At 49.2% G+C, this 57,105-nt stretch overlaps 3 protein-coding genes across 3 annotated transcripts in view; 2 read left to right on the top strand and 1 right to left on the bottom strand.

The window, feature by feature from the left end:
• DNAJB11 (DnaJ heat shock protein family (Hsp40) member B11) overlaps positions 1-5,234 on the bottom strand; it is an 11,989-nt gene extending 6,755 nt beyond the window's left edge. Inside the window, exons 1-4 of the mRNA XM_062499015.1 lie at positions 5,113-5,234; positions 4,723-4,879; positions 1,799-1,896; positions 756-888 (exon numbers count right to left, since the gene is read on the bottom strand). Coding sequence (XP_062354999.1) covers positions 756-888; positions 1,799-1,896; positions 4,723-4,879; positions 5,113-5,180 — 456 coding nt within the window. The 5' untranslated portion in view covers positions 5,181-5,234. The remainder of the gene's footprint in view (positions 1-755; positions 889-1,798; positions 1,897-4,722; positions 4,880-5,112) is intronic.
• Positions 5,235-5,573: 339 nt separating this feature from the next.
• On the top strand, positions 5,574-14,632 carry TBCCD1 (TBCC domain containing 1). Its single transcript, XM_062499014.1, has 7 exons — positions 5,574-5,912; positions 6,014-6,163; positions 7,396-7,762; positions 8,683-8,869; positions 9,858-10,355; positions 13,409-13,584; positions 14,150-14,632. The coding sequence occupies exons 1-6, from the start codon at positions 5,574-5,576 to the stop codon at positions 13,536-13,538; spliced, it is 1,671 nt and encodes a 556-aa protein (XP_062354998.1). The 3' UTR covers positions 13,539-13,584; positions 14,150-14,632.
• Positions 14,633-16,410: 1,778 nt separating this feature from the next.
• CRYGS (crystallin gamma S) lies at positions 16,411-22,882 on the top strand. The gene is made up of 3 exons (XM_062499257.1): positions 16,411-16,431; positions 20,666-20,908; positions 22,586-22,882. The coding sequence occupies exons 1-3, from the start codon at positions 16,411-16,413 to the stop codon at positions 22,856-22,858; spliced, it is 537 nt and encodes a 178-aa protein (XP_062355241.1). The 3' UTR covers positions 22,859-22,882.
• Positions 22,883-57,105: the final 34,223 nt, after the last annotated feature.

Genomic DNA, 57,105 nt, shown 5'->3' with positions numbered 1-57,105 from the left:
GATGTGGCCTCAGCAAAACACGGACAAGTTTTCACCTTGTGATCACATGTTAAAACACCAGAAAAACTCTCTCTGACATCACTGTTGCCATTCTCTTTCCTTTTCCACACTTCTCCACATAGGTAAGGTAACACTAGGATGGAAGACCCCACACTTCGATTATGACATTTCCTTGTCCCACACAACAGAGAAATTATCTGGAGTTCCCCCAATAGCCACAACACAAAATCAACCAATGGAAAGCCAACATGGAGGGACTGTCAGCACCAGAGATGGAGCTTGTTTAAAAGAAGATAATAATTTTCCATGTACTCTTCTCAGTTATATAATCTGGAAACTTGCAATGACATGCTTGAGCATACGATGAGACTGAAAAACCCAATGTGATTTTGCAAGAATTGCAAAGTGAATTTGAAGCTTATGAACAGTCCCTCAAATAGCCCTAAATTCCACAGAGGGACAATTTACACCTCTTTCAACTGGACTGCTGCACAAATCAAGCTGAGCTGGTGACTGACAGCCAAGAAATCAGTGTTATCACACTTTATGGTGACACTGCCAGATGCAAAAGGTGAATAAATGTGTGGTTTCTTCAGTAAACTACAGGAAATAGCACCACAATATCCTCCACTGCCAGACACAGAAAAGGAGCATCTATTTCAGCTCTACAGGGAGAAGATATTCTACATGGGAGAAGATAGTCTGAGCTCTGGTAAGCTGGGAACACCTGGAAACACTGAGACAAGTAAACTTACTTCTACAAAGTTTCCTGAATACACCTCCTCCAGTGTGACCTCCAGGTCCACAATGATGTCACTTCCTCGGGGAATATTCCTGTCTTGCTGACGTGGGTTTCCTCCAAACATGAATCCAAAGTCCCCAAAGAAGCTGGAGTTAAGCACATTGATTGGGTCAGGAAGAAATTCTGGGCAAATCCTTCTACTCCACTAAAAACCAGCCTCCTTGCAATCCAAAAGCTCCAGAGTAAACCCAGGAATCTATTTTTGCTCCTGCAGAATACAACTAAAGCCTTCAAACAAAGCAGCAACTTGGGAAGTTTTCTGCACTAAAGAAAACAAAATTTGAAGCAGAATATTCAAAACCTGACCTCTCCACACTCCCCTGCTGCTCAGCTGCCACCACCAAAAGGTGTAACCTCTGAGCAGCACTACAAGTCACTGCTAGCAGGTTGGTTTTCAGTAGCTTGAGGACAAGAGGGATGAGGAAAACTCCCTAGGAATCCTGCATATTATCCCTCAGAAAAGAGCAGAGCAGCAGTGCAAGTCCTCACCCAGGATTACAGGAGGTGATCAACTTCTGGAATTACTTCAGGAAATTTATCCAAAGGGGCAGAAAATCTGTCCAAGCAATGTGCAAGTGTCTTTGGTTTTTAGTGCTCCAAATTCTACAGGTGCTGTGCAAATAACCACTGCATTGCTTTGCAGAAGGAAAAGTGTCCCCAAAGTGATGTGTGACTCCAGGTTAAACCCCAATCACACACAGATAACCTGAGAAAGTTTCCATATGTTTGAAGCAGGTGCTGCACCTGAAAAATCCCCACAGTGCCCAGAGGTGCCCATGTGGGAAGTCTCTGCTGGTTCCTGCTCACAGCAAGGAGTGGGACACACCAAAACTGGAAATTGCATGTGGGATACCCCCTGTAAATGCATTTCTTACAATTCTCAACTCACACATCAGTGACCCTGGACCAGGTAAAAACCCCATCAAAGGGGTGCTCAAGCATCATAGAATCAGAGCAGCAGCTGTAGGACAGCCCAAAGAAGTTAAACCTCCTTACTGGGAGAAGATGTCTCCGTGGGAGCTCTGGTGCCCATCCTTCAGGCCCTCCTCTCCATAGGCATCATACTGCTTCCTCTTCTCCTCGTCGGACAGCACCTGGAAAAGGCAGGGATGTAGGAAAAGCTTTCACCTGGAGCTGAGGGGAGGTGTTGGACAAGGCTCTGAGGGCCCCCAGCACTTCTCACTGGAGACACTACAGGAGCTCTGCTTGCTGTGCTGTCTAGAGAAGTTAAGCCCAAAACAAGCACATTTCATTCATTAAAAAGCAGGAGTAACCTGGAAAACATAAACATTGCGTTTATCTTAAATATTAAAAAAAAATCAGAAGAACTCAAATTCTACAAAGTAGGACATGCTGAGACAAATAATCACATACCACCATCCCTGTGTCTCAGCTGTGACTTTTAAGCATGGATTTATTTCCTAAGTTTTGATTTTTGCTCTTTCCTGCCTTAGAGATCCAGAAGTCTCTGGTCCCATTTAGTCTTCCTTGCCCTTCTTCCTGCATTGATCACATTTGGAAAGCACAGAGATGGCAGGCTGGCTTTCAGAAGGCTATACAGGAGTGGGAACAGATGGAGAAGCAGCTCAACAGGTGGAGAAGCAGCTAAAAGATGAAAACCAGCTGAATTTGGGGTTTTTGGAAAAGCTGTGGCTGCCCCTGGATCCCTGGAAATATCCAAGGCCAGGTTGGACAGGGCTCAGAGCAACCTGGGGTAGTGGAAGGTGTCCCATGGCAGGGGGTGGGACTGGATTGGCTTTAAGGTCCCTCCCAACTCAAACCATCCTGGGATTCTGCAGAATTATAACCACAATAAATAAAAACAGGGGAAAAAAAACAGTGGTGACTTCACTATTATCATCCAGCAGGTAAGGGCTCAGTTCTCCCTTTGCCACTTGAGATTCCCATGGGAACTCCTCCCAAATCCATCCTGAGACTCATGACTCTTTGTAGAAGAGTCTCAGCTCCCTCTCCTGGTGGGATCAGCCTCCTTCCTAGTTGAAACAGCTGAATTCAGACCATGCAGCTCCAGGCTGGAATCCCTGAGCCTGTGAAAATGAAGAGACTGAGTAGGTTCACTAACCTACTTTCCCCTCAGTTTTTTTGGGGGGAAAGCTTTGCCATTACCAGCTACCCAGACCCTGTGCAGCAGTGCTGTTAACAGAGGCATTATGGTAAGGAAAATTCTGGTGTATAAGACACACCCAATTTTGGCTCCATTTTGCCCACAACAACCAAATCAACCCACTGTATCTCACAGCTAATTCAGCAGAAGGATTTCCAAGCTGTCCTGGCCAAATACAGATAAAAACCTTGCAGGGAGGGCATCAAAAGTTTCTTCCAAACCTCACACACACCAATATTAGATTTCTGATTTGATTTTACAAACATTTTTTAACTCAGCTTTTAAGTACAAAGAATAATTTCAAATGCTGACACTTAAATCAACTGGAACTCAAGGAAGAGGCAGAGAAATTCTTTGCCAGCAGAACGTGCTAACAAGATCCCAGCTCACAGAAGCAGCACAAAACTCACAGATCCACATGCATCAATCCTGAGGTGCTGCAAATGATGGAGGAATTACTTTTAGCTAAAAAAAAAATTATATTCATTTTCCTTGTGATAATAAGCCAGTTTATTTAAGTCTGAACTAAAAAGGGGTCCCAGCTCTGAGTCAAAACTAAAGTGACCAGTTTTCTTTCTCAGCACAGAGAAATAAATGCTAGCTGGTTCTCTCACTTCCTCATTTGAGGGATATTTGCATACCTGAAGAGCACCAGGGGTAGAAGCAGGAGCCAGGCTACAAACCCTTTCCTCTGCAGCTGGATTCTTCCTAAAGAGCCTCAACCTCCCACCCAAAGAGCAAGTCACTGCTAGGAATTTTTTTTAATGTAATTTTTCAACACCAGATTCCTCTGGGTCTCTCTGCTGCACAGGGGGGAGCAGGAGCAGATGGAATCCAACAGTGACAGGAGGAGGACAAAAAGGACAGAAAACATGGAGGAAACAGCCTGCATCCCATCACTATGTATGTACAGCCAGAGAAAGCAGGCTTTGATTTCAGCCCTTTGGGCAATACAACAATCTATATTTGATTTATTTAATGCACTGTGCTATTAGTGTGAGGGATCATTTGCATGCCACAACATCATCATGGGATAACAGGAATCCTCCTGTGACCCACAATTATTTTTCTCACTTAATATTCTCTAAACCCAAGGCCAGCACCTTTCATTTCCCATCAGCTCAGACTAATCCCAGACAGGCCCTACACACACTTGAAGCTCCTTCACCTCCACTTCTCCCTTGAGGAACTGGCAATGAATTCCAAAGTACTTTAAACTGATCCCTTGGCTTCCTCCTGGCTGAGAGAGCTGAGGTGTTGGATTGTCCTCTGGCAGGAGCAGCTCTCCAAGCAACCTGGCATGCTCTGGATCTTTGTTTTTCATTTGAGAGAGTATCTGGAATTTGATGTATTAACAGAGGTAGGATGGAATTTGGTGATTTGGTGTGGTAATAGGGAGAGGATGGAAACTGATGAAAAGGAGAAGGAAGAAAGGAAGGAAGGAAAATTGATGTGGAAGGTGTCCCTGCCCATGGCAAAGGGATGGAATGAGATCATCTTTAAGCCCCTTACAACTTAAATCATCCTGGGATTCTGTGACAACAAAAGGTGTAGGATGGAATTCAATATATTAACAGAGGGAAGATGGAATTTCACATGCTAACAGGGGAAGGGCAGATTCCACCTGCATCTTACTGAAGAGCCTTTACATTCCCTACAAACCTCCTTTCCCGCCCCCTAAACGCTACAGGACGGAATCCTCACGAGTCTCAATGGCCAAGCTCCAGCTCGTTTTACTACGACTCCTGTCCACCCTTCCCAGCCCAGGGAGGACATTCCCAGCTCCCGGCCTCACCTCGTAGGCAGCACCCAGGTCCTGGAACTTCTCCTGCGCCCGGGGGTCGTCGGGGTTCCTGTCGGGATGGAGCTGCAGCGCCAGTTTGCGATAGGCCTTCTTGATGTCCTTGATGGAGGCGCCGCGGGACACCCCCAAGATCTTGTAGAAGTCTCTCCTGCCGTGGGGGGAGAGAGACGGTGAGGGAAGAGGGAGGGGAACGGGGATGGGAGGGAGACGGGAAGGGAAAGGAGCGCGGGGAAAGAGGTGAGGGGTAACAGGAGAGAGGAAAGCGATGAGAGGAAGGGAGCGGGGTCCCGTCAGCGCCGCGGCCGCCAACCCTGAGTAGGAGGAAGGCCCGGTGCTGAGGCGGAACCCCCCGGGCCCGTGGGCGCGGCCCGGCGCTCTCACCCCGCGGCGGCCTCCCCGCAGAGGCAGAGCAGGAGGAGGCAGAGGCGGCCGATCCAGGCGGGGGCCATGGCGGGCCCGGCCCTGCCGGCTGAGGGGGAGCGGCGGGAGCGGCGCGTCCGGGCAGCTCCGCAGCGTCCCGGCCCCGGCGGCCGCCCCCAGCCAATGGGAGAGCGGGGTGTTCCCCGCCAGCCAATCCGAACGCGCCGCCCTGCGCCGCCAGCCAATGGGCTACTCACACTTCACCGCTGCCGGCCAATCGCCTGCAGGAGCGTCGCCGCCGAGCGCGCGGGCCACGCCCCGCCACCCCTCCAGGGTGACTTCCTTCCGAACAGCCAATCGGCGAGCGCACTTCTTTTTCCCGCCCCCGCGCTGGAAGTGGCAGCCAATGGGCAGCGGCTCCCGCCAGCAGGGAAGGGCCGTCTCTATGGTGCCCGCGGCGGAACCCGGAAGTGGCGGCGGCGATGGCGGCGGCGGGGCCGGTGCGGCTGTGGGTGCGCACGGAGCCGTTCCTGGTGGGAGCGCTCCCGGCCCCGCCGCCCGCCCGCCTCACCCCGCACTACCTTCGCAAGACGGCCGCCTACGCCCGCGCGCGGGCGGACCAGGGCTGCTTCCCGCGGCTGCGCTGGCCCTGCTGGCGGCACATCGCCTGCGGGAAGCTGCAGCTGAGCCGCGAGATCGCCTGGCTCTACTTCGAGCTCTTCCGCGGCCTCCTCGGGCCCGCCCCGCCTCTCCGCCTGCGCTGGGCCGAGGCTGCGGCGGCCTGCGCCAGCGCCGAGGAGCTGGAGCGGGAGCGGAGCAAGGCAAGAGCTCGGGCCCGGCCTAAGGCAGGGGGAGCCCCGACTCCTCCCGAAGAGGAGCCCGGCCCAGCCTGACCCTTCTGTGTCTCTCCCGTGCTCTCCAGCTCTCCGTGGACACTCTGCAGTTCCTGCTTTTCCTGTACGTGCAGCAGCTCCACAAGGTTTCGCTGCGGCGGTCTCTGCTCGGGGACGAGTGGCCCAGCCCCAGGACCAAGTCTCCGATCCTGCCTGGGAAATCGGCCGGCGGGAATAAGGTACTCGTGCCCGTGGGATTCTCCGCGTGCAGGAACTTTTTCACTCTGCGGCACTACCTTGAGGGGGGTTGGAAAAGAGCTGGTTTGTTCCTGGGAGAGCTTCACCTCTAGCAACGTGAGCAGGGGTCCAGCTGCAGGATTCCTGTTCCGTAGTAAACGAAGTGAAGTTGTGATCTCTACAGTCCAGAAAAAGGTTTTTTCAAGTTTTCCATGAGACTTTCCTGGAGTCCTAAACCGACTGAATATTCCCTAGGAGTCTTGGCAAGTCTGTTTGTAAGAAGCAAGAGCCTTTTGCTTTATTAGTCAAGCCAGAAGCTCTCCTCATGCTCATGGTGCCTTTCCCCTGATGTAGTGGAGGTTCCCTGATATCACATATTGTTTCTGAGGAGGTGGTTGTTCAGTTGTGGATCAACCACATGGAAACGCTGTTTCCTTTTGAAATACTGCCGGATATTTAGGAAGGAGTGAGTTGGATGTGTCCCGGGAGCAGCTCTGTGTGGGAGGATGCAGTACAATTTGCAATCCTATGTAAGGCCATGTGAACCTCTGGAATTCTGGCACAGACATGCTGCTGTGAGCAGGATAAGCTGGTGAAATGTAGCTTGGGGCAAGCTGGAATCATTAAAAATAGGAGCTAGGTAACTTTATCCTGAAATGTGGAACAAAACTGGTGAAGACAAAGTGTAGTCACAACCATGTGTTCTTTCAGCAAAACTCAGCTTTATGAAGCTCTGCCAGAATTCCATTCTCCTGCTTTTTGTGGGGCTGAAGCCCTTTAGAATTTGGAATGATTATTCTTTGAGAGGGTTTGGTTTATTGGTGCACTGGCTGTGGAGAAACAACCCTCTGCTTTTTATCCTGGAAGGCAGCACAGAATCCTGGCTGCAGGGATTTTCCAATGGAGCAGCTCCAAGACCTTGAGTGTCAGCTATTGATTTGTTTCCTCCCTTTAATGCCAGCAGCAGTGGCCTGAATTTGTGTAGGACTGTAGGAGAGCCTGGGGCTGATTTCTGGAAGGAAGGACTTGGTACTTAAGTTGGAATGAAATGCTTTGAGGTTTTCTTTTTGGGGGGGAGGTGTCTTTCCCAGGGGAGAACAGAGCAACAGGAGTGGGCAGGACTTTGTCTGACTGAGTTTCCTTCTTCTAGAAAGATTCCAAGCAAGGGTTTGTATATATGATGTTCATGGAGCTTGGAGAACTCACCCCTTTGCATCTTTCCCTCCCCCTCCAGAACTGGAATGACCAGGAGCACCTTGCCTTTGTGCAGAGCCACCTCTTGGATATGTTGGAGCTGCTGCTGGAGCCAGAGCAGCTCTCAGCCTCTTCCCATTCCAGCTGCAGCAGCCTGGTGTCCTTTGAAGCAGTGTGTGCTCTCAGCTTCCTGCTCGAGGGCACTGTCGGCAATTCTGGCACCGTCCAGCCCCTCCATGAGCTGGCCCTCAGGCAGCCCTGCCATGGCCACAATGGATATTCCAAGGTGGTCAGAGCCTTCTCCCTGCCCAAGCTGGAGAGCTGGCTGCGCTCCTCCCTCACCACTAATCCCTTGGGAATGACTGTCTGCCTCAAAGCTGGGAAGAAGCTTGCGTGGGCACAGCAAGGTGGGAAAAACTGCTGGGAAGTTGCTCTTAGGAAGGCAGAAATATGGGGGGGACATGGAAGAAATGGAAGGCAGAAATATGGGGGAAATGGGAGTATGTGGGGGGAAAATGGGAATGTGTGAGCAAAATAGAAATAGATATATGGCAAGTAGGAGTATGGAAAAATAGGAGCAGAGGCATACAGAAATGTAGAAACGTATAAAAATAAATAGAAATACAAAAGCATAGAGAAATGGAAAAATAGAAATAGAGAAAATGAAAAATGCAGAAATAAATTTAGAAATACAGAAAAATAAAGAGAGATAAATAGTATAAATAAAATCTAGGAAAGAAAGAAAACAACCCAGAAATGGGAACTTGGCTTCTGTTGCTGACCAGGGATCTGGCAGTGGGGTGGGACCTGGTCTAGGTTTCCTTGTCTCCAATCCAGCCCCTTTCCATAAGGGACATGGCAATAGAGCCAAGGCACTTTTCCCCTTAGGATAAGGAATTTAATTCAAGGTTTTGTTTCCCTGACTGCAGGATCTCAAGAGGGGCAGTGGGGAAGGGCTTAAGGATTGTGTCCTAGAGGGAGCATTTCCCTTTTTAAAGGGCAATTCCTGCTTAAAACTCACCCTTAGGCTTTTCCTGCTAAGCTGAGTCTTGTGTTCTGGAATAGGCTTGTGGAACTGGAGATTCTTTGCTTGGGGCTGGCTGGAGCTTGTGGGAGGTTTTGACTGCTCCTGAGTAATCTTGAAGTGGTTTTGATCCTTCAGTATCTCTTAGCTTTTAAAATTTCTGGTGCCTCATGCTGCTGACCTGCCCAGAAGGCATCAAGGATGGTGGGGCTGGTGTGGAAAGTACCGTCCTTGAACTTTGGGGCTGATTATTTTCCTGAGGGATTGCTGGACCCAGAACTTTTTGTAGGCTTTGTTTTGCAGTGGAAGGAACAAGCAGGAGAGCCAAGATTGCCTGCAGTGCCCGGGTGGTGCCAGAGGTGTCCCCCATGGTGATCATGAGCCAGGTGTACAGGCAGACCCTGGCCAAGAGCTCAGACACTCTGGTGGGGGCTCACGTCAGAATCCATCGCTGTAACGAGTCCTTCATTTACCTCCTGTCCCCTCTGCGGTGAGTTTGGGTTCTCCTGGGACACAGCTGGACTCCTGGCTGACCACGAGCATATCCTGGGGGACAGGAGGCCAGTGGGATCCTGGAGGGCATTAGGAAGAGCATTCCCAGTAGGTCAGGGACTGATCTTGCTCCTCTGCTCAGACCTGTAAGGCACAGCTGGGGTGCTGCGTTCAGGTCTGGGTTCTTCAGGAGAGACAAGGAGCTCCTGAGAGGGTCCAGTGGATGATACAGAGATGATGAAGGGAGTGGAGCATCTCCCTGGTAAGGAAAGGCCTGATGTAGCTGGGCCAGGTTAGTCTGGAGAAGACCAGACTGAGAGGGGAGCCCATCAATCCATAGAGAGATCTCCAGGGGGTGCCAGAGGGTGATGCCAGTGGCAGGATAAGGAGCAATGGCCATAAGCTAAAACACATAAAGTTTCACCTCAGCATGAGAAAGCACTTCCACTGGGGGCAGAGCTCTGCAGCAGCTGCCCAGGGAGGACATGGAGACAGTCCAAACTCCCCTGGACACGTTCCTGTGTCACCTGCTGCAGGTGACCCTACCTTGGACTAAGATGGAGGTTCCTTCCTGTTGCAATTATGTCAAGACAGACTGAACTGACACCATCATCAGTCCTTTATTAAAATGGTCTCGTGCCTTCTTTTAGTGGACTGCTCTCAGGCAGCTCCACACAGCACTGACTCCTTGTCTCCTCTCTGCAGGCTTCCTTCTGCATGACTGGCTAACTCAACCTGTCTGTCCTTGCAGGACCACATGTCCCTTAACCTCCTCACATCCAAGAGACTCTAAATCTCAAACTACAGCTTGTAGCCAGCTAGCCCACTCTTTTATAACACCCATCCTCATTGGGCAGGCAAGGCTGTCTCCACTGGTCAGTAATCAGTGCAGCTGTAATTCATTGGGAAAGATTGCCTTCTGCATTATCCTTACAAACTGTCTTCCCACACCTTCCAGCCCTAATGGTTCTGTGTTTCTTTGGCAGATCTGTGACCATCGAGAAGTGCCGGAACAGCACCTTTGTCCTGGGCCCTGTGGAGACGTCAGTGCACGTGCAGAGCTGTGACAACACCAAGGTCATCGTGGTTTGCCATCGCTTGTCCCTTTCGTCCACCACCGGCTGTACTTTCCACACGCTCACACCCACGCAGCCCCTCATCCTCTCGGGGAACCAGGCAGTCAGCTTTGCCCCTTTCCACACCCATTATCCCATGCTGGAAGACCACATGGCTCAGGTGGGCTTGGCCACTCTGCCAAACTACTGGGATAGCCCCATGCTGGTGTGCAGGGACAGCGGTGACACGAGCGTCTTCCGGCTCCTGCCCCCCTCAGACTTCTACACCTTTGTAATTCCCTTCAAGATGGAAGGAGACACCACAGAGACCCCAGGGGGGCTTCCCCACGAGTACCAGGAGGTGCTGAGCCAGCGGGAGCAGAAGGTGCAGGTGTGGCAGCGCATGGTGAAGGAGGCAGGGCTGACCAGGTGAGTGCCCCCCAGGAAGGGCATACCTCAGCCACATGGACAGAGGGTTCTTGGATGGGGTTTCACAGAAATCCTTGAAGGGTGGGTTGGGTTGTGTGAGCTGTGTCTTGCAGGCTAGTCCTAGAGCATTAGTAATTAGCAATTCTGGGATTCTGCTTGGTAAGGTGGGATGAGTAATACTCACAGGCATAGCTCAGAGTTGTAGAATCCCAAAATGCTTTGGGTTGGAAGGGACATTAAAGCACATCCACTTCCACCCCCTGCCATGGGCAGGGACACCTTCCGCTCTCCCAGGCCCTCTCCACCTGGCCTTGGACAGTTCAGGGATGGGGCAGCCACAGCTGCTCTGGGCAACCTGTACCAGAGCCTCACCTCCCTCACAGGGAAGAATTTCTTCCCAATATCCCATCCAGCCCTGCCCACTGGCAGTGGGAAGCCATTCCCCTTGTCCTCTCACTCCATCCCTTGTCCAAAGTTCCTCTCCAACTCTCCTGGAGCCCCTTTAGGTAGTGGAAGGGGCTCAGAGGTCTCCCTGGAGCCTTCTCTAGTCCAGATGAACACCCCCAGCTCTCCCAGCATGGCTCCAGAGCAGAGGGGCTCCAGCCCCTGGATCACCTCGGTGGCCTCCTCTGGATTCCAACAGTGACACGTCCTTGTTATGGTGGGTATCCCAGAGCTGAAGGCAGCTCTGCAGGTGGGGCCTCACCAAGTGGAGTGAAGAGGGACAATCCCCTCCCTTGCTCCTGCTGCTCCTAAGGAGGTGCTTTCTCATGGTTGCATTTTCCCAGCTTGTGAGAATCCAGGAAAAGCATTCCCAGATAGTGCCAAGGTGAGTGATCCACCCTGGCAGTGGATTGGGCCATGGCTGGGTGTGCACCCTGAGCTGCTTGGGGTCCCTGTTAGCCCAGCTTCACCTTGAGATTGAAACTGTAAATGACTGTCCCAGCCCTTTGTTGAGGTGAGCTGGGACTGTGCAAGTGGATCATTGCAGCAAATCACCTTGTGGGCAGTAACTTTTAACTTCCTGTGGAGCAGAGCACATGGAATCCTCTGCCCAGCTTCTTTGGCAAGCACAGAATGGGGATAAAACCCCCTTTCAAATATCTGTTCTTCTCTCAGGGCTGCTGCTTCCCACCACAGTTTTGGGAAGGTGTTTGGCCTGTCAGCACCTTCCTGTGAAAAAAGTTTTTTGGAAATAGGGATGATGTGCTTAGATTTGCCATTGTCTGCTGCAGTCACAGGAGGCAAGAGCTCGCTGCTTACTCCATAAAAGGGGGGGAATTCTGGCAAGTTTAGAAGCTTGTTGAAAAGAAACTGGGCAGCTGACAGTGGAAAATGTCTGTTGTCTCCTGCAGGCAGGGAAACAAGGAGGTAGACAAGTAGGAAGCTTAGAGCAAACAGGATATCAGGCTTGTAGAAAGAAAAAAGCTGCTGTGCTCAAGCAGGGAGGTGAAAGAGAGTGTTAGAAATAAGAAGACATCTTTCAAGAAGTTGAAGTTGTCTGATTGAGGAAAGTGGGGCAAAAAAAGAATGTAAATCCTGCCAGGCTGAAAGTAAAACCACCGTAAGACAGACCAAGGAGACAGCTTGAGGAACAACTTGCAAAAGCATAAAATCCTGTTTATTCATTTTCTGAGCGTATCAGACAGAAAGTCTTTCAGGGTCAGTAGCAGATCAAGGTAGAGAAAAAGCTCTTGGAGAAGATAAATCCACAAGGGAAGAAAGAAGTGGCTGCCTTTGTGTTCAGTGGGGAGGAATTTGGGTTAGTTTGTATCCCAGAACGCTGCTTTTTGGGGAATGGCTCAAATCGAAGAGAACATACAGACAGCAGCCTTAACTTGAAAAGAGGATGTGGATACATGGAGCCTGTCTGAGGGTGAGTGGGACAAAACTGCATAGAATGGCTTGAACTGGAAGGAACCTTAAAAACCCAACCAGATTCCAGCCCCTGCCATGGGCAGGGACAACTTCCACTATGCCAAGCCCCATCCAACCTGGCCTTGGACACTGTCAAGGGTGGGGCAGCCACAGCTCCTCTGGGTAGCTGTGCCAGGGCCTCACCTCCCTCACAGGGAAGAATTCCTTCCCAGTATTCCATGTGACCCTGCTCTCTGGCAGTGGGAAGCCATTCCCCCTCGTGCTGTAACTTCAGGCTCTTGGGAAGAGTCTCTGTGTTTCTTGTAGCTCCTTCAGGCACTGGAAGGCCACAGTGATTTCACCCTGAAGCTTCTCTTCTTCAGGCTGAGCAATTCCAAATCTCCCAGCCTTTCCTTAGAGGAGGGGTGCTCCATCCCTCTGATCACCTTTGTGCTCTCCTCTGTAGCTGGTTTCCTCTTTTCCCAGTACAGAATGGGGTCAGCACATCAAATTAGGAATGGCCTCAAAGTAAACTCACATAAAATCTCCAGAATATTGAAAAATGTTCATGTTTCATTGGTGTTCAGAAATGAATTGTGTAAACTCCTTGTAAAAGTCCATCAGGAGCTACTCAACACCTCTGCTATCTTTGGCTTACGAAATTCTAGATGTGAGCTGATCCCAGAGGGCTGGGATGCTGTTCTGGAGTTGCCTTTGGGCATCTGACCAGTACCAGTTAGCCTGAGCTGAGTGGCCCACCTTGTTACTGCTGGTCTTGCAAAAAACACCCCAAAAGTTCATAATGAGCAACAGGAATGATGTGAGTTGTGTTTATAGGTGCATTTTTCCCTGATCCCCATCCTCTCCATTGCTGTCAGAACAGAATTTGGTGTCTTTAGTGCTTAATCTTAGTGTTCTCCCTTTTCAGTTTTCCCTGAGGGGAAGGTGGAGGCAGCCCTGGAGCAGGGTGGTTATGGTGGTGGGATGGGGAATTTTGTGTGACTTCTGCAGCTCCTCCAGGTTCTACCTTTTGGGTTCATTATCATCACATTTGTTTGGCAAAAACCTTTTCTGGTTGTCTCTGCAAGGTTCAGGAACCAAGCCTGGCTCTTCCTGATACATCTGGAGGCTTGTTTGGATAGTACTGTAAATAAATGTGATTTTTCCATATTTCCCTGCTGATATTTCTGTTTCAGGGATCAGAGGAAACAGTTCCAGACAGTGGTAGAAAACAAATTCTATGAGTGGCTGGTTCAGACGGGGAACCGGCAGCAGCTGGACAGCCTGGTCCCTCCTGCCATGGGCTCCAAGCAGGCAGCAGGATAACATTCCTGGGCAGGATAACATTCCTGGGCAGCAGAAGGAAAGGGAGGTGAGTAAAACCCGTCCTTCTCTTGCTTCTTCTCTCCTCCCAAGAATTGTCCCATGTTTGTGTGCACAGCCAAGGCAGAGGTAGGAGAAGCAGGAGTCTGTTGAGTTAATGTTCTCACAAGAGCCTGGCATTTGGGTTCAGTTCTCACTTTCCTGTCAAAACCCATTTTCAGCTGAAATCCGTGTCCTCAGATTTCAGGACTTCTCGTCAAGTTTGATCTGTTGGAGGCATTTGTAAAGCAGATGGGCATATTGCATATTGATAAAAACCTGAATGGAATAGCTGCTCTTTCAAAGAAACTCTGTGTATTGATGTCTACCCATCTCACTTTTTGCTAAAGAGAGTTGAGGGGGACTAAGGGTCATTCTTTCAATGAGACTTTGGATAATTCTCACTCTTAGCAAGCAGAAGTGGTTTAGGAGCTGGAGACCTGCACTTACTGTACTCTTCTGCCATGGCATGTTTCAAACCATTAGAAAATTATTTTATTTTTGATTTAGCCTTTGAATTCCTTTTTCTTTGTTGGTGTTAGAAATAAAAATTGTCTCCTTTTATTTTGTTCCAGAGCTCTGGGAGCAGGCAGTGATCCACTCAGCTCAGTTCTCATAAAGACTTTGTGGCCATCCCACCTACACCCACTGGATCCAACACCCAGCCCTGGTGTGGATTGGACTGCCCAGCTCCTGTAGGATTCCTGAGCACTGCTGCCTTCCCAGGAATGTGGGGTAGCCACCCCTTGGTGTCTGAGAGGTGCCTGGCACAGGGGGAAGATGAACTGTGCCTTGTTGCAGAGCTGTCACCACAGTCAGTGTCCAACACACCAGGTTTCCTGGGACAATGCTGGATGCAGGCCCTGGGCATCACCTGCATCCTCATGGTACTAACCAGCAGTGCTGTTTTTATAAATGTGAAAAAGAAATGTTTAAATTTTTATGAATGAAATCCAACAGGGCTGTTTTTATATGAAGATGGCACTTTTTGAAGATTAATTTTTGTATATGGTTGCATTATTTTGACAAATGTCAATAAACTAGATTTGTTGGATAAACCTGGCACTTGTCCTGGGGAAGGGGTTTTACCTGTACAATTGGTCTTAGAGGGACACAGCATCTTTTCTCTTAATGAAATGTGAAGCTGTCAGGGAGAGAAACAGCTAATTTATGAGGAAAGTGGGGCAAAAAAAATAGAATGTGAGTCCTGCTGGGCTGAAAGTAAAACTCCTGTAAACTTCAGCCATGGAGCTGAAGGTTTTGAAGGCTGCCCTGGCACGAGGTTTTGGTACAAGCCCTATTCCTGTCTCTCATAATTTTCATAAAGATTATCAGCTTGAATAAGCACCATTCTCACGTGCTAGTGGGATGTGTTTTGGGGAGATGTGCTCATAGCTGAGCACCTAAATAAACTTGGAAAATAGGCAAAGGCATTGCATGGATGAGTGGAGGCAGCAGCTGGTGGTGCCTAGGGAAGAGCCATCCAAGCTGAGAGTGCGGGGAGGGCACTGTGCTCTGGAGGCTGCACAGCCTCAGAATTCCTCTGAAGGTCTCCCTTGGCTCCTGGGCAGGTGAGGTGAGTTTATTACATTTATTCTATTTGTGTAAGACGAGTTTATTGTATTCAACCAACCTCAAAAGGAGGGATGTGCGAAGTGACCGCAGCTTTGAGCTGTGAACCTGCTGACAGAACCCAGCTTGTGCTTCAGCTCTGATCTTCAGGAATTAAAATCGAAATCAATCCAAGTGGCCTCAGTGAGAGCAACAGCTCTGGGTGATTCAAGGTTCCTAAAATGGGAAGAGGAGCAGCTGCTGAGTGTGTGTGTGCCCCGGGCTCTCCCATCTGCCTGCATTTACAGAGCTGCTGTTCAGAGAGTGCTTGTCCTGACAGATTTGAAAGAGGGGATGCGTGTTTCGGGTGCTGCTGTGCCAAATTCGTGTCCCTTTGTCTCGCTAAGCCTTTGGGCTGGGGCACTGAATAGCTGCAGAGGTGGTTTTTCATAATGCACTGGCGGGGGGGTGGCTGTGGAAGCCGGTGATCTTCGGCCTCCCCGCTCCCAGGGCCGGAGTGTGGCCCAAGGGAAAACTCTGCTCCAACCTCAGGTGCTGGGCTGAGAGTTGGGAGTTGAATTTGTGACACTTGCAGAAACAGCCTGAGAGAAATCTGAGCATCGTTTGATGTGCGAAATCACTCGCTTTGTGGGGAATGGGGAGGTGGCCACACATCCTTCTTTCCCTCTATGTCAGGAGGTGTTCGGAGCAGCGTGGCTCCAGCTGAGAGTATCCCAGGAAAATCTGCAGCCTCTTTGCCGTACAGACGTTTCCATTGAGGGCTTTCAATGCAGGGCTGGTCTTTGCAAGCCTCTGGGCACTTGTTTATCGTTCCTTAACTCCATCCTTCACTGCACTAGGACAAGCCCTGATGAATATCATGTGCCCTCCTTACAAATGGGGTGGGTCTCCAAGAGCCAAGGAGGATTCCTTCTTGTTTAACAAGCTTGGAAGGGAGGGAGCAGCCAAATTATCACCCGTCCTCCCGGACTTGGCAGGGGGCTGCGTGTTTTGAGTGCATTTGGCAGAGTTTTGGTGTTCTGACTCAGCAAATGGCAACAAAGGGAGGATGGCGAAGCCTTCCTTTATTCCATAATCCTGTTTGCTTTTCTGGAAATCGGCTATAGCCTCAGAATCACTGACTCAATTTTTGGATCCCATTCTCATGACAAAGCGGCTGTCTGGTTTAAAACAAGCCCATTATAAAAAGGGCACCTCGGATCCTGGCTGTTTGTAACAGCTGCTGACGTTCCTCTGGCACAGGGGAGCTTGGCTGGAACGGAAAATGTCCAGAGCTGGAACCAAGGTAAGTTTATTTGCAGTGTATTCATGATTTTGGCTAGAAAGTGCAGAATTTCACAGGGATGAATTGTGGGGAAACTTTGTTTACTTTGTTCTGCTGATAGCTTCCCCCTCTGTCAGCACGTGGGCAGGGGGAGATGCTTGAAATCCCTCCTCACGTGGAGGGAAGCTGGAGCTGAGCCCTCCCAAGGATTTTCCCAGATTTTGGCTGGTTCCTCTGCTAGGTGTGGCTCTGCCAGAGGATGGAATCAAGCGCAGTGACTGGTGAGGAGGCATTTTGAAATGGTTCTAAATCTAAAGCAGGATCTGATGCCTTGTAAATCGAGGGTGGAGGGGGCTGTGCCAGCCGGGAATGACGGCGATTGCAGAGCGGAGTCTCACGGAAGGCTCCCTTGGTGCCTTGGGAGAGCCTGACTCCCAGCACCAGTGGAGCTGCCACATCCCTTTCCCATGCTGGAGCAGAGGTGTGCTGTGACAGAAGGACTCCTGGATGGTGGCCATGGCACCGAAGGGAATAGTGTTCCCTGAGGGATGCACACTGCCTTGGGATTCGGTGCAGTCGGCAGGGATGAACTGCAGTTGGAGAAGGAGGTAGGTTGGGAAGCTCAGCTTCGCCTGGAGTGACATCCCAGGTAGGAGTCCAGCTCCTTAGGCTTGGCTTTAGCAGAGCTGAGCTGGCTGACCCCACGGAACTCGTACTGGGTCTGGGACTGGGCAGGGAGAAACACAGCTGGGGAAGGAAAGGAGGGCAAGGACTTGGGCCAGTGTCCACTGTGGAATGTCAAACACTCTCAGGAGGCTGTGGGGAGAGCTTCATCTGAGTTTGGCTTTTGGGCTGGATTCCTTTCAGCCTGTGGAGACTGTGAGACCCAAGGGGCTTTGGAGGCACAGTGGGTTTGGATGCCCCGGGCAATGCCACGGCTTTTGCATGTCCTTCAGCTCTGCGGCTCTCAGGGGTTGGGCTGTTGGTCTGGGAAGCCAAGGAGGGTGTGCTGGTGGCTCCCAGATCTCGGGGTGCAAACTTTCTGTACCTGAGCTTAAAAAAGGTGCTGGGGAATTACAACTGCTCCATCCTTGAGTCTCCCGTCAGCTTGGAAAGCCTTGAGCACATTCAGCCTGCCAAAAGCTGTGTCCCCTCCGAGTGTACCATGGGGAATTCATGGAATATGTGCTGCTGAGGGGCAGCAAGATGGCCAGGAGGAGTTATCTCCTATTTCTCTGTGCTGTGCTCTTGTTTAGCACATTCCAGGGAGAAGAAAAGGGCAACGTAGGGGTTTGAACACCATTTCTCACGACCCTGGTGAGTGTTCTGCCCTGGAAAGGGATCACTGCTGAGAGAGGAGCCACTACTGGATATTTTTTTATGAGTTTTCCTCTAGCTGAGCTACTGTTTAAAAGAAATATGTGATAACTCAGGTGAGGTGATCAAAGCGAGAGTTTTACATTCCTGCAAGGAAGATCTGCCCTGGCAAACATGGTATGTGCCTGGTGACCCCCAAAAGGCAAGGTTTGGGCAGGGAGAGGTTAACAGGGGCATGCTGGGTGCAGAACTCCTGGAGGGTTTGGCTGAAGGAAGGTGATTTCCCTGCGAGTGAGAGGGGACAGAAACAAAGCTGCAAATGTGGAATTGGAATCTGTAATTCACCTGTAATTATTGTATGGGTGAAAACATCAACCTGCTCTGCTGGTGCCTGAATCCATGCAGGAAAGCTGGGGAGTGAAGGTCTGAAATGAGCTGAGGGTGTGTCTGAAGGGCCCTGCTGGAGAACGGGTGGGCAGGATCCCTTAAATTCTGAGATTAAACCAAGGAGCAGCCCTTTGGTTGGACACAGTTCTATAGGAACAGCCATATCCTTGATGTGCCTTTGGATTTCTTTGGCTTTGTGGTTTTATCAGTACAGGGAAAATGCCCCCCTGGAAACATCAGGAAGCTTTGCTCCATTTTGGTTGTGCTAGGCTGGGTGGGGAAGGAACATCACTGAATCCCAGAGTGGTTTGGGTTGGAAAGGACCTTAAAGCCTACCCAGTTCCAGCCCCTACCATGAGCATGGACACCTTCCACTATCTCAGGTTGCTCCAAGCCCCATCCAACCTGGCCTTGAGCTCTCCCAGGTTCCCTCTGCCCAGAAAGCAGATCCACATTGGGCAGAGTTCATCATCAACCATGTTGGACACTCACTGCATGGACAGGAGTGGGACAGGATCAGAGCTTGGGGACAGATGTTGGAGAGAGGGATCAGCCATCCCAGCAGAGGATAATGCTGAAGCAGAAATAAATGAATCCCTGCACAGGGTTTTCCAGGGATGCTGTGGCTTCCTTGACCACTGGCTTCAGGAAGAGGGGGACTGGTGATGCATGACTGTCAAACCCAGCGAGCAGAGCTTTTGGTGCTGCCTTTGGGTCAGGCTGGCAGATTTTTTGGGTGATAACCTTTTTAGGGACAATGATCCAGAAGCAGGATCTGGAAAATGCAGCAGGTTGTGGCCAGCACGGTTAACTGCCCAAGAGCAGGAAAAAATGAAGTGGGCATTTCAGTGCACTCCTTTCACAGCCTTTTATGCACTGCTGGAAAGGTCAGAGTGATTCCCAGCTCTCCACTGAAGGTGGGAAGAGCTTGCTCAGGATGTTAGGAGACAGGTTGTTTTGTGTGCACCAGCTGCTTTTGTGATGGCAGATCAGTCCTTGAAATTAAGAGGAAAATAATATTATCCTAAAAAATGTCAAGTAACAGGCCACAAAATCAAGAGTGTGATTCCTCTGGCATGATCAGTCTGACTCCCCAGTTCCTTGGTCAGGTTGGTAGGACACACTGACCAAGCAGCTCCAGGAAAACTCTGGCTGATCTAATTTTTAGCACAAAACAAATGATTAAAAATAAAAAGCGAGTGAGTCTCGGATTTGGGTTGAAACACTGACAACGAATGATTTTTTAAGAGCAGGGAGGTTACATCGATGCCAGTAGCCAAAGGACTGTAAGTGAAGTACAGCAGGTGGGGGTGTATCTTAATACTCAAATTATGGGGGAAAAAATGGGAAAAATGGGTTGTGGAACACTGCATGTTGGGTGTGGCCAGAAAGATTATCTCTAGACCGTGTGGTGTCATGAGCAAGCAAGGGATGTGGTCAAGATAGATGTGATGTTTTGGGAATCCTCTTGGAGAAAAGCAACGTTTGATGAGTAATTGTCACCTGGGAGGATCAAAAAATAGGGCTGGAGAAAGGACTGGTCTGGTCTAGGGCTTGTCAATATTTCCATGAAGGGATTTTTGGGGAAAGCTGGGTTTCCTCTCCAGGGTTGGCTGGGTGGGTGATGCCTCAGGTGGGAGGAATGGGATTCACTCATCAGCTCCCAAGATCATTTCAAGCCAGGTTGTGAACAAGGATAAGATGCTCCAGGATAAAGGGCTTTGGGCTCAGCAGCCTGGCTATAGAGCAGCTCTTGGGAAAGAAATGTGGAGATGGATTGTAAATTTGTCAGAGGTTTCATGGACTTGCAGCAACCAAAGCAGAACAAGGCAACTGCAAATACAATCCTCAGATATCCATAAAGCTACTACCCACCATGCACATGGAATGCTCCCTTAGTTTCTCCTGGCATGGTCAAAGCTGGTGGGATGTCCACCTTTGGGCAGTGAGTTTTGAGAAAGGAAGTTTTGGGTTGTTCAAGTGGGAACAAGGATGGGCTGGAAGACGTGACCTGGGAGGAAAGAGACTTCTCCACCCCCTTATCAGTAAAGATCTTGCTGCACACACTTGGTGAGTCAATATAAAGGAAATCATGGAATAGTTAAGGCTGGAAAAGCCCTCTAGAGACATCGACTGCTAACTCAGTGCTGCCAGACCCACCCATGTCTCCAGGAACCTGCTTTGTACATTCCATTGACTTCTCACAGCTCTCTGGCCATAATTTAGTAACTCCTCATCTAGAGAAGGTGGGAAGGAATTGGTTTGATAGTGTTCTGCTGGAAAAAGGACAGGGACTACTCTGTGGGAGTGTTGGGCTGGACTGGGACAGAACAAAGGTCTGGGGAGGACAGAACACTGGTGGCAGCTGAAGGCAGTGGGGCCAGACAGGTGAATTAGTCTGACTGAGTGCAGCCGGTCCTGTTCCATGGCTGGGCTTGATCCCTGCTATCTCGAGGGCTCTGCTTCCAGATATTCCCTGCTGTGATGTGGCTGGAATATAGAGACATGCTGGATGAGGAACCTCCCCACTCTCCCCCCGTGCTCATTTCAGGTCACCTTCTATGAAGACAAGAACTTCCTTGGCCGTTACTACGAGTGTGACAGTGATTGCCCCGATTTCCACACCTACCTGAGCCGCTGCAACTCCATCCGTGTGGATGGAGGCACCTGGGTGGCCTACGAGAGACCCAACTATGCTGGGAACATGTACGTGCTGACCCACGGGGAGTATCCTGACTACCACCACTGGATGGGCCTCAATGACCGCCTGGGCTCCTGCAAGTACATCCAGATCGTAGGTGTCACCTCTTCCCGTGGGATGCTGTCTTTGTTTACACCCAGCCTGGAAGGGTTTCACGTGGTGGAGCATGGTGCCCATCTTCCCTGGGAACCGTACAGGGGGTGGCTGCAGGGGATTTGCTCTGGGAGTAGCAAGGTGTTTGGTGTGGGGAGAAGGTGAGTCTCTCCCACTCTGGATTGCAGTGGGAAAAGGCAGATCCCTTGGAGTGTGGGCGAGTTTCCATAGGAACAGCAGGGTAGTTTCGTCAGCGTGTTCCTTTAAGGATTTCAGTGCCCAGGCAGGTTGCTCCAAAGTTTGCCCCTCGCCTTTTCCCTGGTGTGTAACCAACTGATCCAACAGGCTTAAGGCCTGTAATAACGGAATGCAGGTTTTGTAGGAACATTTGGAATGAGGGGCAGTTTCCTCTCTAGCAAGCCAGGACTCCCTTCTGATACAGAGAACTGAATCTGTGTCACCAAACCCTGCTGGGCACGGAGAGACCGAGCCCAGCAGCAGACCTGGAGTACCCAGAAAGGGAGGGATGCCTGAAGCCCTCCTTGGCCATTCTTGGAGCAGCCTGGTGCCTTCTGGTATTAGGAGAGCACAGGAGGTGGGCTCATCCCCTCCTAACTGATAATGGGGAGAAAAAAAACCAGAGGTAATGATCATTTTTGGAAGCCTATGGGGAGGAGCATCCTTTAAAACTGGGATTGTGGATGAAGTGTGGATTGGTGCTGCTGCTGCCGAGGTTTTGCCAGTATTGGGGAAGAAAATGGTTGCTGACTTAGAGCACATCTGTGAATTCCCATTGCATGGAGCAGATCTCACACAAAAACCCAGAGAACGGATACTGCTTTTCTGCCTGGGAGTCTAACGCCCCTCTGAGCCTGTTTGAGCTGGGTCTAAATCCTTTTTCATGGGGCAGGGAGAGTTTCCTGCCCATTCAGAGCACTGTTCATTAGGGCATAGAGCGAGATGTAAGAGCAGCACAGCTTCCTCCACCAGGATGAAACATGGGATCCTTATCCCACACACCCACCTGGCACCTGGCATTCCCTCCTGCGCTGGGGAGACCCCGCAGAGCTGGTAAGGTGGGAGCGGGGGAAGAGATGTGCAGGCAGCCGCAGATCCGGGGCTGCCTTCGGGCCAGGAGCGCTTCCAATCCCGGTGGGAACCCGCGCTGCCTCCGCAGGAACACGGCCCCGCCGGGGTCAGCAGCTCATTAAATTCCTCTCCGCCCAGAGGAGGGGGTCTGGCTCTCTGATGCTCACACGGAGCTCCGAGGGGTTGGTTCAAGGCCGCCCGGGATAGCGAGATCGACGCTGCTGTCCCAACCTTATCCATGCCACGGTGGGGTGTGAGCTGGAGCTCTGTTAAACTTTACCCCAGCTTCTTCTCGCTGTGCTTTTGGAGGCCGACGTGAGATTTCAGCCCTGTCGTGGTTTGAATCTGTCTGTGCCCCAACTCTGCCCCTGTGCCAAAGCTGGGACATGTCACTGCCTCCGTCCCATGCTCTGGCTGCCGATGAAGTCACCCAGTGAAGCTGTGGCTGCCCCATCCATGGAAGCGTCCAAGACTGGGTTGAATGGGGCTTGGACGAACCCGGGACAGTGGGAGGTCGAACTGAATGATCTTTAAATCCCTTCCAACCCAAACCATTCCATGACTCTATGATTTTTTTTTTTTTTCCAGCCAAGTGGAGGCCGAGGCCACATCCAGGTGTTCGAGAAGGGAGATTTTGGCGGGCAGATGTTCGAAGCCACCGAAGACTGCCCCTCCATCATGGAGGAGTGGCACATGCGTGAGGTGCACGCCTGCAGGGTGCTGGAGGGCGTCTGGGTGTTCTACGAGCATCCCAACTACCGGGGCCGGCAGTACGTGCTGCCCAAGGGGGAGTACCGCAAGCCCGTGGAGTGGGGAGCGGCCAGCCCCGCCGTCCAGTCCTTCCGCAGCATCTCCGAGTGAGCCAGCCCCTGAGCGGGCTGCCACATCCCCCCAATAAAGCACCTGAGTCGCTCAGCTCCGCCTCGTCCTGCTTATTCCCGGGATTTGCGGGCGAGGTGTCGTGCCTCCGGGGGGTTGGGGTGGAGCGGAGCCTTCTCTGAGTAAAAGATCCCTCGGTTTATTGTCACCCCCCTTCCCCATCCCCTGCCCTCTGTCCCGCTGCTCCTGCGGGAAAAAAGCCATCCCGAATGCTGGGGACCCTGGCAGCCCAGTGTATCAGGTACGGCGTGTCCCCTGGAGGTGTGAGCCGAGGGGTTCAGCTGCTTAGACTGGGGCTGGGCACCGCATGGAGAGGGGAGCTGGAAGAAGCAGAGCGGGCTGGATGTGGGATACAGGCAGAGAGCGCCTCTGAGAGGTGGCTGCTGAGTGATCCCGAAGGGCAGGAATTACTCTATGGGCAACCGAGATGTGCAGAGAGCAGAGAGGGCTCCCAGTTAGACCAGTTTGCCACCACGAACATCCCATTTTGCCCGGTGCTGCCGGAGGAGAGTCAGGTTCCAGGCACGGCAGTTACTGCGGAGCAGGAATAGCTGATGGCTGGGCACTCTTCCCTTGGCACCTTTGGGGACCTGCAGCCGGTTTGAACACGGAGCCGAGGGGCTTTGGGACAGTGACGCTGGAGGTGGAAGCAGAGCCCTCCCAGCCGTGCTCTGCAGTCTCTCCCCGTTGATGTATGAGGTTATCACGGAGCAGGGAGCCAGGCTAAGCGATGCTCGTCAAGCCACGGGGCTGCCACTTCCCGGGAAAGCTGCTGCCGGTGGGGAATGGGAAGGAGCTGCCAAGAGGGGCAGCTCCAGCCCCCTGGACCGAAGAGTAGCCTTCCCCTTCTTCCTCTTCCTCCTCTCCCTGCTGTCCCCCCTCTCCCTTAGCGCCCTGCCTCATTCCAGCCTTTCCTTGCAAAGGCTGATGCATCTTCACTCGCTGCCATCCCTCCTCCACTCCTCTTCATCATGGATCAGCACGATGCTGATGGTCCAGCAACATGGTTGGATTTCACTGTATTTTCCCCCATAATATTTCTCCAGGACCATCTAGTCCTCAGCTCCAGCTCCCCTTTTCCCCTTTGCTGCTGGCAAAGCTCTCCGAAGGCAGCAGCTTGAGCACAGCCTGGCTCCTTTTTTTTTTTTTTTTTTTTTTTTGACAGTGAGCATGTTGCTGTCCCTGCTGTGGGTGGAAAATCTCCTGTAGGTAGGCGAGCTCTACCCAGTGCATTTCCAACTACCTCCATCCCTGATTTTAGGGAATGTCTCCCTGTCCCCATCCCACATGCCTTGCACTGGATGGATTTGGGTTGCTCCAGCTCTGTGGCTGCTGGTATGCATCCACCCCAGAGCATTGGAGAAGCCAATACTTTGTCCTTAAGGTAAGGTTTTCCCATGTCCTTCTCTTTCACTGATGATCTCCCCACTTTTCAAACCCAATTATCCCAAATCTTACCCCCTTCTCCTTGTCCTCCAGGCTTTTGTCCTTGGGTGAATGTTGTGTCCTCAACGTTTTAAACCGACGCAAAAAACAATAAGCTGTTACTTGGGAGGTTTTTATATCATTAGGTTTTTTTTAATTTTGTTGTTATTCAAGATGACTTTTTTCCATTTTTCCCTTGCCACACAGTGGCACACGGAGCAGGGAGCCTGTGGAGATGAGCGGGGAGCTCAGCAATCCAAGCCCAGCCGTGCGGATGTCGGTTTTTCCTTGACAGCTAATTTCCATTTCCCAGTATCAGGGGGTCTGCTCCAGTAATTGGCATGCAGATTGTGTCCAGTGGGCCTGTTAGACATGAGCAAAGGCTCTGCTGCTTGGAATAAGCCAACCCCAGGCTGATGGATGGGGTGTAAGGAGGTCACGGGGAGAGAGAATATCCAGATGCCCGTGTGCACACACCTACAAAATTTCCCATTCCGTGCCCTCCCCCCATCCCTACTTTCTTTATCCGGCAAACTCTAATCTATCATATTTCATTGAGACAAATCCTGCTCCATTTCTCTCTTTCTCTTTTTCCCTCTAAGGGAAATGCGATGGAACCTGCTCCTGGATTTAATGAGAAGATGGTGTGGCGTAGCAGGAATTAAAGCGGTGCCATGCTTCATTAGCAGTTGGGGATCACAAGGAGCAGGCCCAGATGTTAATTACACTTTGGGAATTAATTGGTATAAGGCATTCCTCTCCTCCATCATCTGTAATCCGGTGGGTGTGTGAGGACTTCTGGAAGCAGAGACCTCCAGGCAGGTGTCTGTCTGACTGTCTGTCTGTCCCCTCTCCTCAGCCTGCCCAGCACCAGCCGAACCAAGGGCTACCAGCTGGTTTGAAAATTCTGAAGTCACCTTCATTTCCATCCCCTTGGTGCCCAAGGCCCTGCTGTAATTTCCCCCTCTTTTCCTTCCTGTGCCATTCTCTTCCAAAATTTTTCTCCAGCTGCTGGGGAAAGCAGGTCTGGATGGGATGGGGTGATGGTGGGAGGTGGCACTGTGTTGAAGGAGGAAAGAACATTCCCCTCAGAGCTGATCCCCAGTGGCTCCCAGCACTTCCTGGTCCTTTCTTCTGCTCCTTGACCTGTCCTTGCTGGTCCATCCCTTCCCTCTGCCTCCGGAGGCAGCCAGGGGAGCCTCAATCTGCCCCCACAGCACCTCTGCTGCTGAAATTTCCCCAGTTCTCCAAGGCCAGCAGTCTCCAGTTTCTTTCCTTTTCCACCTTGGGTTCAGCCTGATGAAATGCAAAAGCTGATAAAATGTTGAGGGGAGCATTATTTTACCAGAGGACAGAAATTATATGCTTGGAAATGAAGACTATTCCTCTGAATGCTGCCAACTGGTTCCTTTCCTGAGCTGGCTGGTGGTGCCAGCCAGCACCACGATGCAGCAGCACATCTGTGGGATCTGGCCTGGAATTTGCTGCACAGCCCCAGTGGGACACTCAAACTCAGCTCTGCCCCACCAAATTTCTCCCAGGCCCTGATGGTGTGACACAGCCACTACAACCAGCTCAGGCTCCCATTTCCCCTCCTTTTCCCAAGGTTCTCAGGGCTTTGTGGGTCTTGCCTTGGCATTGCTGATGCTCCTTGGTCTCGGGGTGTCAGCAACTTGATGCATCTTTGTTCTGCCAGCAAAGATCACCCCTGAATGAGAGCCACTGTCACTTCCCTCCCTTACCTGGGGGGGCTCCAAAGGTGTGTGGATGTGGCACTTAGGAATGGAGATGTGACAAACCAGAGCAATTCAAGGCCACTTTGGTAGGAGTTAAAAACCCCAAAGTTCTCAAAACTCAAAAATTAATGGTGTTGGGGTTGGATGGAGACAGGACATGTTCAATCCTTTTGTTTAAACTTTCTTGATTTTAGGTCTTGATTATCGGTTTAGGGGTGGGCTTGGCAGTGCTGGGGTAACAGTTGTTGATTTTAGGGGACTTTTCCAACCTAAACAATTGTATAAATCGGGGATTTCACAATGACACGATTCTATGATTCCATGATTCTATGGTCTATGATTCTATACTTCTCCGATTCTGTGGCTCAGGGCAGCACCTTCATTGCCACCTGGCTCCCTTGGAGCACTGCCACTTCAGATCCTGCATTTCCCACAGTCTGCTCACTGAACCCCAAGTCCCTGTATCAGGGATTCAGCCTCCACCTCAACCCCTCCCTGGGCAGTCTGAAGGCCCTCCCAGTGACTGCAGCTCCCATTTTGGTTTTCACAAAAAACACTTTCCAGGTGTTGTTTTTCCTTCTGTTTCATATGTGACCAACCCTGTGCATCCTCTGTGGGTGCTGGCTGAACTGTTTTCAGGATGTTCCTTCCATCCTGCTCTGAGCCTGTGGGGAAAGTGTGGCCCAAATCTGGGTGGGGAGCTTTGGAGCTGGTTTGTATCTCTCAAACACAGATGCTATGGAAACTCCATCTGTGTCTGCCACTGTCACACACATCCTGTCACCCAGAGGTGTCCGTGAGCGTGTGAGTGGTGCCGTGGGAAGGAGCTGGATTTCCAGGATGTGTGTACGGGCTCGAGGGGTGCTGGCACCCCAAATGGGGCTCTGAGATCCCCTAGAATTGCAGAGGAGAGGAGAGGAGAGGAGAGGAGAGGAGAGGAGAGGAGAGGAGAGGAGAGGAGAGGAGAGGAGAGGAGAGGAGAGGAGAGGAGAGGAGAGGAGAGGAGAGGAGAGGAGAGGAGAGGAGAGGAGAGGAGAGGAGAGGAGAGGAGAGGAGAGGAGAGGAGAGGAGAGGAGAGGAGAGGAGAGGAGAGGAGAGAAGGAGAGAAGGGGCACTTCTCAGGGCGCCATCCTTCCCTTTGCCAGAGCCCAGCAGAGGGCAATAGAAGCAAATGGAAGAGACGAGACCTTGCGAGGGATGTGTGACAGGAGCAGATTTCAAGGCAGAGCGACCTGGAAGCGGAGGGATGTGCGGGAGGATGTACAGGCAGAGGGATGTGCAAGAGCGGGGAACGTGCGCCCGGAGCACTGTGCTGGGAGCAGGGCTGGGGCGGGGGGATGCTGAAGGAGGTCGGAGCGAAACAGAGCAATTCAAGGTTATTTTGGTGGGAGTTAAACCAAACCTATGCTTTCCTAAAATCCATCGCTTTGGGGTTGGGTGGAGAAGGAAAGGGAAATATTTAGCCCTTTTATTTAAACCTTCTGGATTATTATTTTTTTTTCCCTTCTGAAAAGCGCTGCATGTGGATGATGCTGGGAGGAAAGGCTCTGAGAATTCCCAGCCCCGATTATATTCCACCTGGGTAATTGTATGACTGAGCCCAGCTCAGTTTCTGCATCTCCTGGAAATCAAATTCCACACGTGCCTGAAGCCTTCTTTTGGTTCTGACAGGAGCGATGTGCCCCAGGCTAGGGCTGGCACTGCCCATGGGCTCCCTTCGTCCCTGCAGAGGGAAAAGCACGGCAGGCTGTGGGGGGAAGCAGCAGGGAAGTGTTGGGAACAGCATCCCCTTCCTCCTTCCTGCTACTGGAGCAGCTGGGACAGAGCTTGGCCAGGAGCCTCCTCTCCTGCTCTCTGTTACTGCTCCCTGCACGCTCCTGTCTGGCTAGGGCAGGTATTCCCAGATGCATTTCCTACATATCCAGGTCACCCCCCTATGGTTTTTAAGCTTTTTTTTTTTTTTTTCCCTAACTCTTTGGAGTCACACAGGGACATTTAACCAGGAAAGCTTCCCATGGCAGGAGCGTGATCCTAGTGATCTTACAGCTGCCCTCGCAGCCGGGACAGGGCATCTGCAGAGACACAGCGGGGCAATCTCTCCTGGCAGATTCCCGCTTGAGACCTCGTCTTTCTGGGGGGCAAACAACAATTATTTCAAAAAGAAGGCTGAAATCCCTGTGGCTGGCAGCTGCAGGTGGCCGGGAACATGCAGGAGGATCCTGTCTGGATATGCAGGATGCCCAGGAGGGCCGGACACCCCTGGAAGCAGCTGCGGAGGTTATTTGGGCAGAGCCCACCACTGTGCTGCTGCTGCGGGGTGCGACCATAGGAAAAAGGCTTTTTTTTTTTTTTTTTTTTTTGGAGTCTGGCGTAAGCTTTTTGTTGAGCTGCCGCTGCTTGGAGAGAGCACCACTGCGAGCTGGTCTTAGAGGAGGAGAGGAAGGAAGGGTCGTCCCCACCTTCCCCTGCGGAGCCCCCCACCCGCCTCATTAAAGCCGTCCTTGGCGAGATGAGCGCGGCGCGATCTGCCCATCTCGGTTATCTCCCGATCTGCCTCCTCTCCTGCCACGCTCCCAGATGCTCCTTATCTCCTCTCACCTTCCCAGAGAGCCAGCGTGCTGGGGGCAGGGCCGGCTGCCCAGACTCCCCACCTGTGATCTCCCCGGCTCTTATCAGGCTCCGTGAGTCCCGATCGAGCCCGTGGCTCAAAGTCAAAGGGATTTGCTGGCGGGGCGAGCGCGCCCAAGGTCGGGCGGTGGCGGGGAGAGGCTGCGGGGACCCCTCTGTCCCCTGCGCCCCGTTCCCCAGGCAGCGCCTCTCCCCATTTATTCTCCGACATTATCAATTACATTTGGATTATTATTCCTCATTGAAGCCCAAGTGAGCCGCAGACAGCTATTTCCTAATGGGGAAACCTTACAGGCAACTTATTAACGAACAATGCGTCATTAAGGGGGGAGAGCTTCAAAGGCTCCTAAATGCATTTCAAAGGACACAATGCGGAGCGGATCCTGCCGCCGCATATCTGGGGGACATGGGCGAAATTTGTGACAAGGAATAGACCGGGCCCAATGTAATTAACTAATTCTCGATCAAAGGGGTTTTAGAACTGAATGGTCAGGGAATTCAATTATGGGTTTCCTAATGAACCACTCTGTGCCAAGGCAAGGGGGATGTTTTCTTCTGGAAAAGCAGGGATGAGGATCAGGGCTAGTTTTTCTAGGGATTTTTTTTTTTGGGAGACAAGCACCAGAGAGCTCTTCCCGGGTGGATTTGGTGCGGGGGGGGGGACAGAGATCGTCAAATCATGGAATCCTAGAAGGGTTTGGGTTGGAAGGGAGACCTTAAAGCTCATCTCATTCCACTAGGCCGGGTTGCTATGAGCTCCATCTGCCACCACCCAGGCTCTCTTTGATGGCCGTCTGTCCTGGCCATGTCCCTGTGGTGGGACATGTTCCCCCTCCCTCTGCGTTTGGGCAGATCCATAGCTCTTTAGAGCCAGAGCTGCTGGAAGGGGCTGTGGGATGCATCTCTTGATCCCCTCCCTGGAAAACCTGAGCAAGGGAGATTTCCTCCTCTGCTGCCTGAATCCAGCCTCTGGCAAAAATAGCATGGTTTTCTGCTCATGAAAGGATCGTCTTCTAGTCCTCCACTAGTTTTCTCTTATTATAGAAAGTTGATTTGCTCACTTTACAAAGGGAAATGTATTATGAATTTTCCCTTCATTCTCCTCCTTTTTTTTTGCCCCGGTTTAACAACCGATTTGTGTGTTGCATGAAAGTTACACAGTTCTTTAGATGCGTTTGCTATTTTATTTTCTTTCATTCAAAAATATGTCAGTAATCTTTTTGTTAACATGAAAGATAAAGGATTAGTAATGCAAGATGCAGTTTTCTTGTAACCTTCTTGAAAGCAGACTATAGTTTCTTATCTGGCTCTAACATTCATTTTCCTGAAATGAAAAAAAAAAAAAAAAGAAAAAAAAAGAAAAAGGACTTCTTAAAATGAAATAAACTATATTCGATTCAGACGAGCAGTGCCAGCGAAGGAATTTATTGTGGCTGGCAGAATGGAGCAGCTGCACTGAAGTCGTTCTGCCGCAGCACTGGGGACCTTCCCAAGGAACAGTGTGCATGGATCATCAGGCACCTGGGAAATGCTGCAGTGGAGAGAAACCACTGTAGAATCATGGAATCATGGAAAGGTTTAGCTTGGAAAAGGCCAGTAAGATCACTGAGTGCAGCTGCTCATGCCACCTTTAACCCATGTCCCCAAGTGCCACATCCACACGGCTTTCAAATCCCTCCAGAGATGGGGACTCCACCACTGCCCTGGGCAGCTGTGCCAAGGCTGGACAGCCCTTTCCATGAAGAATATTTCCTAATTCCTACCTGAACCTCCCCTAATTCAACTTGAAACTATTTCTTCTCATCCTACCAACAGCAGACCTTGTGCTCACACCATGACATCTCCCAAGATGTGCCTGTCCAGTTGACTTTGGCAGCCACCACGTTTACCTCGGGGACATCCAGGATGTCCCAGGCTGGAGATGGGCCACCATCTCCTGGGCTTGGTGCTCACTGCAGGTGCACAGAGAAGCTGCCAGGGAAACTGTGGCTGCTCCATCCATGGAAGTGTCACAGGCCTGTTTGGACAGGGCTTGGAGCAGCCTGGGCTAGAGGAAGGTGTCCATGCCTATGGCAGGAGTGGGACTGGATGAAGTTTAAATCCTTCCCAACCCAAACCATCCTGTGACTGTGATTCCACAATCTTCCACTAGCAGCTCATGAGCAAATAGAGATTTGTAGGAATTCCAGCTCCTGGGAATTTATTTGAGCAGTGTTGGATCTCCAGGAGGTCCCACCTGCCTATCTCAAATCCTGCCAGCTGGGACAGGGCTCCTGCTTTGGGCTGTGCAGGCTGGTGGGGGCAGCCAGGCTGGAAAGGACATGGAAAAACACCAAGGAGGAGAAAAAGATAGATGGGGACAGTGTGAGAGTCTACCAGGAACCACCAGGTGTTTGAGAAGAAAACAGCTTAATTTTCATGCAATGCTTTGTGTTAGAAGGGACTTAAAAGATCACCTCACTCCAAATTTTATGGAGTTGATTTCTTCGTAGATGCAAGAGGATGAAAGCAAAACCAGGGTGAGCAGGGGCTGTTTCTCTCAGCACCAAGATCCTCCAGTCTGTAAAACCAGTACAGCAGACAGGGAATGCCACAGCCTAGGAGGAGAGTTGATCCATGTGGGTGCACCTGGATGTCCTCCTGCCCTGGCCACCCTGCTGCTGTGCCAGCCAGCCTCTGCCACCAGCCTGACAACTCCTCAGGGGTTAAATTCTTTTATCAACTGCTGGATTTCTGTGGCAATCACCTAATGGGTGCTCAGCATCTAAACAAGGTATTTTCGCCCCATCAGGTGGATTTGGTTATTATTGAGTTGGCCAGACAAGGAGCCAGCATTTACAACTTTGTTTATAACCTGGCTTGCAGGGAATATTTTGTTTTGCTCCAGAGAATCTTGATATTTTCTATTGTGGAGGGGAATGATGAATCCTGTCCCACACAACGTGGATTGCAGGGCTTAATAATTAAATAAAATAAAGAAAAGCATCATCCTGTGGGCTCAGATCTTTCCCTCCAGTTTTTAATGGGGCTCTTGTCCTGTGCTAACAGATCCGTGGTTTCATTTGAGGGAAAAGTGTGTTTTCATATCAAAGGAGCCCCCCTGCACTGACCCAGCCTTCCCTTCCCCCTCTCTGCCCTGGCACACATGCTATTTTAATATTTCATATATTTCATAAGCTTTTATGCTTCTAAAAGAGAAGTGAATTTGTGGAGAGTTGAGCTCTCCAGAGCTGTACTTCAGAGCTGGGAAGTAATTCAGGGTGAAGCCTGTATTAATCTCAGGTGAGAGAGATATTTAAATTCAGGCTACCAGTGTGAATATAAAATGGGGATCTCTTTACAAAAATTTCAAATTGTAATATGCAAAGCTTAAAGAAAAGAAACCCCAAGGGAACAGCTTTCTTCTAGAACATTTTGTTCCAACCATCATCTCTTTACCTTTATTTTTTTTATTTTAAAAACCCTCCCTTTGCCATTTTGTATTTTTAAATTAAATCTTTCAGTTTCTAAAATGAAAATTCTTTATTGCTGGGAGATGGTGATGGGGAAGGGGGAGCAGGATGTAAGTGCCTGGCTGTGAAAAATGGTGCATGGACCCAAATTTTAGCTGGCACAGAAGGAATAGTGACCAGTGGGAAAATAAATCCCCACTTGGTGGGTCCAAGGGGTGTGGGGCCACCTCCCCACTTGGGGGATGCTGCCTGAATCCTGTTTTTGGAGAGAAATCTCTGCTTGGAGGGAGGAGAGAAAGGCAGCACAACCATGTCCTTGCATCTTTCTCCACCAGTGCTGGGGAGCACTGGGATGAGCTGGTCCATCCCATCAGCCTTCTCCTTCTCCACAGACAAACTAGAGAATGGATACACGATGCTTGCCAGTGGCCACATCCTCTGGGTGCATTTTGGTAGGATGGGGATCACCTGCAGGTGTCTGTGCTGGGTGTAATGAGGCAGAATATCCTAAATCCCACAGTACCATTCCTGGGAGAGCCCTGTATTTGCATCCGTGGCAAACACCTCCAGCTGCAACCAGCTCCCAGGTCAGGAGAACTGGTGACAGATGACATGCTATTATCAGCTCTGTCAATTAATTAAATTATACGTTATGCTTATGAGGGTGATATACTGAGCCACTCTAGATTAAGTGTTGCAATTAAGTCTTTAATTTCTATTTAATAAGTACGTTATTATACGTTAATAAAAGATCAATTAGTTGCTAACAGAGCATTGATCCAGGTACAATGAGTGTGTCAGGGAAACATCAGGGTTGACACAGAAGGGGCTGGGGGATTTTGTGCACAACATGTGTACAATTAGGATTTTAATACAGACAAGCTGGAGTGGGCAGGGGGCATCCAGGTGGGCTTGAGATATTGCTCCATGTGTGAAACCTGGCTCTTCCCAGGCTGGTAGGGCTGGGACAGCCAGGAGAGACCAGTCACAGAATTTCAGAATGGTTTGGGTTAAAACTTACCCCATTCGGTGTCCTGCCACAGGCAGGGACACCTTCCACTATCTCAGGTTGCTCCAAGCCCGGTCCAACCTGACCTTGGACACTTCCAGGGATCCAGAGGCAGCCACAGCTTCTCTGGACAGCCTTTTCCAGGGCCTTCCCACCATCACAGGGAAGAATTTCTTCCCAACATCCCACCTAACCCCAGCGTCTGGCAGTGGGAAGCCATTTTCCCTTGTCCTGTTACTCCAGATCCAAGGAGTCACTTACTCCTTGTCCAGTATCCCTCTCCAGCTCTCCTGGAGCCCCTTTAGGCTCTGAGGTTTCCTTGGAATCTTCCCTTCTCCAGGTGAGCACCCCCAGCTCTCTCTCCTGCGATGCCAGAGGCAGCAGCTGGTTCTTGTGTGTGGGATGACCCCAAGGAAGGACCTTCCACCAGAACGATCTCCTAACCTGGTGTTTTTACTGCTTCCTGCTCTACAATCTGTACATCACGGCATCTTTCCATGCGCCTGATGCACCTCCTGCCAGGACCCCCTTCCTCCCCATCCCAGCCTGCTCATTCCCACTGGGAAATTTCAGGTGAGCGTGGAGCAGTGGGGAGCCTGTGGCTGAGCTTCCAGCGGGAGAGGAGAGAAGCGCTGGGCTCCAGCGGAGCCAAGATTCCAGCTGAATATGGATGACATCATTATACCAGTGATCCTTTCAGCAACAGGGAGCTGGGTTTTAAAGTAGCGACCTACAGCATACAAATGATGGGTTTAAAGGAAATAAAAAAAGGAGATGATTTGAATAGCAGACATTTAGAGAAGAAAAGCTTCCCCCCCCCCCCCCCCCCTTTCCCATTTCTAATATCTTCCGACGGGGCAGGCGCTGCGCATTCGAAAAGAAATTAAAACACTCCTCCTAAATACACTCCAGGCAGTAACAATGGCAAAGTTAAGAAGGTTACGAGACTTAGTTGTCCCAGCAACATGTCATCAAGTTGGAATGAGCAGGAAACACAGATAACGGGGAGAAGGAGGAGGGGGGCAGGAGAGGAATAAAACCACAGGAGGAAAAATGCCAAGAGATTGAGGAAGAAAAGGGAAACCCCTTTTTATTTGCTGTTTCATTAGGATGAATCTGATTTTATAGTCCCTAAAAGAGGCTAAAATATAATCTCCTTTTGTGTAATGCGTGTGTTAGGAAAACGTGTCATCAGCAATTCTTCTGTATGCTCCAGCAATAGTCAGAAAATTAGCAGGGATATTCAGGGCGGGCTACAAAGAAAAACAAACAGAACACTCACATCTCCAGGCTGAGCTGTCATTTAAGAGTGTTTCCAACTTTTTATTCACCTTTTTGATTGTCCCTTATGGTTTGTCTCTGCAGCAGTAGCAGAGCTTGTGGTTTCCAAAGGAAGACAAAGCGAAAGAGGTTTGGGATGTGGCTGTAACTGCCTGGAGAGCCCAGGGCTCTCCCAGTACTGAGAGCTTTTGTGTTCTGCACTGTACATGCGTGTAGGAATAAAGCACATGTGGTGCCACACCTGGCAGAGGAGAGAGAAATGGAGGAGAAAGAGAAATGGGAGATTCATCTGAGCCAGAACCCCAAACCTGGTCACACACAGCCCAGTTATCTTTATTCCAGGTGCTAGCCTGGTGCCACATCTACCCTAACTGGTTTCCATACAGGTGCAATTCCAAGTATCATGGGAGCCCACAGCTTTTGGGGGCATGTGTCTCCAAAGCCTCGTGGTGCTCATCAGTGCCCATCACTGCCAGGTGTGCTGGCTGTGGGCTCCCCAGAAGGACATGTGTTCCCTTCAGCTCAGCATCTCCCCTTGGAAGTGCTCCTGGCCAGGCTGGACGGGGCTTGGAGCAACCTGGGATAGTGGAAGGTGTCCCTGCCCATGGGATGTGATGGGCTTTAATGTTCCTTCCAAACCATCCCATGATTCTCTGATTCCATGATATTGATGTTTGATTCCTGACTAGAGTTGCAAGGCAAAACTTTAATTAAAATAATAATTAATCGCTCAGCCTGTGGTACCAGAGATTTGGGTGCTGCTTCCTCTACTCCCAGACAGAGTGCACTGGAGTGGCTGGCAGCTCATTTGCTTCCAAGGGGATGATGATACTGGGAGAAATGTGGCTGAACTGGGAGAAACTTCAACTGGCTGCAGCAATCAGCTCCTGATGGCAGAGCAGGGGGTCTGGGAGGAGCCCCCTCCACCATCCCCCAGACTCAGCCCTCCCTGGACAGGAGTGAGGTTTGTGCTGGCATGGGGAGTGAGGAGAGGGTGAAACATCAGGATGAGGGAGGATTGGCTTGATGATCCCAGAGAGTTATTCCAGCTCTGTGTCCCTAATCTGACTGAATACCCCAATTTTATGCACTACTTTTAAAAACCCTGAGCCATTTATTCTTGTGTGTGCTCCCCCAAAACTCATGACAGCCCCCAAGTCCCTCAATTACATCTGAAACCTCATGCTGTGGCTGGCTTCACACTGAGATACTTTGCGTGCTTGCATGTGACATACAACCACCCAAAATGATACTAATCTCTGGCAAAAATCCTTCCTTTCTCTTTCCCATCAGTTTCTTCCACAAATATTTATTTGTTGTGCCTTTTTTTAAAAAAAAATAATTCTCTCTTGCTGTGGCTTCTCGTAGTGGATTATATTTTACAGCAAGCCTTGGTTAATTGATGGGGAGCTTTGCCTGTGAGGATTCTGTAATCCTTGGCATTTTATCTTTGCAATAATTGCCGTGTTTGTGATTATTTCAAAGGACTCAGGGAAAGCAGACAACAAGAAAACAGCTCATCCACTCCTCTTTTGCAGCTTGTCCAGGCACCTGGGTGGGCTCCACCTCTGCAAGATGTTCCCTGTGAAGCAGAGAAGGAAAACCAGGGTGAAGATCTGGGGAGCTGGAGCAGGCACAGCAATGTCATGAGATCGCTGAGGGCCTTGGTGACACGGTGGCACTGAGGACTGGGAGTCATCTTTCATCATAGAAAGCTGCCTTTTAGTAAAAAGGGTTTAATTGGGGTGTTGGTCTCTTCTCCCAGAAAAAAAGAAGTGACAGAACAAGAGGAAAAAGCCTCAGGTTGCACCAGGGAAGGTTTGGATTGGTTAGTTGGGAAAAATTAATCACCAGAAGTGTTGTCCAGCACTGGCACATTAGCACAGGGAAGCAGTGGAGTTCCCATCCCAGGAAGGATTTAAATCTGTGTGGATGTGACTCTTGGGGACAGGGATCAGCGGTGGCTTTGGCAGTGCTAAGGGAACAGCTGGACACGATGATCTCAGAGAGCTTTTCCAACCTTAGTGATTCCATGATTCACTGATTGACACCTTTCTGTCTGTGGGCCAGCTGTGGGCCCCTGTGGGCTCGGATGTGCCGGGAGGGATGGTGGGGACATGGCACATGGAGGACACAGGGTGCACAGCCACACCTGTGCTTGCTGTGGGACTTGGGGTGCGGGCCTGCGTTGGTGTTTGCTGTGGGACGTCAGGAACATTGGTGTTCACCAGGGAATGCTGGACACGTTGATAGTGGCCTTGGGCCACTGCATGTGAGGCCAAACTGGAATTCACCATGGGACACTGGGGGTGAAACCACATTGGTGTTTGCCAAGTGTGAGGCCACACTGATGTCAGCTGTGGGTGATCAGACACGAGGCCACACTGGCGTTTTCATGGGATGCTGGACACAAGACCATGCTGTCCATGGCTGTGGGACATCAGCCATGAGGACACAACATGGCCTTGGCCATGTGACATTGGACACGAGGCCATGCTGGTGCTGGTTGTGGGACATTGAGGATGAAACCATGCTGGTGTTGGCCATAGGACATTGGACATAACTCCACATTGGTTTTGGCCATGGGACCTCAGACACGAGGCCACGCTGGTGCTGGCTGGGGGACATTGGACACGAGGCCACGCTGGAGCTGGCTGTGGGACATTGGCCATGAGGCCACGCTGGTGTTGGATGTGGGACATTGGCCATGAGGCCACACTGGTGCTGGCTGTGGGACATTGGCCATGAGGCCACGCTGGTGCTGGCTGTGGGACATTGGCCATGAGGCCACGCTGGCGCTGGCTGTGGGACATTGGCCATGAGGCCACGCTGGTGCTGGCTGTGGGACATTGGCCATGAGGCCACGCTGGCATTTGTGCGGAGCACTGGCCGTGCTGCCATGCTGGTGTTGTTTGCCAGCTGGCCACTGGAGGCTGCTGCTGTCTTTGTAGTCACCGTCAGATCCTGCGGTCCTGGAGCACCCACGGAGCTCTGCCCAGCCAGCATGGATGGACAGCAGGCTGAGGCTCCTGGTTCTCCCCCAGGAGCCAGAGCCTGAGCAGGAAAACATTCTCCTATCTTGTCTTTCTGTCCTTCACAGGAAGGAGGGCAAGAAGCTGGGTAGGGATCCTGGGCTGGTGGGAAGCGAGAGGCATTTCTGTGCCACACTTTGAAGCAGGACGACCTTCCAACCTCTCAGTGCCCAGGTGTGTTTTTCATAAGAAGTACAGACTTTTCAGTGCTCTCTGTGCATTTTCATAGATTTTGAAGCTGTTTAAAAGGGAGACAACCCTGGTATTGTGGACAGCAGTGGCATAAAGCCAGAGCCCTGAGTGGGCTGATGCCCCGAGCAGGTTCACCTGGGACCCTGCCCCACACACCCCCAGCTGCTTGTGGGCTCAGGAACCCCATTTAAGCCAAGACCTGGGTGTTAGCAACTGGTGTAGGCCCTGCTGCAAGTGTGCTGGTCTCCAGTCCAGTCCCCTGGGTGGGGCTGGAATGTGTGTTGGGTTTAGCTTGGCTTTGCCCCATCTTTGGAGGGGTCTCTTGGGATGGACCTTGGACTGGTTCAGCCCCTCAATGTGTCAGGAGCTGCTGGTGGAGTCCACTTCCAGTACTGGGTGGGTTCTGAGGGGCTGTGCCATGACTGGTGAGGGCACTGCTTGTGCTGAGATCATCCTTAGTTCTCAGGTCATCCCACCTTGGACAGTAGTGGAGCTTCCTGCTGTGTGGTACAGATGCAACCTCATTGGAATGACCCTGCTGTGTGTGACTTCCTGGTTGTTGAATTAAGGACTTTCCACTACTTTGAAATTTATGGATGAAAAACACGATCCAGATGGGACATGCTCTGAATGAAACTAAATTTCGAGCTTGGGTGTGAAGCAAATTTTGAGTTGGACATCCAACCATAAAATCATTGAGTGGTTTGGGTTGGAAGGGACCTTAAAAATCATCCTATTCTATTCCACCCCCTTCCATGGGCTGGGACACCTTCCCCTCTCCCGGGTCGCTCCAAGTCCAACCTGGCCTTGAACACTTCCAGGGATGGGGGAGCCACAGCTTCTCTGGGCACCCTGTGCCAGGGCCTCAACACCCTCACAAGGAGGAATTTCTTCCTAATATCCAATCCAAATATCTTTTCATTTAAAACAAGGAGACACCTGACTTCTCCCATGGACATGGCATCACTTGGGCTTTCATGATCCAGCTGCTTTTTGTGAATGCGTCATGCAAAATGTGATACTTCTGGTGACATCCCATGGGGAACAGAGGCCATTTGGGTTGTCTGGAGAAGGATGAAGGGAATGATGTGGTGTTTTTTAAGAGCTTCCAAGGATTTGGTGAGTGCAGAGCAGGCAAATAATAATAAAAAAAAATAAATCACGGGATATGTTTCAGCCATAGAGGAAAACATGTCCTGGAAAGATTCTGTAGCTTGCCGTGGTGCTGGGAATGTGCATTTACCTGCTTGGTTCTTGGGATAGTGGGAGGCACAGTTTCCCTAAAAGACAGCAGCACACACACTACATTTAAGAAAAACACTTCTATACTTCTCTCTGAAATAACTGAAGTTTTGGTGGCTTCATTTGAGTCAGTTCTCTGGGCCTTTTTTACATGTTATGATTTGCTCAAGCCCTTGGAATACACAGGAAAACTCCTGAAGTTACACAGGTCTCATAACTCTCAATAAAATGCTTTCAGTGTATGGGGTCTGCAACACTCCAGCAATCACAGGTGACATTTCTCACCTTCTCTAGGTGTCCTGACTGTCCTCTCAAGCTCAGCCTCTGCATCATCTTGGTATGATGTGCATCAGCTCTTTCATACCCTTGTCTTGGTGTGGGGGTGGCTGTGAGCTCTGTGCTGGGAGCAGGAGGGGCAGTGGGATATGGAGTTTCTCCCAAGCCCTCTGTGAGGCAGAACTGTGCAGGACTGAGAGCTCAGGGCACAGGAGGGGCCTTCAGCAGCCTGAGGAGACTGCATTAGCTCCTGGAGATGCCTAGGGGGTCATGGCTCTCCTGCTGCTGCTTCATAAACATGTTCCTGCTGCTAAATCCAGTGAAGTGCAGTGATTGCAGGAGTGGAGCTCAGCTTGATCAGTTCCCAAGCCTGGTTGCTGAATTCCTGTGTTTTCCTAAACCTCTAAGGGCTGGAATTGTTCATGCCACTCCTGAGTTTAAGACCTGCCCAACACCTGGGCAGCTATGCGTTAAAATCAGCTTCTGCCCCTGGGAGAAAGGAATATCAGGATTATCTTTGGGACCCAACCCTCAGGATCACCTCCCTGCAATGTTGGCACCAGGGAAAGAGGTTGAGTCAATTGCTTGGCACAGATCCTACAGCTGTGCATGAGACCAACAGACACAGACCCATAGAGATAGGAAACCCCCTCTAAGATCATCGAGTCCAACCACTGGCTCTGGGAAAGAAAACTGGGCTTGCTTGAGGTTCCAGGGTGCCTCAGTCCAGAGTCTTGTCAACATACTCTAGGAACCAGCCGCTAAAACCCAGGCATTTGGGTGCTGAAGGATAGAAATGGGTGCTGAAATACAGTGGCTGGATTTGGGAGAAAAGGAGATGTTTTCCTCGTGAAGAAGGCTGGTATTTGAAGGGAGAGGAGCACCTTGGAAAGTAAATCCACAGGGCAAGTGGGAGAACAGCTAACGAGGAACTTCAGGGTCTGAGGCCATGCTCTTGGCACACAGGAATGGCTGCACATTCCAGCTCCTCAACTCATAGGTCCCATGTGATGAGCAGAGGTCTCCAAAGTCACTGATTCCAGTTCCTCCTGCTCAACTGCGGATGGATCCAAGAGGCCACCGTGGCCTCTCTCATGTCCCCAGACTTGTTTCCAATACCTGTAGCAAATCTGTGGTGCCCTGAGGTCTCTTTGCACTGATGGTGACTGCCTGAGATTCTGGCTTTGCTCCCAGAGCTGATCCCACCTTGGAGGTGACCAGGGAGGGATTTCATGAGTAAAAATAAAATAGGCTGGTGCAATCAGTTCTGAGAAAGGCTAGTTGTGACCCAGAGGTAGTGGAGGATCATAGGGCAGATCTACCAAGGTCATGAGACTCACCCCATCCCAGTACCTCCCTGCTTGATAACACCATAACAGAACCACTCCCTGTAAGAAAAACCTGGCATTTGAGGCAGCTTCTTTTCTGGCAGAGCAGAGGTGTTTTTTTATTCCACAGGGGGAGAAATTTATATGCAAAATGATGGATACAATTGACTCCCTGCCTTTAGGCATGTAGGGAAAGAACTAGAAGAGATTGAGAAAGCAGAGGGAGGAAGATGTGGGGAGCTGTGGACAGTATGAGACAGCACTGCAGAAGCAGGCTTACAACATTTTTGTATCCCAAAGTTAGGGGAATTTGGGATCACTGCCGATGCAAGGAGACTCTAAAACAGGAGTGAGACCTGTTCCTCTGTGTGTATTTAAGCTGCTGGCTCTAATGGCTCTGAATGGTCATCCCAGGTCTATGCTGGGTCTTCTGGATAAATTCCTGGGCTACCTTTGTGAGCTACTGTTCTGCTGAGCCAGGCATGAGGAGGTGGCCTCTACTAGATCCCAGCAGTATTCTGAGTGTCCCTCAAATACCTTTTGTCTTGGACCATAAAGGGGAAAATGCAATGCATTCCTTGGAAAAGCCTTGCTCTGCCAGCATGACCCCACTCTTTGTATGCAGAACTTGCTGCTGGGAGTCCTTAATGTTTATGCTGCTTCATCTTCCCGGCGTTTGGATCTGGCACGAGGGGCGTGAGCCATTTCCTGAGAGCCTCAAGCATTGGGGCAGCATTTCCATCCTCTGGCTGCCAAGGTTTTCCTCCTGCCTGAGGAAGCAGCAGGAGTACTCTAGAAATGATGGAGACAGGAATGCTGCAGTTTGGAAGCAGCAGCACTGAGGGAAGAAACTGTCCTTCCCTTCATCCACAGAGTCAATCCCTGATCACCTCCTGCTTTTCATATGCGGGCAAAGGCAGGGAGCAGGGAGGGAAATCTCATTAAAGACCTTGCTGTTGGGAATGGCTGGATAGCTCATTAGAGTGGGCAAAATGACTCGTTTCCTCTCTGCAGGTTTTTTTTTCCCCGGGAACTCCGTGGAGGGAAGGAGTTCATTTAAAAACAAATATTCACAGCAGCGTGCCTGCAGGACACACTGCTCCAGCGTGGGATTCAATCCCAGCACCCAGGGAAGAACTCTGCGCTCGTTTCCGAAAGGAAAACCTCATTAGGCGCTTTTGGCTTTTTTTGGGTGCTGCTTGATTTGCCGTGGCTCAGATTGTGGGGATGGGTCTCCCGTGCTGGAAATCATGGAAAGCAAGAAGAGGGAGAGGTGGGGTGGGGGGGTGACCGTCCTTTCCCAGCACCCCACCCCATGCCTGGCGAACACTGGCGCACGCGGCCGCTGCCGTAACGCCGTGCTCCTGCCAGGAGAAACTTGGGAAGGGGGGAGAGCCAGGCAGAGACAGCAAGCACACTTATCAAGTGGCTTGGACCGTAGCCGATTTGAAATATTACTAACCTTGCATTTTCAAATTTGATGCACAACAACCAAGATGCTAATACTTTCCTTAGTTTAGAAAAAAAAATCCTTTCACCCATCTCTTCTAGCCGAAGATTAGGAGAGAAGCTTTAAGAAGATTTAAAAAAAAAAAAAATCAACTTCTGAGCAGCGGAAAAAATGGTTTGTGATTCAGGGGCTCCGGGCAATTCATCATGGAAATTGGGTTTCTTAGCCGACATCATGTGAATCCTTTCGGCCCTGTCAACTTTTTAATACATTACATTGAGAATGTAAATCGTGTTGGTGAGGGGGAAAGAAGAGGGGAAAAAAAAAAAGAGAGAAAAGAGAGCTGCTTCATTTTGGGTTTAGAGGGGAGGCAGCTTGAGGCCTGTAATTCATATTAACTAAATAATAATGCTAAAAAAACCCCTCTCTAAATCTACAGATAGGGATATACACCTAGGGAGGGAGGGGGGGAAGGGAAGTGAACGAGACAGCCCAAAATTGATACCATTTTATCCTTTTGAAGGGTGAGTATTTGAGTGGGGTTTGTTATGGATTTATTTTTATTTTCTTTATTTTTTTTTTATTTGGGTTTATTTTATCCCTCTCTCAGCTTGAGCTCGTTCTTCCATCAAAGAGAAGAGCAAAATGAATGTTTTGGAGGTGGAGGAAGATGGAGGAAACAGAAAAGGGAAAAGCTGCAGTAATATCTGGGATCTTTTTGGAGTTTGGTGGAATTTTTTGCTCACATCCAGATGATTTGGATTAACTCTTTCATGGGCGGTGGGAGCTCATGCCGATTTTTTGACTTTTTAGAGGGCTTGAAAATAAAGCTGTGGATGGGGAATAGCAGGTAGTGATGTGTGATTCCTGACACTGGGCTCCATGGAATTGCAAACATGAACCTCTCAGTGCATTTACTCCCTGAAAATGTCCTTTGGGAGGCTTGCTATGAGCTAAATGGAGCACAAAGGCTCCACATAAACCCCTGGATAGGGCTTAGCTGCTGCATGGGCTCCCATGGCTGGGAGGTGGGGAAGCTTCACCAGGCATGTTCTCATTATAGCTGGTGGCTTCTCTTGTGCATTGAAATGCTCCTGGCATTAGAAAAGGGGGATTGATCATCGAGGAGAGGCAGGGAAAACACAGAGTCTCTGGCCTTGCAGGGAAAATACCTTTAATTTTCCCCACTGGATGGCGCTACATGGAGATTGAAACGTATTTAATACCAGTCATAAAATAATTCAGGGTGCAAGGGACTTCTGTGGGGCTGTATGTGGGTGTCCTGCTAAGAGCTGGGCTGGCTTCTGCATCCCAGACCTCTCTGCACAAGGGCAGCTCGGGAAGAAGACAGGAAAAGAAGTGGAAGGATGTGTCAGGAGGGATTATAACAAATAGGACAAAGAGTTGATTGGTTTCAACACTAATTATGAGCACTGACGTAACTACGAGAATTGAGTTGTGAAGAAGGCTCCTTCAGTACCCTCAGTGAGGGGACAATGGCTGGAAGTGGGAACTGTAGCTGGGGCACATCTAGAAAAATCAGGGAGTCAAGCTTGTTTGGGCTGCTAAAGACTTCTTGGAAAGCATCTGAACAGTTGAAACCCCTCTCAGAAAAGCCAGATGGACGCTCTGTGTCTGAAATGCTGCTGCCAGTTTTGGATGCCTGCCACAGGCATAGGGTGCTGGGGAGTGGAAAGGGCTGGATCACGAGGGGATCTGAGGGGATCTGAACTCCTGGCTGGGGATCTGAGAGTGGCTTTGAGCTGACAACACAGTGTGTTTCTGCCAGCAGTGTCTGCTCTGCAAAGTGACACCCAAGTGGAGTGTTGGAGGAGTCACCAGTGTTGCACACCTGGCACCTGGCCGGGTGTGTTATCCTTTGGGGTTGGGTAGATCCAACACACAAAAAATCGGTCACCAAACTGCTGTGTGGGGAGGCAGCTCCTTTAAATGGGTCATTAGTGGATATTTGAGGGGGTAATCAGGTGAGTCCAACTCTTCCCAGCTGCCCACATCCAACACTTCATCCCTCTCCCTTTTTTTCCCAGTCATACAGGAAGGACTGAGAACTTCCCACCTCTCCCATGGGACAACTGGTTTATCACTGGTGCCGTCCTTGCTTGGCCAACATCTGTGAAAGTCCTGAAAGAATGATGTGAAGATGAAGGTGTTCCCCTTACTTGTGACTTATTAACTTCAGTTTAACTAAATAGCATTGCAAAAACAAATATTAATCCTGAATGCTTCTGTTAGGGTTAATAATCCCCGGTTTTATTCCTCTTTTGACTGCTGGATTTGGGTGCTACTCCTCACTCCAGACTGACAGCAAACACTGCTTCTGCTGTTTTCCTGGAGACCTTTGCAGGTGAATTTGTGGGCACACGTGTGGACTGTGCAGTTATGCAAATCAAGGGGGTTGATATTAATAATGCACAAGGAAGAGGTTGGGTGTTACTTTTATGCATAGGAATATTCCTGTGTGTAACTTTGAATTCCATAGTCAAGCAGTTGATGACATCAATGTATTATTTAGTCTGAGGCTGGGTACAGCACTTCCAGAGGGGTTTTGGGCCTGGTGTCCTTCAGAATTAATTAATTTTCCTTTTTTTTTCCTGCACAGCTGCAGATGGGAAACAGCCCTTCTCCTGTCTTGTTTCCATTTAGGCATTGCATTCATAACCAGAATTTAATCCTGGATGTCTCCAACTCCTGCCAAGAGCCTGGGCTGCTCCAACTTTAAAAAGTTCTGGAAGGCTGAAACCAGCACTCTTTGGGAGTAGACTCCAAAATACTGGAGTTCATTCATACGATGATGTCCAAGGACTTTTGAGCTCACTTCCCTGTGAGGGTGCTGAGACCCCGGCACAGGGTGCCCAGAGAAGCTGTAGCTGGCTTTGGATCCCTGGAAGTGTCCAAAGCCAGGCTTGGAGCAACCTGGTATAATGGAAGGTGTCCCTGCCCATGGCAGAGGGTGGGATGAGATGAGCTGTAAGATCCCTTCCAATCCAGGCCATACTAGGATGAAAATTCCATTGGCGGGATCACCTCTGAGGGTCTGAAGAAAGGATTTTCCACCTCTCTTTGTGGGTCAGGAGGGACAAATCTCAGGCAATGAGAGACCCTTATCAACTGATGAAGGTTGTGTGGGCAATTCCCTGCTCAAGCTTGGCCACATCATCCCCTCATTCTGCACAACCTGGCTGCCTCTGACCTCAGCACCTGCAATCCTACAGGAATCTCCCTCAAGAGGAACTTCCAGAGCTTTTACACACTCACACATGAATATGCACATTCTCAAGTGCTTCTAGGAAAGCCTTAGGCAGGCTACTTGGTTGGTTTTCATTCCTTCTGGTGCTTCAATCCTCAACTGCCTCTTGCTGGGATGGTGGAATGAGTTGTTGAGGCTGTCAGGGCTGTGCAGCACATAATGAAGTGCACACACGTACATCTATACATTCATACGTGGGCAGGCTTATGTTGTGATGCTGTAATACAGCTTAATTAGGACATCACTCAGGCATCTGGGACTATGCCTAAGCTGGAGATTTTTTTTTAATTTTGGTTTTCTCATTTAGGTTTTAGTCAGATTCCCAAGTGAAATAAACAAAAGGCTAATTGCTTTCGGATTTTAATTACCACTGCAATACCTGGGTTTATTGTATGAATTGTGTTTTATAGGTGGTGAAAGGACACAGCCAGCAAGTGACAGATTCTCAGTTGACAACAGCTCTGTTCAAACCAAAGGAATTCTTTGCAGTGGGATCCAAAGGACAGCGCATTCATTTACTAAACTCCTAATTTTTTTTTTGTTGTGGAATGTAACTTCAAGACTTGGCTGACTTTTAAACATGATATAATTAAGCACGCCTGAAAATGCATTTATTTAAAAAAGAGACACAAAAGTAGAAGTACTTTATAATCCACAGTGTTAAGTCTCTTCAAAATTCCTTGGATAGTTACACTGCTGCTTTAGTCAGGGTGACACAGCAGAGTCCTAATACCTAATCCCAAGTGACTCTTCACACAGTGACTCAGTTACCAGAGCTGTTTGGTTCCTATCTGGTTATCTTTAACACCTTGATCCATACATCTCCTGTCTGATGTGCCAGGAGAGTTATTCCACTGATTTTCAAGACTACAAAATAGGCAAATCCTCATTCTACATCTATTTATTAACCCTGAAAATATTTGACATCTTTTTCTACCCAGTTGTATTTCCTTGTCCATGATGTCCTGATTGAACAGCTGCAGAAGAAAAAAGATCCTTTCTTGAACCTCTTCTAATTTTTTTTCCCACAAGCTGGAAACCCTAGATTTCCATTTTCATTGGTGGTCAAAGGAAATAGCAGCAGTCAGATAATGTATTTCAAGTGTATTTATTCCAAATACATCTATTTGGGAGTGACGTTGAGTCTTACATAAATTTTTATATAACAAGCCTTGCACATCTGTACAAACAAGGAAACTCACCTGAACAATTTTGAGCTTTGTCCTTCAGAGTGAGAAGAAGTAACAGGTGAAGAGTGAATTCATAGTTGAGTGAACCATCAGATCCTGAGAGCCCTTGGGCAGAAGCAGAGTGTGGATTTGATAGGAATCCTGATTTTTTTGAACCTGTGGGCAGAAGGTTTGTGGAAGGACAAAGCATCTTCTGTGTTGAGACCTCTTTGGATGTGTCCCCACAGGTAAGTTAATAATAATTTTGGAAGGATTGAAGGTTCCTATGTAGGGAATTCAGTAAAAGGTCCACGCATATTGGAAGCATGGTGGTTGCTTTCATCAGAAGTCTAAAAGTCTTGCAAACCAAATTTTCTTTGGAATCATGGGATGTAACAAAATTAAACTGTTTCTTTGGAAGTCCTGTGCTGAATGTATAATGAGTCATATAATTACTAGTGTGGGCTGGAAAGGCTCTTAAGACCATCCCATTCCACACCCTGCCATGAGCAGGGACTCCTTCTATAATCCCAGGCTGCTCCAAGCCCCGTCCAACCTGGCCTTGGGCATTTCCAGGGATCCAGGGGTAGCTGCAGCTTCTCTGGGCACCCTGTGCCAGGGCCTGCCCACCCTCACAGGGAAGGATTTCTTCCCAATATCCCATCTAACCCTGCCCTCTGGCAGTGGGAAGCTGTTCCCCCTTGCTCTGTCACTCCAGCCCTTGGAAATATTCTCCCTCCATCCGGCTCCTTCAGGCACTGGAAGGCCACAGTTAGGTCATCCTGAAGCTTCTCTTCTCCAGGTTGAACTATTCCAACTCTCCCAGCCTTTCACCTGGTTTTATTTCAAGACTGGAGATGAGAGCACACTCAGGTCTGTTCAGAGAAGAGTTTGCTCACACCACAGTGCCTTTCTCTTTCAGCTCATGGTTTTAATTCTTCGAGAGAGGCTGTAGAAATCTCCTTCATCTTTGCTGCCTTGACTGCTTGTCCCAGAAAAGGGGGAAAACTTTGGTTGTCCTAGTGTCCTGGATTAGGGTTCCACATCAGAAGGAATTTCTGCATGGAAAAGCTTGCCAGGCATTGGAAGGCGCTGCCCAGGGAGTGGTGGAGCCTCCAGTCCTGGAGGTGTCCAAGGAAAGCCTGGACATGGCACTCTGTGCTCTGGACTGGTGACAGGGTGGGGATCAGGCACAGGTCTTTTCCAGCCTCAGTGATTCTGTGGTGGGAAAGGAAGGATTTGTATTTTGCTGTGTTTGTTAAAAACCGTGTGGTATTTATAATTACTTTTATACCAGGGACGTGATGCAAAGCCTTGGTTGGTCTTGGTTCTGCTGAGTCAGGAGCGGGACGTTTCTCTCTGTCCCTTCTCCCTCATCTCTCCCAGTGCTCCCAGCAATGGTGCTGTGCCCCATCAGGAACCATGGTGGAATTCACAAATTCCTAAATGATGCCATAATTACCACCTGGTGAGATTTATTCCTTTGGGAAAATGGCTCTTTTATGACATCAGATTCTGGATTTTCTCACCAAGGGAAATGTGAGAGGTGGCACAGTCTGTGTCAAGTAGATGAATTCTGAGACTAAAACACCCTCGAGATGAAGAGTCTTGGATAAGTAGGAAAAATGAAGTGGGATGTTCTGGAGCTACTTGGTGAATCGAGAGGGAAAATCAGCGACTGTGTTAGTGCTGTTCAATTAAATCACAAGGAAATAGAAAGTGGAGTTTCAGGGGTTAAGGACAAAATGAGACACCAATTATTTTTAATACATTAAGGAAAACATTGAGAAGTTGTTTTTTGTTGAGGATTTATCTCAACCAAAGATGGAGCTTGTTCTGAGGCAGAATTAGAAGAAATTTTGAATTGTTGAAACCTTCACTAAACCAAGTTTTCCAGCTTTCAGCAGAGCTTAAGTGAAGACTAAAATGATCTAAGTTTTATTTGACAAGACACAAGACAAAGATTGTTGCTATCAATAAAGATGCAATGCATTTAGAGTTTTTTTATACTGGCAATGTATGGGCTGGTAGAGACCAGTGAGACTAATCTGAATTATATCTCAAAGGCTTTTTGTATTCCTGCACGGAATTTTTAACGAGAAGGAAACATTGCTATGGGGAGAAAAGGTCTCCCCTAAAAACCATTTAGTGAAATCATCTTGTAATTTAGAGAAAGAGAAAATATTTGAATGAGAAGGCTGCTGTGGACCTTTCTGGTTGGAGAGGAAAAAAATGGGTTTATAGAATTAGTCTAGGCTGTATGAATTGCTAAAATGTATTGATTGATCCAAAATGACTCAAATCAAACAATGTACTTTTCAATGCCATCAAATGCAAGATCAAATAGCAAGAAAGATTAGGAAGCACTGATGGGCTGCAGGAAGTTATAATTCAGATATATGTTTCCAAAAGGAGGCAGTGAATTTGAAGGGATTTTTGAATTTGAAGGGATTTTTGCGTCCTTCCTTTTGCTGTTCCCAGACATGGAGGGTTTTGTGACATCTGGCAGAGCAACTTGGAGAAAATGAGATATTATTATCTCCACTAATGGAGCTGGGATGATCCTTGTTGGGATGGAGGACTCAGATGTGGTCTACACACACTATGAGAGGGCATAAGGGCATCAAAAGCTGTGGGTTCAGCAAACACCTGCACATGAGATGGAGTCAGGAGACCAAAAGGAAGCTCTAGAAGGTAATTTGGCTGTGGTATCTCAATGTCAACACCTGCAGCAGGTACCAGAAGCATCTTTGCTCTAACAGACCCAGCACTTCCCACTGAACTCCTAAAACAGAGAGCTCCTAATGGGAGCACTTGATTGGGCTGAAGTATGATAAATTCCCAAGGAAAATAAGATGCTGGCAGTAAGAGCTGCTGGAGCAGCCTCTCCTGAATCCTTCAGGATTTTTTGCCTCTTAATTCACAACAAAAGGGCTCTCTGAAAGGTTCCCTCCTGTTCAGCCACTGCCATGGAACAGGCTCCAAATCTCAGAAGGAAGTAGGAATCCTTCAGCTGCTACGCTTGGGAGTTGACACTCTGTGATCCTCATGGCCAGCACAGCCATCTCCAGGCTTGGCTCCCACTCACTCCACGTAATGCATTCAGGCACAAACCCATGCTCCTCTTCACAAATGCCTTTGGAACAGCTGCTTCCCTGGAACTTGGAAGGAAAATCTCATGAATCCACTGTGATTTAATGCAAAAGGATTTCCCAGATCCTAGACCCACCAGAATTCCTGGGTACAAGATGCCTCTGTTGCATTTTAAAATAGGTGTGACACAAGGGGGCTGTAATGCCTGACTGGCCCTGGGAGTGTGAACACCCTGGGTTGCTTATTGGGATTGGAAACTTCTCTCCAGCCAGGAGAACATGCATCCAGCCATGGGAAGTCATAATCTTCCAACACCACTTCTACACTCACTGTGCCTCAGCCTGGCTTTGAGACAAGTGTTTGAAGTTCCTTTTCAAAAATTGGAGGGTTTTTCTTGCTTTTGGGATGAATTCTGCTGAAGATAATAAAGGCAGATTTCACTTTCTGACCTTAATCCATCTGTCTCTTGCTGGCAGCTGGAGCAGGTTGTACCCAGGAGCAGGCAGAAGGAGCCCTTGGCTGTGGAAAAACAGGCACAGGGTGTGAAAGGTATTAAGAACGAGGCGTCTATATATAAAAACTTGTTAGTACTTTCTTTACAATCATTTCATTTCCATTTTCCCCTCACTCATCTCCTCTTTTACATTTATTTTGCTTTTTCTCTTTCTGCTTCTCTCTCCCAGTCTTGTTTTCCCTTCTCTCTATTCTGTCTTGCATGCATCAGACTTTCCTGCCACAAATCAACCCTATTAGAAGCTCCAAAGGGATTCTTTCCAATGGCCTCCCTTTGTGAACTCAGCCTTTTTTTTTCTTTTTAATCTGCAGTGTTCCACATTACATTGCCATTGATTTAATAGACCACCATGAATTTTACTGCCTGTCAAACAACAGCACAATTATTTTGAATTCTATTGTGGCAGAGCTTGACACCCAGCTTTGGATCACCTTACACTTTTCACCCTTGCCAGAATGCACTAGAAAACCCAGGACAATGTTACGTGTGATTCCAGGATGGTATTTTGCAGCATTGTTTTAATTCAACATTTTAGGGACTGAATGATTTGGCAGTCGATGGATAAAGACTTACCTGAATCTGGAAATGACACCTGGAATGTGGAAGTTAATCAAGGTGTTAAAAACCCCAAACCAATCCCATTCTTCCCTCTCACTGCTGCCAGCCCTGAATAAACGAGATGGAAAGAGGATCCATCCTAACTGTTGGTTCATTGGGCATGGGCTGATCCCAAAAGCTGCCCAAGCAGGATGCTGAGTCCTCTCTTGCTGGGTATTAATGGGTTGCTCTGTGTGGAAAAGAGGCTGGATCAATGTGCCTGGAGGCGCATTCCCCATGGAGAGGTAAAAACTGTTGAGTACTTTGAGAGAAGATGTTGGCACTCACCAGTGTGCAGCAGATTTCTTACGTGGAATGAGTGGATTACAGCTGTATCCAAATAAAGAAAGGACTGGTTCATTCAGGATGAATCAACTCTTTGTATTCCTGTTTGAAGAGCTCCTTCTATCATCCTGAATGCCCAGGATAAATTGTTCTCCTGATGATAGGGATAACAGGTTGGGTCTGTGTTGACCCAGGGGCTGCACATGCAGAAAAACTCCAACTCTGACACTGAGTTTACCAAGGAATGATATCCTGTGCATATTTTAAGGAATAGAGACAGGTTTACTGGTGAAAGTTTGGACTCAGAGGAATAAACGAGGGCAAGAGTGAGTCTAAGTTGTGCCCGGGAGCTCTTTCCAGTGTCCTAAAGTTTTATTCCAAGATGTTCTCCTGTCCCTGCGGAACATGGTCCTTCACACAAAGAAATGCTCTCCTCGGGGTCTGAGGCAGATGGATTTGGATTGTGAGTGATCACAGAAAGCTGTTTTGATAATCCAGATTGATTATGGGCTTTTCCTTTGACAGAACTTCCCCGTTCCCAGGAGAGCTCCTGGTTGTGCTAAGGGTGTAGTGTCGGCGTGTGGGATGCTCATCCTTGCCCACCCCTGGGCTAGGGCTTTGGGAAGGTTTGCTCCACTCTTCTCTGCAGGGGAGAAGGTTTACTGTCTTCTCTCGGAGAGCTGGCGGATGATACACACATCTCGCTGGACTCCATCATACACAGGGCTCGAATCTGTCCTGTTAACAGACAAAATTTGTCCTGTTTTTGGTTCAGGGTGGGAAATTCATGGGCTGAATAAATCTCCCAGGGAACTCGTGCAAGATGTGGTGCCTCTGCAGTGTGTGTGCTGGGAATCTGGTAGAGCAGGCAGGTCTCTGTGCTTTATGGCCTGGGCAGAGGTAGGATTGAGCCCAGGTCCCAAAAATTAAAAGTTTAAAGGGGTCAGTGCCTCCTTCCCCAGCATTGTGACAAATATACCTTGTGATCCATTGTGGAGGTCCCAGTCAGCCAGAATAATTAGGTGGCAACTCAATTTATTGCCTGCAACCCTCTGAAGCTCAGGAAGTGCTCTTTCAGCCCTCAGCTGGTATTTAATCAACATATCATAACTTCTTTAAGCCTAAATGCAATACTTCTGAGATACTAAATTTAAAGTGCTCCCAAAAGCCAGGGCTGCTTTTGTTGGATTTACATATCAAAGCATCATGCAAAATGGGACCAGGGTAACCAGGAGCCTGGCTCAGGAGGCTCCAGAGACTCTTGTCCTGCTCTGACACTTCTGATGCATCACCAGGTACCAAGAAGGTGGGAGAGGGGTTGGAACCTTTCTGAGGCTCTTAATTACAGATGAAGAAATTGAGTTGCAGCAACAGCGGCTTCACCTGAGCATCAAAGGGCACCTCAGGGTCCTTGCAGAGGTGTCTCCTGCAGGTCCACAGGCAGGGAAAAATGCTCACACCCTTCCCAGGAAGAAGAAAAGAAATGCTCAGATATGCTCAGATCTCCTGGGCATCCTGTGGCACCTCCCTGGGAACATTGTCCAGAGCCGTGTGGACATCCCATCCCTGAGGGACTGAAAAGCTGTGTGGATGTGGCACTTGGGGACATGGGTCTGTGGGGCCTTGGCAGTGCTGGGGGAATGGTTGGACTCTGATCCTGGAGGTCTTTTCCAAGCCAAAGAGTTCTATGATTTGGACACCTCCTTTGCCCTCCCACATCCTGGTCCAGTCTCCACAGTGCTCCTGAAAAAGGACTTCAGCCCTCAGTGCCCTGCACATGGGCAGAGAAGCTCTGCTGTACCTCCCTGCTGATCTGCCTTTGCCAGCTTCTGAGCTGGGCAATTCCAGAGGTTCCAATGCCCAGGATAGGTGGTTGCAGTTTGGCTTGGCCAGTTTGTGCCAAAATTGTGCCCAAATCTGCTCTTGCATTGACCAAAAAAACTTCTGTAACTGGTGCCACAAACTTCCCTGGGCTGAACCATGGGACACTACATCCAGCTGGGATGGGTGGGGAGAGTGAGGGAGACAGAATCACACCCCAGTTTCCGACTCTGCAAGATTCCCAGGAGGTTTGCCAGGAACTGTAAAACTTTGGCAAGTGTTGGAGATTGGCTTAAAGCGCTAAAGACAATATTTAAACCCCATGGAAATTCTAAAACAAGGATGTTATTAAAGTGGAATTAAGGACAAAGGAGTTGCTAATATCTACAAGAAAAGGGAGAATTAAGAATGTTTGGGTTTAAAATAGTATTAGAATATTAGCTGAAACCTAGAAATAAGGTTTATCTGTAAAACATTGTCTCTGAGAAGGTTTCAATTCATGGAAGAGATAATAACTTGATTTTAGACTTCTCCTAACACATTCCCTTGTGCCAGGGCCATCCTGGAGCTGGGAGGGCAGGGTGCTGTGTGTTAGGCTAAATTATAAGAACCACTCAAATGGCAAGGGACAGGATTAAATCCCAGCATAAATACCCTTTGGAAAGAATACGAATCCTTGTGTCTCAAGGGAAAAGCCAAATTCAAGTGAGAATAGGAAACTTTTGAAAGGAAAAGCTCCATTTTGAATAGGGAATTTTTAACCATGGTAAAACTTTGCTATTGTCTGGCTGTTTTCTAACCAGGGAAGGCATAGAGGAGCTATTTTTTAATCTCAAAAAAAATAAAGATTTTCAAAGCATAGTATTCCTTACTTGCTCTGTTCTGAATGTGAGTTAGTTATGAATGTTTTTATAGTTATCAAAGACTTTACTTTTGCTCGCTTTTTGAATTTTTTTTTTTTTTAACTCTGATGTAGTGGTAAAATTAGGAACTTGTGCAGGATAGAGTTGTATGCTAGGCTTGCCTGGAGGCTGATGGCCTCACACACAGGTTTGGCCCTTGGCAATAACTTAGATTTTAAGGCACAAAATCTGTGGGTCCCAGGACGTTGCCTTGGCCAGCAGGTCAAGAGAAGGGATATTTCTTCAATAGTGTGAGGACACATCTGGAATACTGTGGGCAGTCTGGGGACCCCAGTACAAAAGATGCTGCCAAACTGGAGCAAGACCAGTGGGGACCAAGGAAATGGTTGTGGTGTTGGAGCCCAGGAACAGTGACAGAGGTCTGGGAGGATTTCATTCCTTGGAGATATTCACTATTTGGCATTTTCCTCTTGAACGGCTTGGAAGGGACATTAAAACCCATCCATTCCCACCTCCTGCCATGTCCAGGGATACCTTCCACCCTCCCAGGCTGCTCCAAGCCCTGTCCAACCTGGCCTTGGACACTTCCAGGGATCCAGGGGCAGCCACAGCTTCTCCGGGCACCCTGTGCCAGGGCCTCACCTCCCTCACAGGGAAGAATTTCTCCCCAGTATCTCATCCACAGCTGCCTCATTCAGGTTCCCCCAGATGGTGAGAACTCCAAGCTGCCTTCAGTGCCTCACATGGCTCTGTGCACTGTGGTTTTTAGGCTGAGGTAGCCAAGGTGGCTGGTGGAGACCCACTTGGACCAGGGCCACCAGAATTAGCAGAGCTGGCTCCCAGCATCTGGTGCTCCATGAATCAGGAGACACCTGGCAGCTGGAAAAGTTGTGAAGAGCCAGACAGGGGCAGGTTCAGCTCTCAGCCAGAGCCTTCCAGTGGGAGAATGGTTGTCACATGCAGAAAGCAGCAAAGTTTGGATGGAGCTGTTGCAATTTGTGTATGCATGGAATTTTTTTTTGCATCTGAAGCTGCCTGGCTCCACTGGAAAGCTGTAGAGCAGAGAAAGACTGTAATGTTTACCTTCTCTGAATCCACTGCAGACTTCATGAGGATTCAAGAGACTTTCTTGCTGTCCATGGGGAATAAAGCATTACCTTATATATAAAGATAAGATGTTCTCACTCTGCCTGGGGCAGGTTAGAGATGGAAGGGAACCAAAGCATCCTTAAGGCACGTCTAAAATACCCATTGGAGCAGCTCCCTGTGGCTCAGGCAGAAGGTCTGGAGGCAAACAGGCAGTGCAAGGTCATTCCTGCATCCCATGGCTGTCTCCTAGTCAGTTGGAAGTTGAATATCACTGGCAAATGCTCTTGTCATTAAATATATTCTTTAGCACACAGATGACTGCTAAACTAAGCTTTAATTATTGGTGGAGCTGGCAGTGGCTCCTGCAATTCAGGTTGCCAAACATTTCCCATTAAAAGATTCTCTTTTCCAATGCTAAATCCGTGCCAACATGGAATAGTTCAGGCTGAAATTTGCAGTTGCAGGCCATTGGCTAGGGCTGGGCTTTGTGTGTATGAATATGTGTGTGAGGAAGCAGGAGGGAAATAGAGTTTAACCAGATCCAAGAGTGTGATATGGGGAAAAGGCATTGTTTTACAGTTATTTAAGGGGAAAAAAATTCCAACACCCACATTGTTGAGAAATTCTGGTGCTTTCATGCTTTATTTTATTTTCACAGGGACTTGAAATTTGGTTTTGGGACTGATCTGGGACTTCCAGCTCCTTCAAACTCCCTGGTTTTGGCCAACTCTGCAGATGTGCTAAGAAGAGAAGGTTTGTCCTGAAGTTTGTCTGGAGTTTGTGCAGCCCAGGCCTTCAGGAAAGAAGGAGGATTGCTCCTTCCCATGGCAGGTTGGCAACCTGGGATGTGGTTTGGCCCTGGAATAATGAGAATGCAGTATGAATTTCCTGCACCCAAAGCATTTCTCACATGTTAGGGAGGCAAACACACTGATTGTGTGGGATAAGGGATTTCTGCATTTCCATTTCTGGGAATGCAGAATGGGTCATCCAAGGACATGAATGGGGAAGGGGTGACTATCTATATAGTGAGGTGTGCAAATCCTTGGGTGGTTTAACAGCTTCCAGTCTGCTCATCCCAAGTGGTTGCAGGATCAGTCCACACCCCTTTGTACCCACATCTCCTTCCCAGGGATCAGAGGTGGGTCGAGGTGAGAGTCCTGATAGTGGGAACTTTCAGGAACCATCATAACATCATTTTTACCCCGTCTCCAAGGCTGCAGAGATCTTCTCTCTGAATCCTTTCTGTCCCAAAGCCCACCAAGTGGTGCCAAATTTGCTGAGCTGTTTGGGCTGTACTGTCAAAAATTGTTCCCAGCTAGAACACCTGGTTCAGGTGTTTTGATTTGGTTCAGCTCTGCAAACAAAAGCACCTCACTGGAAACGACTGGGGTTTAGACAGTGCAGGATCTGAACACGGTGCAAGCACAGATGATGCAGCTAAAACTTAGAAGAATATCCAGGAGCTGCTGATGGAAGGACCAGTGTTGAGTGTGCTGAGTGAGGCACAAACCCCCTGCAAAAAACTATTTTAATCTAAGCCAGGAGCATCAAGTACATAAATAGGGGAAATGAAATCAAGCTTTATGAGCATCTCTTACTCTCAAACATCCATTTGTCTACACCTCACCTTGCTGATGTGTGTATCCCTACCTATGCTGCTGTGCATCCATATGGAGATTTATGCTGGTAGGTAATTGCAGGATGCTTGTGAGTTCCCTGATGGAATGGCTGCAGATGGAGAACACCTTTGGTGTGTGTAGGATTGCAGCTCCTTCAGCTCTAATTTATATCAATTTAAGATCTTCCCCTCTACCCCACCCTCATGAGACCCTACCTGGAGCACAGTGTCCAGGTCTGGGTACTCAGCACTGAAGAGTCATGGAGCTGTTGGAGCAAGTCCAGAGGAGGCCATGGAGATGCTCCAGGGGCTGGAGCAGCTCTGGAGCCAGGCTGGGAGAGCTGGGGGTGTCCAGCCGAGAAAAGAGAGGGCTCTAGGAAGACCTCAGCTCCCCTTCCAGTGCCTAAAGGAACTTATAAAAAAGAGGTAGAGAGTATTTTATGTGGGCAGATTGCAATGGGGAATGGTTTTAAACCAAGAGAGAAGAAATTTAGATCAGATGTTAGGAAGGAATTCTTCCCTGTGAGGGCAGAGAGGCCCTGGCACAGGCTGCCCAGAGAAGATGTGGCTGCCCCAACCCTGGAAGTGTCCAAGTTATTTAAAGACAATTTTTTTTGTTTTCTGTATTTTTTTTTTTTTTTTACTTTGCCCCTAGTTTTGACTGGACAAATTTAAGAATGTGTGAACATCAAATTTAGGTAATTTCATAGAAATTGCACAAATCTGATTAATTCCTTCTTTGCCAGAAGTTAAGTTGGGTAAAAACAGCAGAAACACAATGTCAGGGTGGTAGTAAATTCCATGTGGGCCTGATGTTCAGCTGGCATAAATTGTGTTGACTTCATGAGTATGACAACA

This window comes from Cinclus cinclus, chromosome 10, assembly GCF_963662255.1.
Source record: "Cinclus cinclus chromosome 10, bCinCin1.1, whole genome shotgun sequence".
Lineage (NCBI taxonomy): Eukaryota > Metazoa > Chordata > Aves > Passeriformes > Cinclidae > Cinclus > Cinclus cinclus.
This window is presented reverse-complemented; position numbering and strand designations above follow the sequence as displayed.

Coding starts and splice junctions, on each gene's coding strand:
- CRYGS (XM_062499257.1), top strand. CDS start 16,411: ATGTCCAGAGCTGGAACCAAG. Junction 16,432..20,665: donor TGTCCAGAGCTGGAACCAAG/GTAAGTTTATTT, acceptor TGCTCATTTCAG/GTCACCTTCTATGAAGACAA. Junction 20,909..22,585: donor CCTGCAAGTACATCCAGATC/GTAGGTGTCACC, acceptor TTTTTTTTCCAG/CCAAGTGGAGGCCGAGGCCA.
- TBCCD1 (XM_062499014.1), top strand. CDS start 5,574: ATGGCGGCGGCGGGGCCGGTGCGGCTGTGGGTGCGCACGGAGCCGTTC. Junction 6,164..7,395: donor AATCGGCCGGCGGGAATAAG/GTACTCGTGCCC, acceptor CTCCCCCTCCAG/AACTGGAATGACCAGGAGCA. Junction 7,763..8,682: donor GCTTGCGTGGGCACAGCAAG/GTGGGAAAAACT, acceptor TTTGTTTTGCAG/TGGAAGGAACAAGCAGGAGA.